Genomic DNA, 72,089 nt, shown 5'->3' on the forward strand with positions numbered 1-72,089 from the left:
AAGGCAACATAAACCACTTCCCAAAAAATAAAAAACCTATAGGAACTACTTAGTCAAAAACTGACTGAAAGTGGGGGGGGGGGACCTAATGTTACATCATAGCCTATACTTTGTTGTGGTGACAACGCAATGTGGCCACAATGTTTTGTGGGTTTTTTTTCTTGATCTTTTCTATTCTTTTGATTCTAATGGGAAAAACATTAATTTTCAATGAAAATTCAGTTCCACTAGAGGTGTCCTCAGTTATAGGATAATTCTTCAGTCTCCCAGCCAACAGAATTCAATCTCAGAATTTTATCTTACAATTTTAATCATACAAGACACTAAGCTCTATTAAATTTAACAGATACTTTTGAATATGCATACACACACACACACACACACACACACACACACACACACACACAAAACAACTATGGCAAACCCAAAAGTAAAAAATATATCCAAGAACTCTAGGTATTGATGAGTCTGTTGCTTAAAAGTTAATTAGAATCAAGGCTTTGGGATATATATTGTATTAATCCACGATCTCTTAATTCTCTCTCCCTCTCCCTCTCCCTCTCCCCCCACTCTCTCTCTCTCTCTCTCACACACACACACATAGGGAGGGGGCGCTTGTGTTTTTTAGCTAATTAGAGAGCTGTTTAGAGAAATTGTTTTAAAAGAATTACAAGGTTAAAAACACTAGCACAAGTTGCAAAACAATTTCTACAACTTCTGAAAATTTATTGGGTTTTTTTTTTTTTTTGCTCCATGATTTGGAGTTGCTGTATAAGAAATAACTAGCTAATAACTAAATAATGTGGATCTATACTTCTCCAGTGGGTGTCTAACACATCTTTTAATGTATCCTCAGTTAATCAAAGACATTTCCATCTGAAAACTAAATGATTTTGGGGGAAATCATCTGCTGTTCAGAGAAATGTAAGCGTTTCAGAACTAATTACAGGTCCTGGACAGACTTCATCCGATTTTAAGGCTGTTGATACTCCATAAAATGTAGACATTGTAACTACTATACATCCTTTTATGTAGTAAAACAACACTTGTTTTCACTAGTAACTGTTTCCTGATGTGCCAGGGCTACTTTTGCAGCTTTGTAAAACCTTATTAATGTGTTTGTTTGTTTGTTTGTTTTGCAAATACTTTGCAAATTCACAAATACTGAGGATGATTATCAATATACCCTTGCTATTTGGGGATAATTTGTTAAGTGTTTTTATATTTTTCAATATGTTGATCCAGAGGCATCCATACCTGAGCTATATATATATATATATATATATATATATATATATATATATATATATATATATATATATATATATATATATATATATATATATATATATATATATATATATATATATATATATATATATATATATTAGTTTTAATCCTAAAATTAAAGTGACTAAAGATTGTTGAGCAAGATACATCTGCTCTTATAAATATACTATTTAATAAGCTTTGAGGACTGGTCAATATTAGATTTTAAAAATCTGCTAAAGTACTTTTAAAGAAACAACTTAAACTGCAATTCATATAAATATTTATTTAGGAATAGATCCCACTGAATATAAACATATATAGGATTTCCAGCTGAAAAAATTCAGAGTGAGGACCAACTGAAATTTATTTGGAATAACAATATTACAACTATACCAAATGCATTATGAAATTAGTCACATTAATCGTAATAAGGAGTTATATTAAATGATCTGGAAGGGTCATTTTCAATCCTTTAATTCTGTAATTTCTGTAATAATCTGAAATTATACATTTTATAAGGTATAAATTAGCTTTCTGTGGTGTTCTGATACAAAGGAAAGAGAAATTGAAAATTCCAATAAGTAAATCACATAATCTTAATATGCATTTATTGTTGTATCATTGTCAGAAAACCAATACAAGATTTAGAATTGCATAAATAAATTACATTTTGTGATTTCCAATGTTACATAAATTGGACTTTAATACTGTATACAGATAGTGCTAGACTTACAACAGTTTGTTTGGTAACCATTTGAAGTTACAATGGCACTGAAAAAAGTGACATAACTCTTTTTCACACTTAAGATTGATTTGATTGATTTGATTTTATTAGGTTTGTATGCCGCCCTATTCCCGAGAGACTCAGGGTGGCTCACAACAAAAAGGGGAGGGGATACAAAAATAAAATAAAAACAGCAATTTAAAATTCAACAACAGTCGTAACCTGGAATGGGGTGGATAGTTCAACAGCCCCAGGCCTGCCGGAACAGCCAGGTCTTAGTTGCTTTGCGGAAGGCCGGAAAGGTAGTAAGGGTCCGGATCTCAATGGGGAGATCGTTCCAGAGGGCTGGAGCAGCCACAGAGAAGGCCCTCCCCCGAGGAGTCGCCAGCCGATATTGGCCGGCAGATGGAATTCGGAGGAGGCCTAGTCTGTGGGATCTAATAGGTCTTTGGGAGGTGACTGGCAGGAGGCGGTTTCTCAGATTGTTGCAGCACCCCCATGGTCACATGATCAAAATTTGGATGCTTGGCAACTGACTCATATTTATGATGGTTTCAGTGTCATGGGATAATGTAATCAGCTTTTGTGACCTTCTGACAAGCAAGTCAATGGGGAAGCCAGAATAATTTAACAATCCTGTTACTAATTTGACAATTGCAGTGATTCATTTAATAAGCATGGCCAGAAAGTTTGTAAAATGAGGCAAAACAAAAATCTCACTTAGCAACAGAAATTTTGGGCTCAATTTTGGTTGTAAGTCAAGGACTATCTGTACTGTGATTCTTACATTTGTAAATTGGTCACAGTATCCTTTATTTTGTCTCTATAAACAACTTTCATAGGAATGTTTAGCATTGCAACAGAAATTGTGATATACATACAGATGAAATTGTTCTTGCTCCACAATACTTTTCTAAACCCATCAAAATTGTTATTTTAAAAGCATTTGGTAAATTTACTTGCAGTACAATACATGTCCTTCTAGATTTTTAAACTTCTGTTTAGCATTAAGTGTTAGACCTAATATTAGCTCAATTTCCTAAAAACTGGTTGAATAGCATGCCTGCTAAGCTCATCTATAATGGTGACAGAGCTGACTTCAATTATCTTAGTTGTTTTACTGAGAACTCATGTTCTACATGTCAGACTTTTATTCAGAAGACAATGAAATTGGGACATAAGATTCCATATGCTTCTTTGAGCATGACAAGATACAAATGGGTGAAAGCTTTACAGAGGGAGATGCAAACTTGAAATAAGGAAAAATTTCCTGACTATGAAAGCTATTAAGAGGTTGGAGAGCCAACCTCCTTAAGTTGTAGGGGTTCCATAGTTGCAGATTTTCAAATAAAGCTTGGAGAGATATTTATCTGGAATGGTCAGAAGATTCCTACCTTGGGTAGAGGTTTTAGAGGTTTTATTTGCATTTGTAGGCCGCCCTTTTCCCTGAGGGGACTCAGGGCGGCTCACAGAAAACCAGGGAGGGGGGAATACAACATTGAGACAACAACATATAATAAAATAGTAAACAACATGCATACATCATTCGGGCGGGGTAGCGATCCTTATCCCCAGGCCTGACGGGCGAGCCAGTTCTTCAAGGCTGTGCGGAAGGCTTGGACGGTGGAGAGGGTACGAATCTCCACGGGGAGCTCGTTCCAAAGGGTCGGGGCTACTGCTGAGAAGGCCCTCCTCCTTGTAGTTGCCAGCCGACATTGGCTGGCCGATGGAATACGGAGGAGGCCTAGTCTATGAGATCTTATAGGTCGTAGGGAGGTAATCGGCAGAAGGCGGTCTCTCAAGTATCCAGATCCACTGCCATGTAGGGCTTTATGGGTGATTAATAGCACCTTGAAGCGCATCCGGAGATCGACAGGTAGCCAGCGCAGCTCGCGGAGGATAGGTGTTATGCGGGTGAATCGGGGTGCACCCGCAATCACTCGCGCGGCTGCGTTCTGCACTAACTGAAGTCGCCGGATGCTCCTCAAGGGCAGCCCCATGTAGAGCACATTGCAGTATTCCAGCCTAGAGGTCACAAGGGCCCGAGTGACTGTTGTGAGGGCCTCCCGATTCAGGTAGGGTCGCAACTGGCGCACCAGGCGTACCTGGGTGAATGCCCCCCTGGTCACAGCCGTTAAATGGTGGTCGAATGACAGCTGTGGATCCAGGAGGACTCCCAAGTTGCGGACCCTCTCTGAGGGGTGTAAAATTTGACCCCCCAGCCTGAGTGTTGGAATATTGGCCAAATCTTTGGGAGGAAAACACAACAGCCACTCGGTCTTTTCTGGGTTGAGCACAAGCTTGTTAATCCTCATCCAGTCCATGACGGCCTCAAGACCCCGGCCCATCACGTCAACCGCTTCATTGATTTGGCACGGGGCGGACAGATACAATTGAGTATCGTCCGCATATTGATGGTATCTAATCCCGTGCCTGCGGATGATCTCTCCCAGCGGTTTCATGTAGATGTTAAATAGTAGGGGGGATAAGACCGAACCCTGCGGCACCCCATAATTTAGGGGCCTTGGGGACGATCTCTGCCCTCCCACTAACACCGACTGCGACCTGTCCGAGAGGTAGGAGGAGAACCACCGTAACACGGTGCCTCCCACTCCCACCTCCCGCAGTCGTCGCAGAAGGATACCATGGTCGATGGTATCGAAAGCCGCTGAGAGGTCAAGGAGAACCAGGATGGAGGAGTGTCCTTCATCTCTGGCCCTCCAGAGATCATCCATCAATGCGACCAAAGCGGTTTCTGTGCTGTAACCGGGTCTGAAGCCTGACTGGAAGGGGTCTAGATAGTTTGCTTCCTCCAAGGACCGTTGGAGCTGGAAGGCCACCACCTTCTCAACAACCTTCCCCAGAAAGGGGAGGTTGGAGACCGGGCGATAGCTGTTAAGAACAGCTGGATCCAAAGATGGTTTCTTCAGGAGGGGTCTCACCACCGCCGCTTTCAGTGCGGCGGGGAAGTTCCCCTCCCAAAGGGAGGCGGTTACAACCGCCTGGATCCAGCCTCGTGTCACCTCACTGCAGTTAGCAACCAGCCATGAGGGACACGGATCCAGAACACAGGTGGAGGAACTTACAGCTCTCATGGCCTTGTCCACATCCCCGGGGGTAACGTCCTGAAACTCAACCCAGAGCTGTTCTACTTGGTCCCCCTGTGCCTCGGCTGGAACTGCAGGTGTGGAGTCCAAGTCCGACCGAAACCGAGCAATTTTGTCCGCTAAGAATTGGGCATATTCTTCAGCTCTGCCCTGGTACAAGGTTGGTTTAGAAGACTTCGAGTCTTCTTCTATAGAAGACTTATATAATTCTTACAGCACAATCTACCTCAAAGAGTGCTTGTTATGGGAAAAGAAACAGGAGATGGAAGTGCAATGTCTGGTATAATAATACACTTTTAATGTACTATAATACAGAGCTATTTTTGCTGCAAGCAATTTACTCTTCAGCGTATAGTTAGGCACTTCCATATGAAACATTTATTAAGCAATTGTGATTTACCTCTTCCCATTTAATTTTTGTTGCTTATAGAACAGTAAAGACAGAATAAGATAGAAAGAGAGAGAGAGAGATGATAGAATAATAGAATATAGAGAGGGAGGGAGAGATGATAGGTGGTGGTAAAAATGAATATGGATGCCCATCTCACAAAAAGTTACTCTGGGTAGCAAACAATTAATAGATATTCATTGGCAGCTGTGTCTGGAAGTATCTTCTCTGTTTTACTACGGTAGGTTACCTGCAGAACTCTCCCTATTTCGTTCCTAAGATCTACTTATCTAATGCCTTCGAAGGGCCATAGCAGTGAGCCCGCCTTAAATACAGTGAATTTCCAGATAGGCTTCCTGAAACTCTGCTGACAGCTTGGGTTGCGAGACTAACTTGTGCGTCCAGTCCTTTCCATGTCAGCCGTGAAGGGCAAGCCCCGGAGGCTGACCTACGGGAATCCACCATGAAGGGGAGGAGGGAAGATCCCGATCTGCCGCGCGTGCCAGATCGCAAGCGTGAGCCGGGTGACCGGTTCGCCCACACGGCCCGGAAGGAAGGAAGGAGCCGTGGAGGGGCGGAGCGGAGGAGAAGCAGAGCAGAGGAGAGGGGAGGCCTCCAGGCTCCTGTGTCGGTAGCTGTGGATGAAGGGTGCGAATCTCCGGCTCTACTCACAGGGTGAGTGGCTCTTCTCGGCTTGGCAGGAAGCGGTTGGCATCGGGCTGGGGTGGGTGAGAGGCTTCTGGATTGTCTCCCTTTCTCTTGATTCCCATGATCGCGATCCTTCTCATCTGCCTTTCTGCTCTATTATCCTTTTCCCCCACCACTCCCCAGACTCCCTTTGACTTGCACGCATTCCTCGTCTTTCAAGGCTTCCTCTTGGCCTCTGCCTTTAATTGTGTCTCTTGTTTTCTTAGATTTGGTTGCTCCCTCGGCCGTCCCCGTCCCCCCTCTCCGGCCGCGATCCTTGTATTTCAACATTAGCCAAATTTTCCCACCTTGATTCCATAACTCTCCCCACCACCATTACTTTATTTTGCGCTGTACAGTGTGTGAGGGTGCGCGTATATAAGTGGGATACCGATGTGGCCCCATTAATGTTCGCTTTGTTTATAACCTTCCCTAAGCAAATGAGCACCCTATTATAGGAAGGAAACCAGAGGTTGGGTGAGCCGCCCTGTTGTCACAGAGTGAGTCAGTACAAAAAGAGATCAGAGGTGAAACTAGGTTGGAGATTTTACCTGTGTGCTGGCACATATCCATCTCTCATTACGAGTCACTATTATAGTACAGATTATGTGCTAAATGCTTGTCAGTTTCTGCCCCTTCTAGTTCATCTAGGCAGTGATAATGACCATTTAGAGGCAAAACTTCAAAGTGATTTGCTGAAAGCTTTCATGGCACATATAGTTTGGAAGGTGGTGAAAGACAAGCTTCCCAGATTGGCAAATGTATATTCACATCCTCATTAAAAGCATAATTTAAAATGCCTGTTAGCAATTTTTTCTGGTTGATAATTATTAAGTAATAAACTTAATACTCGTGAGCTTCCACTGCTATGAAGCAAACAACAGATACCCTTGAGAGGAACGTGAGTTGTTTGAAAACTGTCATTGCTTCCTGGCTTATGGAAGGATAGTACAATGGAACTGGATTTTTCAAGCAGTTTAGGAGTACTACTTAGAAGAGCAAGTATACAATCTTTTACACTTTCTTTCCCTAGACCCTATCAGCAAATTAGATTTAATCTCTTAATTTAGGAATAATACTGCTTTTGACTAAGTAATGATTGAAACCACTTAAAACAATGAAGTTTGGTTATGATTTTTGGCTTTTTCTGTCAAAAAGGCAGACATCTGAAGTATACATTATAATTGAATTACATTTCTTAAACTGGGTACCTGGATGTAAAGCACATCAAATTACAGTTACACAAAAAAAGGAAAACTCCAAAAGTAAGACAATCTTGTACTCTCCTCAAAAAAATGGATTAGATAGAAAAAAAAGCTATAAACACACTTAAATTTATATTCACAGTCCAGTTTTCCTTGTTTGTCAACTAGGTTGCCAGTTCTCACTCAAAACAAGTATGGAAACTCCCTCATCCATCCCCCCCAAATATATGCTGAATGACACAAGTCATTCTATTTACGTTCAAACTCCTAACTACTTCTCACAACGTGAAAGAAATTGTATTGAATCCAGTTACTCCCAATTATGCATATTGGGCTGTTATGCTAGAAATGTGTCCTATGTGCTATGGATGGGGATAAGTAGAGAAGAAATCTTTGATGTATTGAATTGGTTTTTCTTCTCTTTGCAAACAACAAATTGATAGATGTCTCAGTCCTAGACTGAGAACACAACAGACATAGGCAACCTTCATGTACTAAGAATCATTGCATTTGGTGACTTTTGTTTCCAAGCAAATAAGCTTTGGACTGTTTAACCTTGTACAGTCAACAGGTTAGCCCCATCTTTGTCACATTCCTCTTCAACCATAGAGGATCCTGATTTTCCAGAGTCTTCATTTATGGGGAGAGCCTTCATGGAAAGAGGTTCTCCCTGTCAAACTTCTATTTCAAGACTAGCATATCCTGCCTCCCTTACAATTACTGTGTACTTCTAAAAGCTTTTCCTTTTACATTCTCAGGGAATGTAAGATCACAAACAATTACTTGGGAAAACTTGCATTCCTTTATATAATACTTATTTCTAATAAGCCTGTTGGCTGCTCAGTTCAAAAATATTTTATATATTTTAAAAAAAACACCTATTGAATTGTTAATACATATGACTAAAATGTTTTTGTAACACCAGCTGTTAGACTTAGCACAGACATTTCATGAAACAAGGCTTCTATTACTCATTTTGAAGTGGGTATGGATAGCCAAGATTGCCTCATACAGGTTTGTTCCTTCAGATTATGTTTCATTTCTTTGTAATCAAAATTTAGTTGACTCATCCCTTTGTAGGTATATCAGCAATGAATAAGTGTTGATATATTGGTGGATTGAGTATGAGTCTAGTAGCAATAGTAATTTCAGGAAAAAACATAGAAGAATTGTGAGCTTACATGTGCAGAATAAAAAAAAGAAAAATATGTACAGCTTTTCAGTATATGACGAAGCCAGAAGCATAATTTTAAAAACATATCTCTTAATTTAATAATATGGTATATATTATGTGTGGTGCTGAATATGTCATCTTGCAGATTTTTAGACAAGGGGACAATCATTTTTTTCATTGCTTCAGAAATAAACACCAGAAAAAGTATTGCTTTCATTCATATTTTGTATTTTGTCAAGTTCTCAAAACACTGGGTTTTATTCCTATACTGCATGTTGAATTCTTACAGCCTAAATTTGCTCTAGTGATAGTCCATTGCAACACTAAATGCTGTTTTATAATTTCTTTAATGCTGTCCATCCACCTTATCTGTTATCTTCTCCTTCCTCAACCTTGCCAGACATAGTGGTGTTTTCTAGTCTATAATCTGCTTGCATCATATATTCAAAATATATAAGTTTCTGCTTGGTGATCATCATTTTAGCAATTCATCTTTATTTGGTCTGGGATTAATTAATTGATTCTTTTTGCAGGCCACAATATTTTTTGTATCCTTCCCCAGATCCATAACTCAAGAGATACCTGCTTTTTAAATATAATTTATTGACGTTTATAAGTAGACAGATAAAAAATTAATACAAATAAGAAACATAAAAACCAAAAAGGAAAATGCAATATTATAGAAAAAAGAAAAAAGAAGATATATAAAAGGTGATTTCCTCTTTCCCTACACGTATAAACCATTTCAGTAATTAAAACCTTCTCTAATATTTCAGTTTAAAAATCTCTTCTTTTCCTATATCATTCCATATTAATAATCAAATTATACAAACGTCATCATTCAGTTCTAATTAACAAAAGTTTATTAAGAGCTACCATATATATGTGTGTGTGTGTGTGTGTGTATGTATGTGTGTATGTATGTATGTATGTGTATATATATATATATATATATATATATATATATATATATATATATATATATATATATATATATATATATATATATATATATATATATATAAAGTTTTCATAGATTTTCACGGGTGTAGGTATGCTGGTCTTGTTGTATTCGGGTCTTTTCCCGAGTAATCTTATATATATATTTAATCAAATAAATCCAATCTATAATCCAACCTACTACTTTTTTAAAGAAATAAAACAAAAAAAATCTCTCATAAATAGTTCTTTAAAACCTGCCTTATCATTCAGTCCTGGTCAACAAGAAGACCCATTAAGAGCTACCAGAAACCATAACGTGTATTTTACCCAGTTAAATTTTACTTTATAATTCTTCTGTTTACATTTTAATAACATATTTTTAATTCCACTGAATAATGTCCACGAGTTGATTTCTTATCATTTTCTTTTTGTCTGTTTTCAGGAACAGCTTCAGTAGTTTAACTTGTCTCTTTTGTAAATCCAACATAGGACAGGTTTCCAAATCATTCTTCTAATTCCAACAGCGAACCTATAGCACGCTTGCCACAGGTGACACGCGGAGCCATATCTGCTGGCATTCAAGCCGTCAGCTCCAGCATACAAGCGCGCACCAGCTAACTGATTTTGGCCTTCCTGAGGGCCAGGGGAGGCCGTTTTTGCCCTCCCCAGGTTCCAGGAAAGTCTCCATTTCCGGCTTCCAGAGAGCCTACAGGGGGCTCGGGGGAGGCCATTTTCGCCCTCCCCGGGCTCCAGGAAAGCCTCTGGAGCCCAGGGAGGGTGAAAAACAGCTCCCCAGGCTCCAGAGGCTTTCTTGGAGCCTGAGGAGGGTGAAAACGTTCTCTCCCAGCGCCACGGAGGAAATACAAAGCTCGGCTTGGAGGCGAGCAGTGTGGCACGTGTGGGGGGAGGGTTGTACGCATATGCGCATGTGGGGGCACACTATGCATTATGGGTGCAGGCATGTGCACATGCTATCGCACGTGTGCACTTGCACTTTTGGCAACAAAAAGGTTAGCCATCATTGTTCTAATTTATTATGTGTAGGTTGCATCTGTGTACGTTTTCTCTTTCTCAGTATCAAACTTTCATAACCATATGTTACTCCTGAAAGAGCATTGCTTTGGCTATTCTGATATGATAATATTTACGTGGACTCTGATATACAGAATATGGACATCTTGTACCTTTTTAAATGTATATATTCTGTTTTAGAGATTTTGTAAGTGATATAGATTAGTTTATGGAAGACACTGCTGTGTAAAACTTTTGTTAAATTAAATTGGGCATCAAGTTTCATGTAGAGCTCATAAACCTCAAGGATTTAATGAGGTATGAGTGGCAAATTGTTACCAATTGTATCTTCTGCACAAGATTTCCCCTGGGTTAAGTTCAAGTATATCAGCTCCAAACTTTTAAATTAACCTTACTTAAATAAAAATAATATTGCTATTACTGCATTAAATTATTTGTAGTGTCCTTAGTTCACTACTTCACAAAACAATTGCATCTTCTCTTCCCAGGAGGCTTCTGATATCAACACCATGAAAATGTTCAAATCGTAATTTTTCAATTGTTAACGATACAAATTGTTCTAAAGTGTAGATGCATGAAGTTGAATCAAACATACCATGCCAAAAAATTTCTGTTTTGGAAGTAGAGTAATGCAATTGAAATGAATGATTAGAAGTAGGCATATGGTTGTGTTAAAAGGTCAGGGCAAAGATGACTCTCCTAAGATGACTAACCAAGGCAATCAAGCGATTGCAATATTGCTTCCAAGGTCCTTAGCCCTCTGATTGCTCAAACTGTTAATGAATTCACGTAGGGCTTAGATTATAACATGTGCTCTAAAATTCCTGATCTGTTTCATCTAAATTGAAAGCACAGGCAGATATCCAAAATGACTGTGGAAAACAAACGGATATCACTGAATTCATTGGGATCTCACTGCCTATTATTTTGGATGGTTTAAAATGAAATGCATACTCTTTATTGGACTGTTTGAATCTTGTCTTCTGGGAGGTTTTCTATAGATACAGTCAATAACTTTGTCCTGTGCTTAAAGCAAAACAAAGTTTGTGACTTGTAAAACCTTCCGTATCCTTCTGCATATACAATTGGTGCACAATCAATGTGGTTGTTTGGCATCTCTTCAGATTGTATAGAATGTTTTTTTAGTTTGTTTAACATCTGTGTGCTGTAGTGAATGGGTGGAAGGGACTATATGTCCCATCCTTGTAGAACATTCTGCTGCCGGAATTGAGAACTGCCCCCTTCCTTTTGGTCTTCCGGAAGAATATTAAAATGTAGTTGGTTAACCTAGGGTTCTGAGTGGGATGTTTATCACTGGAGGTGGGGTAAGAAATTTCAGTCCCGTCCCATCCAACACTTAGCTCTCTTAGTTTCAGTTTCAGTACAGTTTTTAATAATATTTTAATCTGTGTAATGTTGATGTTTTGTTATTTTAATTACAGTATTTTTTACTTGTTTTATAGCTTGAAAGCCGCCCAGAGTCATATTGTGTAGGAGATTGGGCGGCAAAATATGTAGTAAATAAAATAAATATAAATCAATCAGAACTTCATATTCAGAATTTTGTAACCCTCGTCACCCTACCACCCAGAATTCTCAGAACAGATTATATATCAATCCACATGTTTTAAAATCAATACATTAATTCAAGATGAAATAGAATCAATTCACTGGATAGTTTTTCAGTGAAATTAATCAATCAAAGTAGATTGTACGTTGCTGAATTTACAGCAAGTTTCTGCAAGAAGGATATCTGCAAGATCTGAAACCTTAGCTGATAGAAATCTATGAAATGATGTTATAATAATAAGAAAGAATACTAATTTGCAAATAGTAAAAGATGAGGATACAGATATATGAGATATAAAAATGCTTCCACTGTATTTTCATTCTGAATTTAAATGGACTAAATTTGTATTCAAGTCTTGAAATTTTAAATTTGTAAATTAAACTTAAATTACCGACCTTATTAGCTCCCTATACTATTATACTATGGCATAATGCAGCATGCTGTATCTTTTCCCCTAGAATAGATCTCTAAAATATGGATCTATATTTTCTAGAATTTTTCATTATTGAAATATCTTCATGTACAATAAACATTTAATTATAAAGCCTTCAAAAAGTTTGTCTTGGAGATTCTCATACGTTTAGTTTTATTGATGCACAGAGGCATGAAATATTCAAGGAATTTTATGAATGTTTTAATTGAAATCGTATTTTAGCTGTTGCTTTTTGCTGAACTACATTTGCCCTACATTTATTTTCAAGATCTTGCTCAGTAGTTCATTTTATTTGCCTATGTTGGTTGTAAAATTTCATTCAACATGAATAGTTCTGCAGTATAGTCTTTCTTACTTTTCAATCCCAAATCTGAACCATTTATTGTATTGTTATATTTCTATACCTTCTATACTGTTATAAAAAGTATATACGGTATAGAAAACATTCTGAAAACCTTTATCAGAGCATTGATAGGATCTGGTATGATAGCAATAGCATCTTTTTTAGTATTTTGTATTATATGCTTCTGTTAAGACAGACACAAGTTTATGAAATGCAAAATGTTATATAGTGTTAGTCATAAAATTTAATTAAGAATGAACCATGGGACTGATTAATTAATTAATTTGTTTATTAAATTTCTATGCCACCCATATCCCCTTCAAGGTGATTCCAGTTCTAGCTAAGTGTGTTATATGAACCCAGCTATTGGTTTAGCTTGTTTGGTTATTTCAACAAATTAGTTTTTAAAAAATCAGAATTTAGTAAACATGTGAATAATCTATTCATATACTATATCACCCTGCTACTTGTATGTTATTTTCTTTAATTCTTTTGAATTAAACACGTGGACATTCTATTCCAACAGGAGTAGAACACATCCTACCCTGTTTCCCTAAAAATAAGATCTCCCCAGATAATAAGTCCAATTGGGTTTTTGAGCGCATATGCTAAAATAAGCCTTCCCCTGAAAATAAGCCCTCCCGGAAAATATTGCAACACAGCAGCAGCCATGAGGTGACCACGCTCACCATCTTCTGCACCTCAAAAATAATAAGACTTCCCTGAAAATAAGGCCAAGCACTTATTTCAGGGATCAAAAGAAAATAAGACCCTTCTTATTTTCAGGGAAACACGGTATATGGTAACTTGCATGCCATATTGCTGGTTGTGTTCAAGTTGCATTATATTGTAAAATCAGAGATGTAAGAATTTACAATTAAAAGAATTACTATTTGAATATTCATTTGTGAAGATGGAAATTTTTTATAACAAGTTGAAATATGTATAAGTTTTGTAGTGGTATGTTTTCTCAGGAGAAATCAGCAATCAGAATCAGATATTGTTTTGCTAACAAGATGAAGAAATCTTTTTCTGCTTTACTTGTAATAGAATTTACTGAAAAGAAAACCAATCGAAAACATGGACAATTCTTGGAAGTATTGAGATTAACCTAAGTCTAAATTGACTAAAGTCGATATGATTTTTGCAGTCACATAGTAGACTTTAAACTTTCATTTGCCAAGTTGTTTCTAGGTGATTGGTGGCCTGAAATGACAGAATTTCCAGGGTCAATGACTAAAGTGCAGTCAAGTTGTTTATTAACTTGTCTGGTAGCTTACCAAGTCACTAAGCCATAGGTTTTTTAAAAAAAAAATTGTTAAAGAAGCAGCAAGAGTTGGGAACACAGAATACACTAAATCAAAACTAACCAAACAGTGTTATCACTTAGCACAAACAGCTAATATGTCAATAAACGAAGCTATATTTTATTGAGTCTTTTTTCACTATTAAATACAGGAATGCACAGTTTGGAGTTCTCATAAAAGCATAAAAACTAGCCTAATAAAATGTAGCAAATGATAAAATAGTAAATGTTATCTATCCTTTATAATGGTATATATTAATATATCTGCACGTCAATTCCAATAATCCAAGGATGGGACAGTCTGGTGTTCACCATTCCTTTAATATATTGTATGAACTAGCCATTACATCCTGCTGCTGACAAATATCAAACTCTTTATGCCTTCTTCACTCTAGCTTTATAATGACTGAAGTACATGTGAAAAATGCAGAATGAAACCTAATTTATTGATTTTAGTTATTTGCTACGTATATATGGGAGTTCAAGTTGGCATCCAGAATAGTTTGCCAGCTTTCCCCCATCCCATCAACCACAATCCTGTGAGATAATTTAGAATAAGAGAGAGTGTGATTACCTTAAAGTAATTCAGGGAGCTTCCATGGCTGAGGGAAAATTAAGTTTGACCATGCTCCTTTGTTAACCCAGAAATGCTTGGATAATTAAAAACGTTTTTATTTTTTATTGCAGTTCATTTTTATTCACTGTTTGTTTTTTGTTTGTGGGTTTTTTCATGATTGTATTTTTTTCCCATTCCTTTTGGTTAAGCTTTATCAATCCAAGTAGGTTGTAAAGACTCCCTTCATCTTGCTTGTATATAGTTGTCCCTAATTGCAAAATGACATTTGCGTTTTAATCCAGCCTTGTAAATAAGCTTAGAAAACTAACTAGCCTGTTTTGGGTTAATGGAAAAGAGGTAGTGAGTTTTCTCTTTCCTTCAGCAGTTTTCAATGCTAAGCAAGAGGAGGGGAGCCAGAGTTCTGGAGTGACTTCAACAGGGTAGGAACTTAGTTTGGTGTTCTCTCCACAGAGTTACTTGCCTGAGTGTAGTTCTTGCTGCAGCAGCTCCCAGATGAAAGTTTAAACCTAAAGGGCCCTAAAGGGCCTTTGTATATTTACAACATTTCAAACTTCTTAATGTATATTTCTCCCATTGAACACATTTGTTCTTAGAATGGGTAAAAATTCATTTCACTTGCCTCAACAGGGACGGGCAATCTTTTGTAATTGAATGATCGTCATCAACACTACCATCCATCACTCTTCTTACGGTTTCCAGTGAAAGCCAAAATAGATGCTGTGGTGACAAATAACAACTCCAGAGCACTGGAATTGTCAACAGCCCCCCTTTCTTTCATTTGAGAATGGAATTAAATCAGATTTTATAGAGGTTGGTGGAGAGGCGGGCTATGCCTTCTTATTCCATAATACATCTATTTTATTTCATTCCCCACTGAAAATAAGTGGGCAATCTTTTTTCATTAAGTTTCTTTTCTGCTAGACTTCAAGCAGATGATTTGGGGAGAGGGACTAGAAAAGGAATCAGAAGACCCACATGGCATTTTGCCTGTCCCTGTTCTACATTATCTTTACATTAGCATGGTTTTTCCAATATAGTTTTAAAGAAAGAAGATGACTTTGGGGCTTAACCTAAAAAGTTCTCTTTAATTGAATATGACTAGGCCTTAAGAAGTTGTTTTCACTTCTGAAACCCGAGTAGTTATTTTGCTTCATGCTCTCTGCACTGATTTGTATGTTACTTGAGAAGATAGATTTCCTAAGCCGCCTGTAAGCTTTTTCTGGACGGTATTTTGTTCAAGCAATAAATAAATCAGATGACGTGTATGTACTGCTGTGTTAGCTTGTTCTTGACCTTTGATTTTCAGACGTGTAAGAGATAGCCCTTACACATGGTGTTGTGTAACCAAGAGTTCATGTGATAATTGTATTCCTTAATTTTATTCCTTCATCATATATCTTCAATAAATTTTGGTAGTTGAACTTCATATTTTATAGCATAATCCTTTGCATATTTGCATGGAAATAAGTCCTATTAAAGTCAGTGAAGAACTCCTGAGTAAATATAGGATCATGCCATAAGCTTATTGCACCCAAAGCAGACAGTACAATTTCTAATACCCATTATATATTTGCTTATTGAACTTTATATGACAGATCTCCCATTTAAAACTAGGAGACAGTTAGGTTTTCATGCACTCTTGAAGTGTTTCCTGGTTATTTTGCAGAATGAGGAATCTCAAACTTATAGTCGTTAGTCAGATCATCTGTAGTGTTTTATTCTCAGGAGACAGTCACAAAAATATCTTAAAGAAGACTCATTTTAAAGTTGTTGATGCTTCCAGATTACTAATATTTAACTGGGAGGTTAGAATGAAATATATTTGTGGTGTCTGTTTTTTTCTAATACTGACAACAAAATCTAATAATGACAGGCAATAAAGTTAAGGAGCTAAGAACACAAGTAGTGTTCTCATCAGTACTCCCAATGAAAAGTCAACACCCATTGAGGGGGAAAAAGAATGCTAGAAATAAACACTGGCTAAAGGATTGGTGTCACCAAGAGAATAAGTTGACACCCCTCTTCTTTGTGGCAGCCCCTCAAATATTAGAATACTGCTATCATGTCAGCCCTAATTTTTCTTTTCTCTAGACCAGCCAAACCCAAATCCTGCAACCATTCTTCATATGTTTTCATCTCCAAGCTTTTGATCATCTTAGTTGCTCTTCTCCGAACTTTTTCCAAAGTTTCAACATCTTTTTTGTAGTGTGGTGACCAAAATTAGTCGCAGTATTCCAGGTCTGGTCTTACTAAGGTTTTATAAAGTGGTACTAATACTTTATGTGATTTTGATTTTATGTCTCTTTTTATACATCCCAGGATTATATTAGCTTTTTTGGCTGCTGCCACACACTGCTGGCTCATATTCAAGTAAATATTCATTAGGACTCCATGATCCCTCTCATAGTTACTGTTTTTGAGCCAGGTCTCACCTAATCTGTACTTATATCTTTGGTTTTTCTCCACATTAACATTCATTTTGTTGGATAGGGCCTATTGTTCAAGATCTTTTTGGATCCTGAGCTTGTCTTCTGGGGTGTTGACTATTCCTGCCACCTTACTGTCATCTGCAAACTTGATACAGATGGCACTTCTATTCCCTCATCTATGTCATTTATAAAGATATTGAAGAGTACCGGACCTAAAATGGAATCTTGCGGTACCCAACTGCTTATTTCCCTCCATGTAGATGTAGTACTATTAAAGACTACTCATTGAATGTCTATGGAGATTCTTAGTTGTCCAGGTCATGGTTTTCCCAAAGGCACTTTTCTAAGAGGCAACTGGACTTTCTAGTAAGTCCAGTTGCCTCTTGAAAAAGCACCTTTGTGACTATTTGTTGAGTAGAGTTTGTCAGCCAGCTACAAATCCACCTAGTGGTGATATTGTCTATTTCACATTTTTCTAGCTTACCAAGAAGTATGTTGTTCTCTACTTTGTTAAATGTCATACTGAAATCTAAGTATACTATGTCCATAGCATTTTGCTGGTCTACTAATTTAGTCACTTTATCAAAGAATGAAATAAGATTGGTTTGGCATGATCTATTTTAACAAACCTGTACTAGCTACAGGTTATGTCTTTGTTCCTAGATGTTCACAGATCTGTTTTTTGATTATCTTTTCCAGAATCTTCCCAGGTATTGATGTTAGACTGATTAGTCTCTAATTTCCTGAGTCTGTCACCCCCCTTTCTTGAAGATGGGAACCATGTCAGCCCTCTTCTAATTCTCAGGAATTTCCCCAGTGCTCCAGGATTTTTGACAGATATGGTACAACGGTTCTGATATAACATCTGGCAGCTCCTTCAGAACTCTGGGGTGTAATCTGTCAAGTCCTGATGATTTATATTCATCAATACAATACAATAGCAGAGTTGGAAGGAACGTTGGATGTCTTCTAGTCCAACCCCCTGCCTAGACAGGAAACCCTATACCATTTCAGACAAATGGCTATCCAACCTCTTTTTAAAGACTTCCAGTGTTGGGGCATTCACAACTTCTGGAGGCAAGCTGTTCCACTGATTAATTGTTCTAACTGTCAGGAAATTTCTCCTCAGTTCTCAGTTGCTTCTCTCCTTGATTAGTTTCCACCCATTGCTTCTTGTTCTACCCTCAGGTGCCTTGGAAAATAGTTTGACTCCCTCTTCTTTGTGGCAACCCCTGAAGATCAGATAGGTGTTCTCTTATCATTTTATTACTTATTTTAATATTTATTTCTAGTTTGTCTTTTATTTCTTTTTACATGAAGCCTGATGCAAAGAATGAGTTAAGCAGATCTGCTTTCTCCCTACTGCCTGTTACTTCCTTGCCATCTTCTCTCATTAGTGGCCCAACTATTTCCTTGACTTTTTTCTTGTTAGTACTATGTTGAAAGAAACTTTTTAAAAATTATCTTTGACTTTTGTTGCAAGTCTTTGTTCATTCTCAGCCTTTGCTTTCCTGACTTCATCTTTGCAGATTCTGACTATCTGCTGATATTATGCCTTAGTTATATATCCCTCTTTCCATTTTTTGTCTTTCAGTTTATCAAAGAGATCTTTGTGCAATCATACTGGTTTCTTCTTGAATTTCTTGTTTTTCTTTTTCAGTGGTATTGTGTTGGACTGGGTTTTTATGAATGCATTTTTCAGAGTTTCCCACACTTCTTGAGTTATTTTCCCCTTTAGGATTTTTATCCATGGAATCTTTCCTAGGCTCTCTATGAGTTTGTTAAAATCAGTTCTTTTAAAGTTTAAGACACTGGTTAGATTATGTTCTATTGCTTGTGTTTGCATTATATTGAATTCCAGTATGCCATGGACACTTTTACCCAAGGTTCCGGCAACTTCTCTCTATTACTTCTTCTTTATTAGTAAGAATTAGATCTAGAGTAGCTTTTCTTCTAGTTCCCTCCCCTACTTTTAGATGACAAAGTTGTCGGCTAGGTTGGTTAGGAATCTGTTTGATCTCCCACTTGCTGCAGAATTTGTCTCTCAGTTGATATCAGGGTAGTTAAAGTTTCCCATTACTACTGTGGTATGCTTCCTACATACGTTTGTTAACTGATTGGCAAAAAGTTCATCTATTTCTTCTGATTGGTTGGGTGGCATGTAAGATACACCTATGGCAATATCACTCTTTTTCCATTTTATATTGACCCATATACATTCTAGGGGTTTTTATCTTTGATCGGGTACATTTTTGTAAATATCTTACATATCTTATATATAATATAACGTCACCTTCTCTTTTTGTAGATCTATTTCTTTTGAACAATTTGTATCCATCCATCAGTATATTTTAGTCATGGGTTTCCTCCCACCAGGTTTCTGTAATGGCAACTATATCATACCTACCCTCGTGTACTATTGCTTCTAGTTCATCCTGTTTGTTCCCCAAACTTTGAGTATCTGTATTTAAGACTTTTATGCCTTCCCATGGATATGTTTCCTGCATCTCCTACTTGCTTGAGTTTTTCTTTTTTCTAATCACTCCCTACCTCATTATTTTATTTGTTTTGTTGGGATTTATGATTGGTTTTGTATTCTAGAGATTCTAAAGACTGGTCACACACACACATACACACACACGCACACGCACACAGATACACATTTTAGTTTAAAGCCCTTCTGATGAGTTAGGCCAATCTTTTTCCAACTACATTTTCCCGTTTTTGTGAGATGCAGCCTGTCCCTTTGCCAAGAGTCTTTCATGTAGGTAATATAGTCCATGATCCAGGAAATCAAAGTTTTCCAAAGCACCAGAAGGCAAGATAACAAACAATGGATGGAAACTAATCAATGAGAGAAGCAACCTGGAATTAAGGAGAAGCTTCCCAACTGTGAGGACAATTAACCAGTGGAACAGCTTGCTGTCAGAAGTTGTGGGTGCTTCATCACTGGAGGTTTTTAAGAAAAGACTGAACAACCACCTACCTGAAATGTTATAGGGTCTCCTGCTTGAGCATGGGGCTGGACTAGAAGACTTCTAAGGTCCCTTCCAGCTCTATTCTGATTGATTGAGAATATTTTAATCCTAAAATAGTGCACAAGGACCATCAGTAGGAAAGCAATAGAAGTGCTTCTTACCAGTCTAAAATTCAAGTAACACATTACAATACAGTCGGCTCAGAACAGTGGCTGTAATTAATCTGTGTTTTACTTTTTTTTAATCATTTGCATATGATATGCCAGATACATTTTCCTATGACACATTTCACATTTTAGTAAACCATCTGGAGTCTCGGAAAGTGGGTAGTGTAGAAATATATGTAAATAAATAAACTTCTCATTCTGTATCATTGGATGCTTCAAGTAGGGGTGGGAAACAGTGCCTTTTGCTATAGTAAAAGTTTTGCAGTCATTGATGAGTTTAAGCGGTCTGTAAAAGATAAAGCAGAAAGTCAGAAGCAAGTCTAGCTAATGATGTAAGCTTTTAGGTTTTACAAGGTTTACTAGAAAAGATGAGGTTATGTCAGTGGTGGGTTTCAAAAATTGTTCGAACCTACTCTGTGGGTGTGGCCTCCTTTGCGGGAGTGGCTTGCCACCCATGTGACCGGATGGGAGTGGCTTGCCACCCATGTGACCAGATATGAAGATGCCGACGACACTTGTCAGAACCACCTTAAATTACCTCACACACAGCACTGGCATGCATAAGAATATGATGTAAACTTGTTTTTTAAAAGGCATCTTTGGTTTGCATTAAAACAACTTCAACACACGCAATGTTCTGATTGCACCACAAACGCAGTAGTCATTCTTACCTTTCACAGAGGCACTGAGTTTTATAAATATGAGCATGATAGTGTAGAATAATCATATCCAAGGACCAGTGGTGGGTTTCAAAAAAATTTGGAACCTCTTCTGTAGGTGTGGCCTGCTTTCCGTGTCTACTGGTGAAACCTCTTCTAACCGGTTCGGTAGATTTGACGAACCGGTTCTACTGAATAGGTGTGAATTGGTAGGAACCCATCTCTGGGTTATGTGAAGTATTCTTTGGAGTGGATTGATACCTTCAGCTTTGAAACCATAAGAAGAGCTTTGCTGGTCAAGTCCACATGCCTATCTAATCCAACATTAGGTGTTAAAAGTCAACCAGGAATATTTTAAAAATTCACAAATGTGGCCAGGGAAGCAGTAGCCCTATTAAGTCCTCCAATGTTGCTGTCTAATAGCTGGTATTTAGGTATACTATTATCAAAACCATTAGCTAGAAATTTGGCTAAAAGAAGCAGCGCCATGTTAACCATACATTATATAAAATATACTTATTTTTATCAGTCTTGAATTCTCAACATATTTAGTTTCAATACAGTAGGTGACTCTGAGTCCTCATGTTACTAGAAAAAAACTTGCTTCCATCCGTATTTTCCATACAATGCCTAATTTTATATCTTTCTGTCATGTTAACTCTTTTTGCTTCAAATGAAAAAGCCCTAGATGCTACAGGTAGTCCTCGATTTATAACACAATTGAGCCTAAGATTTCTCTTGCTACGTGAGACATCTGTTAAGTGAGTGTTGCCCCATTTTATGACCTTTTTTGCCACAATTATTAAGGAAATCACAGCAGTTGTTAAGTTAATAGCACGGCTGTTAAGTGACTCTGGCTTCCCCATTGACTTTGCTTGTCAGAAGGTTGCAAAAAAGTGATTACATGACACCAGGACACTGCAACTGTCGTAAATAAATGCCAGCTGCCAAGTGTCCAAATTTCCATCATGTGATCATGGAGATGCTGCAATGATTGAAAGTGTGAAAACTGATAAGTCACTTTTTTCATTGCTTTTGTAACTTCAAACAATCACTAAATTTTGTAAATAATACAGGACTGCCTGTATTATTTTTTGTCTCATGGAATTGTCCAGACCATTTTAAATCACTGGGATCTTTTTGACCTTCTTTAAAGTAGTTTAATCTAAAGTTGGACCGGAAACTGTTCTGCCACTGAGCAGTCTGGAAAAAAAAAACCTGATCAAGGGCCATCTAGGTTTTTGGTCAAGCAGATCGTTTTTCCTGTTGTAACCTGATTCTGAGCAGATTACAAAATATTTTATCTAGAAGGAAGCAGATTTTATCTTAACTGATGGCAGGTATAACACCATTGGATTTAACTCTGAAGAGCCTTCAGGTGCAAACCTTTGAATCACTCCCCACCCCACCCCAGAAATTTTTAGTTTATTCAAAGTAGGTTAAAATACAAAACACCCAAAATATTTTTAAAAGGACAAAAGAGTAAAAAACACAACAATAAGACATTAAAAAGTAGAAGTGTCTTTAAAAAAGAAAAAAGACTAACATATATACACATAATTTTCTTTTTTTTTAAAAGACACATTTGAATCACTTGGTATCAGCTTACACAGATACAGCAATGATGGTAATAATCCCTCCCAAGCAATTCAGTTTGATAATGACACCTTCAATTGGCAATGCTATAGTTTAGGAGTCATAACTTGTCAAGTAATCATATCTGCAGCCACTTCCTGTGCAATTGAAGAAAAATCACATTTGAACTGCAGATGCCTTTAGTCATGACCTCATAATGCTGATGTGGAAAAAACTATTCATTCTCTGTGAGTTTATAGTTACATAAACTTACAGAAAATGAATATATAGTTTATAGATGTGATGCTATTCTGTGCCTCTGAATTGGTGACATGCCCCTCCTCTTCTGCACCCAATGCCACTTATCAGAAATCTAGGCAGTGAGTCTCCCATTGGAGAATGTTGTTGGAGAAATACCAACAGGAAGACTGAGCTGCATTTTTGGGGGGGAATGTGGCATTTCTTTTAGCGTAAAAATACTTCCCTCTCGAGCACTTAAGTACTTAAGATTTTAATCAGTTCACATTTTAGTAGTTTCACAACAAAACAGTTAAAGCAGATTCGCTCCGTGTATATAAATGTAATAAATACCTTACCCTTTCTTCCTTTTCCCATGTGCTGTTTCAGTAAATTTTAAATGCCTTTCATACCTGTGATTACTATTCTTTTCTTTCAGATCCAATAAGATTTTGAAATGTCCTTTATATTTGACTGGATTTACAGTGGCTTCAGTAGTGTACTGCAATTTTTAGGTAAGGTATCCACAATTCCATGTCAATGTTCTAATTTACATTCATGGATATTTCTTTCTGTTGTTGTTTTCTTTACACAGTGCTGGTTAAGCAACTTCATTTAGGTTGATGCAGATTGACTGATATTTCTTATTTATTGATTTAGACATGCTGAAGGATACACACATAAAACACTTGTAATTCTTTTCTCTGTCTCAGCCTAAAGAACTATCTCTAGTTACAGTAAATGATATTAAAATACATCAAAAAGCAAAGCTAATAATTTGAACTATTTGACATGTTACTTTTAATCTATAGAGTATTTGGCAATTTGGCTTTTGAGTCACAAAGAACAGAATGTGACCTTCACATTAGCATAAAAATACTTCTCTCTCCACAGAAAACTCCAACCTCTTCCATTATTAATTAATCTATACCTGCCAACAGTCCATCGTGTTAGTCCCTGTTGCTGGTTCAAATTTTCTTTACATTTTGATGTGGCATGCCAGCTACTTTTTCCAAAGTACCATATTTTTTGGACTATAAGATGCACCTTTCCCTCCACTCAAAAAAGAGGGTGAAAATCTGTGTGTATCTTATACACAGAATACAACATTGTTGGCCTCCTGAAACCCTGCCCCCTTCACACAAATGGACATGCAGAGGGTTTGGGAGGCCTGCAAAGTGCTCCGGGGTCTGGGGAGGGCAAAAATGAGTGAAAAACAGGCCATTTTTTGTTCATTTTTGCCTCCCCCAGCCCCCAGGAGCACTTTGCAGGCCTCTCAAACTCTCTGCATGCCCTGTTTTTCACCAAAAAAACGAGGCGTGCAGAGGGTTTGGAGGTTTGCAGAGTGCAAAAACTTTTTCCCCTTCGGGGAAAAGGGCAGCATATAAATGTAATAAATCCACATAAATGTAATAAATCCAATTTTTAATTTACCTCTTCAAAATCTTGGTGCGTCTTAGATCCCCAAAATACGGTATCTTCTCCCTTTTACCCCTCTCCCCCATTCAGATTGTGGAATTTATTAGTACATAAGCCTGCTCCTGGCAATTGCCAAACAGTATCATGAGATATATTATTCCCTACCTTTGCTTCGTGAGTAACAAGGTGCTGGTAAATGGATTGAGGCAGGGGTTCTCAAATGGTGAGTTGTGACCCTCCAAAGGGTCATGTCCAAACTAGAGGGAGTGGGCCATTTTTTTTAAAAAAAATGTGACCAGGTTTGCAAAGGAATAGCTCTGGTCTTTGGTCCCTGCTTGCCTGGGTAAGCTTGCAAAGTTTGAGAATACACAGGTAAATAAAAGCAATATCTCAAACTTTACCCCAATGAAATAATTTTATTTATGGGGCAGAGGTGTATCAATTCATTTATCATTTTTTAGGCCTAATGCATGATTTGACTTGGTTAACAGTGGACCCTTTGGATTAAAGAGTGGGGTGGTGGAGAGAGACAAAAATATATCTGGCAGATAATGTGAGATGAAGTAGCTTGGCAGCCTATAAATCTGGCAGTGCCTTTCGGAGACTCGTGTAGTGAGGCTAACCATCGCATAAGTGGCTAGCAAGTAGTTACCTGCTTGCATGGTGGTGAAACTCACTGCATGAGTCTCTGAAAGGCACTGCCAGATAAACTGGTTTTATCTTTCAGTGTCCACATTTGAAGGTCAAAAAAAAGTTAATAGGGCAGTTGCCGCAGGGCATTCAATGTCTTACCCTTTTACTAATGTGTGGCTATTGTACACATGAACACAAGATGAAGCTTCAATCAATCACCCTGTCTTCAAAGAGACTTTCTTGACAGATCTTTCTGCCCAGAGATTGATGTTCTGTACTCCTCAAAACCCTTGAACCAGAGATTACAGTAGGGTCCTCAGAAAGCTAAAAGGTTGTTTCATTTTCGTTCTTACTTCAAGAGTCATTGAATAGTAACTGTCTACTGTTTTAATGCTTATTTTCAAGTCTCTGTATGGTTGGCTCAGGAATTCTGGGAGTTGAAGTCCACAAGTCATAAAAGGACCATAGTTTCCCTCCCCTGATTTAAATAATCAGCATGAACTAGAAGAAACATGGTTGACATTTTAGTTTTTGAAGGCGTCAGCATTCACCTGTCATATTTTAAGCAGAGTCTTCCAGAGCAGTGTCTGGATTTTAAATTCTAGGGGCACATAGTGCTATACAGAATGTCTAGGTTTCGTCAAAAGGTTTCTTATACCATTTTGGAGTGAACTGAGAAAATTAATCCCTGTTCACCAAACCGTCTCATTCTTTTTCAGGATTATACAAGAAAACAGGTAAACTAGTATTCCTCGGATTGGATAATGCTGGAAAAACTACTCTCTTACACATGCTTAAAGATGACAGACTGGGACAACATGTCCCCACATTACATCCCAGTAAGTCAATGTTTCTGTTTTAGTTTTGATGTATATTTAGTGCTGCTTCAAAGCTGATATATGCTTTATTAATTTTTAGGCCACCGAAAAGCTTATGGGTAAGGGTAGGAATTAAAATGGGTAAGGGTAGTCTTTCTTTCTTTCCTTCTTTCTTTCTCTCTCTCTCTCTTTCTCTCTCTTTTCATTGCTGATAATAAAAAATATTTTTATTTATGGCAATGTCAAATACAAATTTTAAGTGTGAAAGAAATCAAATAGCTAAAGGTTTATTAAATGTTTGCCATCATTTCTTATATAAGCACTGAAAAATATCTTACAATAGTAAAAATGAACTGTACAAATGTACAAACTGTAAATTGGATATTACAATCAAAATTAGTCAAATCTTAAAAACTTGATGAAGGAGTTGAAACAGTCATTTATTTATTTTTTCAATTTGCCCTGATTTGCCCCTGTAATGACATAGGCCATTAACCAACCCAGGACTTAGCTGCTTTCAGAAATTTAAGGGGAGGTTTTACTGAAAAACACTTCTTTTAAAAAAAATAATAATAATAATTTCATGTTTCTATAGCTTCTGAAGAGCTGACAATTGCCGGTATGACATTTACAACTTTTGATCTAGGAGGACATGCTCAAGGTAAGAGAAGCAAACAGGCAGAATCCTCACTGCAGTATCTAAATGAAGTTAGTTTAATCTTTCTTTTCCAAGGTGATCATACTACAACTTTTTTTTCCTGTTCTGAAAATCTTTTTAATATTGTATTTGATTTTAAATTTGTTGTCTAGACATCGTTCTGATGCTTTTTTCCCTCATAATAAATGCACATACGAAGGGTAATCCTTTGTATCCTTTGCATGGGTGAAGGCAACTTAAATGTTGTATCAATGCACTTCACTGTTACACTTTCCAGTCAAATTTTGGTGATTAATTTTTATTTCTAATAATAACAGAAAATATGATTAGAATTGTTTTATGATTTTAATAGGATAAAATTATGCCCTTCTTTGGTTTTTATTACATATGAAATAAGACAAATTATTAAAGGCTTTGTTCTGCTGTTCAATATTAGAGTAACTAAGTCCTCTTGTCATTCTTGCTATGTATTTATATATTTATCAGTTTCGACTTTGGCTATCCAATGGTTTCAAAATGATATTTTCTAGAGTACATGAAATGCTGCTCCTGAAAGGCTGTGCTATTTAACTTTTTAATAAGATGATTTAGTAATACAGGTAATCCTCGACTTACAACAGTTCATTTAGTGGCCATTCAAAGTTACAACAGCACTGAAAAACGTGACTTATGACCATTTTTTACAGTTATGACCTTTGCAGCATCTCCATGTGTAGGACTCAGAAATCTATCATAGCAGGTGTCCAAAATGTCTGCCTGCCTCTGCAGAGTTTATTTGGCTTTTATACAGTTTCAACAAGCAAAGCAAAAGCATAGGTAGCAACAGCCTCTTATTGGCTTATTCTCCTTGTCAATCTCTAAGACCATCCCAGCCAGGGTAGAATCTCACGTAACTCCCTAGTAGTGCCTGGTTCTACTAATTAGGTGAGCTCATAGATAGTTGAGGTAATCGGTTACTAAGGCACATGGCAGTTTGCTGCGCATGCCTGTACGTAACCTTTGTATAACCTCTACATCCATGATCATGTGATCAAAATTCAGATGCTTGCCGACTGGTTCATATTTATGACTGTTGATGTGTAACAAGGTCAAATGATTCCCTTTTGCGGCTTTCTGACAAGCAAAGTCAGTGGGGATGCCAGATTCACTTAACAACCGGGTTACTAACTTAACATTTGCAGTGATTCACTTAACAACTGTGGCAAGAAAGGTCGTAAAATGGGGCAAAGCTCACTTAACAAATGTCTCACTTAACAATAGAAATTTTGGGCTCAATTGTGGTCAGAAGTCAAGGACTACCTGTACTTATTAAACATTTTTTTAAAAATCCACTTCAACGTATAATAATTTTTTAAAAGCTCTTAATATTACATGGTAATTCAACAATAAATTCACAAGAAACTGTGTTTCTCAATATAAATGATACTGTTTTCAGCTTTAAACCCAGTGCAAAAAAAAAATCACTTTCAAAAACCTTTTCACACATAGATCCAAATGCCCTTTTAAAAAGTTTATCCAACTGAATGAAATGCTACTGTCAGTTAGCATTTGACTTACATTCATTTGTTTGGTTCAAAGTTATGACATTGAAAATGACATACAACTGATCCTCACACTTATGACCATCACCGCATCCCTATGGTGATATGATCAACATTTGATTGCTTGACAACTGGCATGTATTTACAATGGCCTCAGTCCCGGGATCATGTAATCACCAGTTGTAAATTTCCTAGCTGGCTTCCGACAAGTAAAGTCAGTGGGGGAAGTCACTCTCACTTCTCACCGCATGAATCACTTAACAAATACAGTGATTTGCTCAACAACTGTGGCAGGAAAGGTTGTAAAATCTGGCCTGACTCGTTTAACAACCAAATTGCTTAGCAATGAAAATTCTAAGTCCCTATTATGGTCATAGGTCAAAGACTACCTGTAGCATCTATGAATAGAGTAACAAGAGTCATAGGCAATTCCCCGTTGCAGTCTCTTTATAACCCTCTTTTATTAGCTCGCAGGGTTTGGAAAAACTATCTGCCTGCCATCAACGGCATTGTCTTTCTAGTGGACTGTGCGGATCATGAAAGATTGGCTGAAGCTAAGCAAGAACTTGATGTGAGTTTATATATATTTGGCACTTGCTAAAAGCCAGATGAAAAGCCCAACATTGCAATGACTGGGTGCGTGGTGGGGAAGCTTTTACGATACAACATTTACGTGGGTCTGTTGTGTCATTGTGGGAAAGACCAGTTACTATTATCCTTTACTTTTCCTTAAATCTGGGTTAGTAAAGTCAGGACTATCAAAAGTCACAATTTGCCCAATCAGAATTGTATCCTTAAGTAGGCTGCTTCTTCCTATCAAAGGATGTCTTTGGTCAACAGAAGATGTTCAAGGCCCATAATGTATATTCTACATCTATGTTCTAGTGCAGTGGCCCCCAATGTTTTGGGCACCAGGGACCTGTTCTGTGGAGATATGTTTTTCCACGGGGGCATGGTTTTGCGTGCTGCCTGCATTTCACAAATGGGGCTTTGCTTCTTTGCGTCGCCCAGTTGCTGGCATGCTGTGGACTGGTGCTGATCCATGACCAGGGGTTGAGGGACCCCTATTCAAGAGGAAGCTTCACCATGTTTCTTATATACTACCGTATTACTGGAAAGTAATATGCATTGTGAGGTCAATTTTTCATCTCTTTGCAAGCCATTGTAAGAAAATATCAAGGAGCATTATATTTTTCATAACATAAATAGACTTTAAAAGAAATTATTTTTATTCAAATGAAGAGAATATTTCTAGAAAAGGAATATTAGCAACAGTTCATCCCAATCCCCAAATCTTAATTGCGATTGCTAACTAATTACCCTATCATAATTTTAATATAGTTGCCACTTGTTATACTATACAAGTCACTATGTTATAATCTGAATGAAGTTAAAATGATATTGAAGGTCACACGACCATATCATGAGTGAGTGAACCTTCAACACCTCCAGCTTAGAAAATCTGATGTCCAATATTGTCCATCCTTTCAAATATATTTGAGGGGGCGGGGATATCTAATGTACCCTGAATACAATTTCTGATGAATCAATCTTAGTTTGGTTGATACTATTCTAACATTTTAAGATAGGAATCCATTGATGGGCCTTTATTATATATCCATATTTGATCCTTATTTAATGTTATGAAGTAGAATCACATGGAAGAAAGCCATTTTGTATACTGATATCTGACTCTTCTTTCTTATTTTAATGTTCAAGAGATCTGGCAGTCAGTTAGTATAGATACTGTCTAGAACAGCTTCAGAAGGTCTTCAGAAGTTTCTCCTTGTGTTTTATGTCCTTCTATTTTGTACTGGTTGTATGAAACCTAAAATATACATTTCTTCCTTTCTTCTTAGGCATTAATGACAGATGAAACTATTGCTAACGTGCCTATCCTAATTCTTGGCAACAAGATTGACAGACCAGAAGCCATCAGTGAAGAGAGGTTACGAGAAATGTTTGGTTTGTATGGCCAGACAACAGGAAAGGTATGTATCTTTTTCCATAACCCTAAACTCTGGGATTCAGTGTGTTAGCCATATTTTTTCCTCTCAGCTCTGCTTTACTTCTAGTTTGTCCAAAATTCTGTAGCAATTCCATATTTCTGTAGAGTTTAATAATATGTCAGGAATCCAGTTGTAACAAGTTTGTTGGATTTCCTCCCCCACTAATCCATTATCTAATTGTGTTATTTACAATAAAAGTAAATTTCTCCTCCCCCCCCTTGTAAAACTACGTATTGCTTACCCAGAAAGTTAAGCCAAACTACCTTGTTTCCCCGAAAATAAGACCTCCCCAGATAATAAGCCCAATTGGGCTTTTGAGCACATGCGCTAAATTAAGCCCTCCCCCAGAAATAAGCACTCCCCCAAAATATTGCAACACAGTGGCAGCCATGAGGTGACCATGCTCGCCGCCTCATGCACCTCAAAAATAATAAGACCTCCCAGAAAATAAGGCCAAGCACTTTTTCTTTTTGGGGGGGTCAAAAGAAAATAAGACTCTGTCTTGTTTTGTGGGAAACATTGTACTTCTGTCCAGGAATAGTTATATCTAGAATATAGAATGTTCTTAAGTGGCCAAGTGTGGTTGGACAATAGATTTAAAAAGCTACAAGAGTTAAAGGTGGTCAGCACTATCAAATATTACTGATGGGCATTGTCTTCCTGTAAAGAAATCAAAAATTCTTGACTGAATCTGCACCCTCTTTTTTTTTATTTCCAGGGGAATGTCTCAGTGAAGGAATTGAACACTCGGCCCTTAGAAGTTTTCATGTGCAGTGTGTTGAAGAGACAAGGCTATGGGGAAGGATTTCGCTGGATGGCACAATATATTGATTAATGCCAAATTCACATTACTACACACTATCCAAACCTGTTCATGTTCTGATCAATCAGTGTACATAACTTGAACTTAATAGATTTTGGTTACAAAAGCGTATTTTTTTTATTGTATCAATTGTGTTAAATTTTAAGCGTAAAGACTGAAAACAGATTTTAAGCAAGTTTGTCAATTTGGATCTTGTAACATTAGTCCCTAGGCCTATCAAGCCACCTTCTTTTTGGATTAACTTATATGTTGTCTGCAGTTCTCACCCATTTTTCTTTTTAGCTTTCCCACACAGTATGTTTTTTGAATGCACTTTTTAACAGCTCAGCCCCACAGACTTGTTGGTCCTATTTAATGCTCATCATGTTAAATTTTTAAGTCTTTTTTTCAGAACCAATTTTATAAATGTAAAGTGAATAACGACTCCTCAAAGGATAGTCATGAATAAGCTTTATGAATAATTGCATGATGCCTTACAGTTTTCAATAATATACTTTCTTATGCAACGTCATGCAATAAAACTAAATCCCATTTCGTGACATCTTTAATGGGGACATGTTTCATTTTAATGTGTCTTAACCTAGTGAATATGTTTTAAAATGTGAATCTGTGGGATAGTTTTCTAAAATGCAGTATAATTTCCATGTACTGTAGACTTTTTATATTATTTATTCGATTACCTTTACGCTGGGAATGAATCACACTAACGTTATCCATGCTTGTGGATGTAAATGTTCGGTCACTGTTTTTTACATTGTAAAGAAAGGAGCACTACTGTCTCATTGTGTAGTGCATCATGTAGTGCTAGTGGGTGCCTGAGTGCAGCTTTTTAGAAAACCATTGGGTTGGTCCTCCAAATACACATTTAGAAGCCTGGTTCCTGTGTGAATTATGTTACTGGATTGAGTACGGTGTAACTTACCCACTGCTCAGAGCATTTGTCTTTCCTGTCACAGCATTCATGCAACCTGTCAAAGGTTGCAAAAGGTGACTGATTGCCATTCAAATGATATAGAGAACAGGTCAGTACTTTGTTGCCATCCTTGGCTACAGAGATGGAATTTTATTTTTTATTTTCTCTTAACTGCATATCTGTTAATAAACTGAAAGTGGTGGTTCAGAGAAGGAGCTGTGTATCAACTTCATGGTTTTGTTTAAAATTTGGCTTTGTGGCATTGCCACAAAGTTTCATATTTTGATTTAAAATGTGGAACACCAAATATGGACTTAGGGAATGAAAAAATACCCTTAGAGAAGGAGTGTGAAACTCAAGGTGCAGGGGCTGGATCTGGTCCATGGGGTGCTTAGATCTGGCCCGCAGGGTCAGCCTGGAAACAGAGAAGCACTGGCCCATGGTGCCTCTGTCAGCTCTGGCGAGCTCTGTTTTCGGCTGCGACAGCCTCCTGCAACTCTCTGCCAGCAAAAATGCCATTTTCGCTGTCAGAGTGCTCAGGCCACTGCAGGCGCCCCTAACACGAGTGATGCCAAGCTGGCCACACCACCCTAGCCACAGCCACTCCATCCCACTGAGGTCAAACACAATCCTGATGCGGCCCTCAATAAAATTGAGTTTGACACTCCTGCTTTAGAGCAATCAATTGTTCTAAGAATCTTAGTGCCCTTGCATGTAATTTCTTTCAGTTGAGAAGCCAAGTGCTCAGATGGCACAGGGAGCCCTCTATGGACGCTATTTGAAACTGCTTTCCTTTGCTGATTAAGATTCATATGCTAGATTTAAAAGTGAAAGATGAGAAGGCCTCATGTAGATTTGAGTAACAAGAAGGCCTCATGTAGTTTTGAGTTGTTAGACTGCCTTGTGTAAAGCCCTGGATGTAGGGCTTTTGAAGAACTACAATTAGTTTTATTATATATACTTATTATCAGGAAATAAGCTTTTCACTGATGTATATACCAAGGGTGGGTTCCTACCAGTGTTGGTACCGGTTCGCAATTCACTGTAAATTGTTCTGTGCATGCGCGAAGAACTACTAAAAATGCCAGCAGTGGCAACCAGGGAACCAGTTCAGGAGCGTGCCCAGCCTGGGTCACTTCCGGTTCTGCGACCAAGGCCAAATTACCACTATCAGTTCACCCAAACCGGTGCAAATTGGTAGAAACCCACCTCTGCTATATGCATTTTCAGAAAAACTGGAAATGAGAGCGTAAAGGACAAAGTTGATATGGTCAATGGTATCTTACTGAGCTTTAGTACAATACAGGTAGTCCTCAATTTATGACCGTTCACTTAACAAACATTCAAAGGTACAATGGCACTGAAAAAAGTAACTTACAACCAGTTCTTGCACTTACAACCCTTGTAGAGTTCCCATATTCACATGATCAACATTCAGGCGTTTCTCAACCAGCATGTATTTACAATTGTTGCCCTATCCTGGAGGTCAAATAATCATTATTTAGGGAGCTTCTGATGAACAAAGTCAATGGGGGAACCCAGATTTGCTTAAAGACTATGGTGAGTCACTTAATGAACATGACAAAAAAAGACTCTAAACTCACTTAACCCCATTACTTAGCAATGTTTCTGTCCCAAATGTGATCTACCTTGCATCTAAATACAACATTTAAAATTTGTTCAAATATATAGTTAACTTTAAGAAGGCAATTATATTTTGGGAAGATACTAAACTCCCCCACACACACCAGATCTTTGGTTCTAATAAAGGACCATTAAATCAATTTGTTTATACTGCCTGTAACTCTCATCCTGCTTGCTGTTGATCTCTTCTGAAGATCAAAGTAAACATTTTACTTTTTCTCCCCTTTCATTCAAAATGCTTTTAGAACCTGAAGACATCTTTTTCAAGACATTTCATAAAAATAGAATGATTAGTATTGGCAGGAACTAGCATCTTGATTTTAGTTGTTGCAAAGGAATTAGAAAAATGGTTTGCCCCTGCTGGTATCTGGAAATGTTATCTTCCTTGAATCTTCATTTTAAATGTAACACTTTCAGATCTATAAAAGAAGGGCAGAATAGAACAGAATAGAATAGAATAGTTCTTTCAGTATTTGATCTTGTGTAGCCATCTCAATCTTTTTGTTACCCTGTTGGTGTTAATGTAGGACTTGAGTTCATACAGCTTATTTTAATGTGTCCTTATGTTCTCATGTGTTCCTGTAAGGAAGCCGCCTCCTAGAGCAAAATAATGTGTGGATCAAGTCTTTTGGATACAACATAAAATAATTTGTAGAATGATAGCCAACACTATTAACTGGATCTCTCCTCTGCCATAGTGAATCTGGCAAGTTTTCCAACTCTACATTTTTAAATTTGTCCTTCTTAGATTTAATTTTAATTTTAATATTTATAATGGGTATCTCTTAAATAAAAAAGGTGCAAAACAGTAAAAACCATGCTGGATCAGATATGACAGCAATTTGTTGTCCAAATACAAAATTGTAAATAACAACTGATTATTTCTCATCTTTTGCTCTGGAATTCAATCACAAACGTTGGAAGACTTTCAACGTTAAGTGGATCCTTGCTGTATAACATTGCAAGCAAATACAGCAACTCAAGATGCCAACCACTAACCAAACTGACATGAAATGGAAGGTTTGCTATTTTGCAGAGGTAAAAGAAATAAGAGGTAGCCTTCGACTTAACAAGCACAATTAGGAACAGAACTTCTGTTACTAAGCAAGACAGTTGTTAAGTAGGTCACACCCAATTTTGTTACCATTTTTGCCATGGCTATTAAGCAAAACACTGCAGTTATTAAGTAAATCGTGGGGTCGGTAAATAATCCAACTCCCTGACTGACTGCTTATATGACTTCTGGTCACAAATGACAAATCAATCCTAGGTTGCTGCAACTGACATAAATACAAGCTGGTTGTCAAGCACCCACATTTTGATTGTGTGACTGTGGGGATGCTGCAATGGTCATAAGTGTGAGGACTGGTTGTAATTGACATTTTTCAGTGCCGTTATAACTTTGAATGATTGTTAAATGAATGATTGTAAGTTGAGAACTACCTGTACAACACGAGACACATTACTGACATGACAGAAATGCCCTACTGGTCTTCTAACATAAAAAACGGGGGAGAGGCAATATATGTTAAGAATTCTAAATGAAAATGCTGATACTTTCAGGAAAGTAATTTAGTATGTGAAAAACATGCTTATTGTTTGTTTCTCATCCCATTATCAGAGCTGCTTAAGACAAGGGAAACTTTTTTATAGAGATTCTTCTCCTTAAAGGAAACTGCATGAATTCCACACACAGTGAAGTCATATGCAAACTGGATAGGCATCATTGTTGTGGTTTATTAAATAAACACATTCTTCATCATCGTTCATACAGTTTCTTCCATTAGGCTTTGCGTAGAAGTAATATGAGTTGCAGTTTAAAAATCTTATTATGTTTCAGGCATATGCATAATGCCAGTCTTTTTCTATTTTAATCCCCTCTGCTAGAATAGCGTACCAGTATTTACCAAAAAGGAAATAGATACAAATATACAAAATGACTTTTTCTATGACTTAAATGGGAATTGCTTCTGTGATATGAAGAAATCCTCCCCTCCCTTTCCCACTTCTTTCAACATGGAACAATTTCAGTCAATTTAAAAGTTATGTACTTAATTTCAGGAAATAGTTCCCAAAATTGTTCAGTTGTTAATTCTGTGTGTGTGCGTGTGCGCGTGCAGCAATGTTTTCCCCCACTGAGGGGGTGGCTTGTTAAATAGCTTTCATTTAAAGGACAGCAACCGTGTGCCGAAAAAATAAAATTAACTAATAAAATGCTCATATGAAATATGCCTCACTTAGTATGTATTACTAGAATTTCATCTTTCCCCTGCTTGTTTTTGAGACAAAGCAAAAAATGTGATGCAACTATTGATTTAAATTTAAATTTTTATTGCAGCAATACTGTGGTATTTAATTATGCCCTAATACCAGCTCTGGATCTAGATGTACTAGGGCAGAAAATAACTGGCTGGCAAAAGAATACACATATTTCATCATTATCTTTAAAAATCAGGCATATGTGCATTGTCACTTATTTGTGTGTCAACTCTAAATGTCCATAAGAAGTTCAAGAAAGCTGAACCCAAGTCTTTTGGCAATGTTTGGCATAGACAGAATCCCTTTGGACAAAAGGGAGGGCTTCAAGCTGCCCTGTTCAAGCCTTGTAATTTTCAAGAGCAGTAAAAACATTTGTTCAAATGCTAGGGAAGAGCTTAGCCTGTTTACCCTTTATTTTAAGACTATGAAGCTGATATCTTTCCATGTGACAGTAGCATCAGATCTATTTAGAGGATTGTAAACATGAAATCATCCACAGAGATTTATTTGATTCCTGACCTGACCTTATCCAACTGTTACACAGAGTCTTACTTCTACAAAGACATGACAAGCTATGGGTTAGCAGCATCTCAACCTCCAAGAATAAGCTGCCAACCTTCCTCTGATCTACTTCATTGTACTTTTTTACTGTTAAGACTTTTGAGATTGACAATATATGCACTTTCAATTTAAATGGACAAGAATCCAGGCTAAAGAGCAGCATTCCTAAGAAAGGACAGTTGCCTTTTCCCATAATTTTCCTTTTCTTAACTAACTTACATAGTTAGGGTATATCGATTGGTCACACAAACTCCATAATCCTTCAGCTAAGCATAACAGTAGCTTTGCAGGATCTAGCCAAAGTCTTTTTTAATTCAGTATTTTGCTTCTCATAGCAATCAACCAGATGTCCTAATGTTCTGGGTTGCTGCCAGTTCAGCCCGGTTCAGCAGAACTGGTCGTGGAATTCAGGTCTGGGTCATAGAACTGGCAGTGACCCAGGCTTGCCACGCCCCTGAACCGGTTCCCTCACTGCCGCCTGGCCGCCGCCATTTTGGATTTTAGTAACTGCGCATGCGTAGTTCACTGTAAATTGTTCTGTGCATGCACAAAGAACAATTTGCATTGAATAGTGCATGCGCACACAGCATGCGTCTGGCACAGATTGCAAACCAGCAGTAATGCCGGCAGCAACCCACCCCTACAATGCTTACAAGCATCAATTGGAACTATGCATCTCCAGCTGGATTTTTTCCTCTGCAACTGGAGTTTAGGGGTCACATAAAGTTTTCAAGGCTAATAGCCTTTGAGAAGTCATGACCATCACAAATTTATCTATCACCTTTTATAGCCACCTAAGTTGATGGCCATCACCACGTCCTGTGGTAATAAATTCTACATATTATTTCCTGTATCAAGAAGTATTTTCTGCATTGTAGATCTTCCAGTACATTTATCTAATATTCCATGGTTTGAAATTTCTGAAAGAAAGGAATGAAACTTCCAACTCACTTTGTGCAACGTAGGCATGGTTTTATATATCTTGATATTTTCATCTACTCATCTTTTATCCACGTTAAAGAATTTCAACATTTCTATCTTCTCATATTAAAGATATTTGAGCCCTCTAATCATTTTAGTTGTTCCATTATGGTTTTTCCCCAGATCTTCCTTTTTCAAAGATTTCTTTATAGATATACAAGACCAGCATACATACACCTGTGAAAATCTACAAACACACACACACACACACACACACACACTTGTTGTCGTAGATTTTCATCTGGAAACCAGCCCTAATCAACAAACGAGCCCCACCCACCACCCAGGCCGTTACAACACAAAACAACAATGGACACACAGCAAGCACCAATCAGCACCAATCTACCAATCATGATACAGCCACACATCCAATCAATCTACTTACTGAAACAACGCCAGCACTCCACACACCCCCACCAAGTTTTATAGAAAGACGGCAGCTTCAATCACACTCTAAGTCGAAAACACCAGCCTGAGGATGGCGAGTGAGACCTCACTGAAACGTTGCCAAGACAATCTCAATCTTACACGGGAAAAGACCTGAATACAACAAGACCAGCGTATGTATATGTCTATGTGTATATACACACACACACACACACACACACACACACACACACACACACACAGTATATATATTTAGTGTCACAACCCCTGGTATGCCCAAATATGGGAGGAAGCCTACTGCTTCCTTTCTCTGTCTATCGGCTCGTCACAAGAGACCATCCAGACAGAAACTCAATATTTTTACTGTTGCCTTTGTTACATTTGTGTTGCATTTGTGCTGATAAATAAATAAAGGGAGACTAGTATAGATCTATTTAAAGCTATTTAGCTCTCATCAGCTAGCCGTACCCTTACTGGTATACATACATACCCTAGCCCAGATTCGAATCCCAGTATATATATATAGCATATATATATATATGATTTTTTTTTACAACCCGCGGTATGCCCAAATATGGGAGGAAGATCACTACTTCCATTCTCTGTCCTTCGGCTCGTCACAAGAGACCATCCAGGCAGAAACCCAATATTTTTACTGTTGCCTTTTTTTGTTACATTTTGTTGTATTTGTGCTGATAAATGAATAAAGGGAGACTAGTATAGATCTATTTCAAGCTATTTAGCTCTCATCAGCTAGCCATACCCTGGCATCCCAGTAAGGGTATGGCTAGCTGATGAGAGCTAAATAGCTTGAAATAGATCTATACTAGTCTCCCTTTATTTATTTATCAGCACAAATACAAATATATATTGTATTTGTATTTGTGCTGATAAATAAATAAAGGGAGACTAGTATATATATATGAAACAAAAAAGAGAAAAAATTAAAGTGAAGAAATACATGTCTTCCAACCTTTCCAACATAATTACAAACTTATTGTTCCTCCTTCTTAGATATAGCATGTCCCTTTAGTGCTTTATTTAATCCATTTCTTAATCTTCAAATATATAAATCATATTTTTTTCTTTCAGCAAAAGTCCCTATAAGCTTTCCAGTCTTTCAGAAAAGTTTGGTTGTTTTTTCCTCTGACCAAATATCAATTCTGATATTTTTACAATCATTTCACTGTGGAGATTTCATTATTCTTCCATAGTTGTACATTTTAGTATATAATTTGTTTGACTTACAGCTTTTGTATACTGTCAACATCTTCACTGAGGTATCCCCTATGACACTTAAGCTATTTTTTCTGATTAATTATAGACAGCAACCCCCCATCAGCTTTGTTTAGCTCATTATGCATCACTTTAGACTTTCTTAAACAACCTCATCTGCATTTTTTTTAAATACCCAGTTTACAGAGATCTTTTTGGAGCCCCTTGACTTTTGGTTTTTGAAAAGCAAACAGTTGTATGCAATCTGCAACCATGGCCACCTGCTAACCTTTTGGTTAGGATCATTTATATGTGTTAAAAAGCATTTTGCCTAACACAAATGACAGAATCTGCTTCCTTCCTCTTTCTACTGAAAAAGAAGTCTTTTATTCCTGCTGCCTGTCAACAAATTATCAATCCATTGGAGAAAGGGTCTGAAGATGACAAATATAATAGACCAATTTATCTAGACACTAAAAAAATATATCAATTCTAGACAGGCCTTGATTTCAGTGCCATGACTCTCCAAGGAGACCATTCTGGGGTGAAGAGGCCAAGATTTTGAAAGTGGCATTTCGCAAATGGTATTCTCAAGCCATTTAAAAGGGAACCTTAGTACTATGTTGTACTGAATTCAGTCTGAACGTAACGGTGGAAAATACCCTTTTAGTGATATGATTTTCATTATAAAGTGTCAAGTTCTAAGTGACAAGTCTCTTAGTCTGAGCAATGACAAGGAATAACCTAAGATCAAAAGAAGACAAATTGAAGCCAGTAGTGGATATCTACCTTAAGCAGCACCTTTTTATGTCTGTTTCCCTCCAGAAATCTTAACCCATCATCTCATAATTTCTTATACGTTTCTCTACTGGCCTACAATATTAAAAAAAATATCTGGGCAGAACCTATATTGGAAAAGGTTGACCCAAACAAAGGATAATGAAATCTGTCCTAATAGAATGGCCAAGATGACAAAGTTACAGAACCACACTGTTGACAGATGCAGGAAGACAATGGGGTAGCGTTTGGGTTATGAGAACTGAGTTACTGTACTTTACAAACCATAATTTATGGTTTAGTGCAGTAGGTGAACACAGCCAATTTGGGTTTATTTATTAGACCTTGACTAAGCAAACCTTGAGTTTGTGTGATGTATGAATCAAGTGGTATCTAAGGTAGCAATGAATCAGGTAAGGGTCAGCAGAAGCCAACTGCCCACCTTGCAGCTGACTCCTATTAATGCTTCCCCCTCCTTTATTTATACATGAATGCTATTAATTTCCACGCTAGAAACTCTAGGTTGCACAGATTAGAACATATCCCATGTCAAAATGTATTCAAACAAATTAAAATGCCAGGCATCTGGATCAGATGTCTTCAAGCTAATGGCATCCTAAGCCATAAAGCTTTCCATGGCTTTCTAGTAACATAAGCTATTCTTGTCATGAAACCTTGTCTTGAAATTGGAGATCAACAGAGAGAAATTAATCTCTGAATAAGTTGTCCCTTCAGAATAATAACGTAGTTCATTAACATATGTACTGTACACACCCAATAAAATATGCTAGTGTATAGACTAGTTTTTAAAAAGTGCTTTGGTATTTTGATCTTCTGAAATTCTAGTTGGCAGAATATAGAAAAGTTCAGATGTAAGGAACCTCTGTACAAACATCTCCCCCTTTTTAACTACCCTGCAATCCAGAGGTGGGTTGCTGCTGGCGTTACTGATGGTTCGCAACCCACGTGCAATGAGCACATGCGCGCAGTTTGATGTAAAATGTTTTGCATGCATGCAAGAACAATTTACAGTGAACTGTGCATGTGCAGTCACTAAAATCCAAAATGGTGGCTCCCAAGTGGCAGTGAGAGAAATGGTTCGGGGGTTTGACAGGCCTGGGTCACTGCCAGTTCTGCGACCCAGGTCTGAATTCCACTACTGGTTTGGTCGAACTGGGCTGAACCAGTAGCAACCCACCACTGTTAAAATCCCTTAATTTGGGGTAGAATTGGTGTGACTGGATGGAGCTGAGCATTTACTGGATGGATGCCCTTCCTGACGCCAACATGGAGTTTGCAGCAAATATTTTTTTTGTTTTCAACCCAGGAGAGAAACACCTGCCACTATCTAGAATTGAAGTCTCAACCTCCTGAGTGGGAAGCGAGTGTTACCATCACATCACTCAAAATCTCCGTAGAAACATCAAAAGGCAGGAAACAGAAACAGGAAGGATGAGAACAGTAATTGCTGATATCAAAGCAATGTTGTTTTATGAAAAGAATCAATATAAAAATGATAAATATAAATATAAAAATTCTAGCAGGTGACTTGCTTCTAAAAAAGCAATCTAGCTCTTGCAAGCAGCTACTTGTGCAATAAGTAGTTCTTATTGATTTAGCAAAGCATTTTTAAAAGGCAGGCCACTTAATTAACATAACCCCAATGATGGGATTCAGCCTGTTCAGTCTGGTTCGGGTGAACCAGTTGTTAAATTGCTGGCTGGCCCCACCCTTCCTGCCCCACCTCTTTCTGGAGTACCCACACGGCCCATTTTGACCCCCAGGTAAATGCAGGGAAGCCTACTAGGCCCAAAGTGGGGCATGGGGGGGGGTACGGCACAGGCCCCTCTGCATCCCATTTTTGCTCCCAGGAGGCTGCAGGGAGGCCTACTAGACCCAAAATGGGGCACAGTGAGTGCAAGGCAACCTCCCCCCCAGCCCATTTTGGCTCCCAGGAGGCTGCTGGGGGCCTACTAGACCTAAAATGGGGTCCAAGGGGTGCAGCACGTGCCCCCCAGCCCATTTCTGCTTCAGGGTGGTGGTGCAAGAGGCCGAATGCTACATGTCACACCTGCCCAGCCAGTCATTAGGGCAGAGAACCGGTTGTTAAATTATTTGAATCCCACCACTGCATAACCCTGACCATGGATATGCATACACATATTGTATGTGTGTGTGCACATTCCAACCCACACACAGGAGTTTAATTACTAAGAAGCTATCATGCATTGGAAATGTGTGCTTCTGGGTCTAGCCTCCAAAAATAGACAAATGGACAAAGGGGGATGAAAAATAAAAGGATAATTTAAGGATGATAACATTCAGGTAGATGTTCTACTACATACATTGCATATCAGACTTCCATCTGGAAGAATCTATAGCTAAATGCAGGTGTCACAGTTTCAACATTCACAAATATTTTTTCCACTTCTTTTGTTCTTTCTTAAACTATTTTTTCTGACTAAACATTTTGTTTTTACTATTTGATTTGAACTTGGACTCAGCATCTCTTTTGTGATCTTAAGATGTGGCATTACTATAACAAAGTTTTGGAACCAACAAAAACAATCTTCATCATCCATCTGCAGTTAGGGAAAGATATAGAGAGAATAAGATAATGGGAGTTTTCTGAATCTTTCAGAAATTAAATAATCTTGATGTCATGACATAACAGGGACCTCTGAAAAAGACCATAAATTATGGAGGGGGAGGATTAGATTAGAAGACCTCCAAAGTCCCTTCCAACTGTTGTTAAAATTGTTCTCACACCTCTGCTCTTGTACTTGGGATGGGATTTTGACTACTGACATTGCCCCAACTCTGGGGGAAAACAATGAGGTCAAAAACAAGTTCCAAGTATTAATGTATGAATTCAAGAAAGTTTAAAGACTACTCCTTGTCATGTTTTCATAAATAAAATTTGTAAATGACACCATCACCTAACTGGATGCACCTTGATGCTGCTATATTGGCGGGGGGAGGGGATGGGGGGGATGGATGGACAGGGGACACCAGTCTGTTTATATTCAGATTCCTCTGGAAAGAGGCAGATTTTTACACAGTCACACCTCAAGTTAGTTAGGGGTGTGTAAATAAAGAGTACCTGGATTAAACCCAGAAATGTTTCCTCAGAGAAAGGGCAATCCTTTTCATTAGACTACAAATTAACTGATTAACAAGGATACTGCCTTGATAGGGCTGAACTCAATTCTCAGTTGGCATCGAAGTCTTTAGTATAGCCAAGTAATATTCCAAGCTACCAACTATATTGTGACAGATTTGTCTATGGGGATTCTCGATCATCTGGGCCATGGTTGTCCCAAAGGTACTTTTTCAAGAGGCAACTGGACTTTCTGGTGTTTCTTTGAAAGCATTTCACTTCTCATCCAAGAAGCTTCTTCAGCTCTGACTGGATGATGGGGAGTGGAAGGGCTGATACTCTTTGTAGACAGCTGATCATTTGCATTCTTTTATAGAGTCATTGAGGCCATCTGGAGGTTTATCTGTGTCATCAGGGTCACCTGAGTGGTGCAAATGAGTGTGGAGCCTTCTTGGAACTGTTGAAAGGACTGTATTGTAGACTGAGGATAGGTGATATCATATCCCTCCCCCTCTGTTGAGAGAGGGTTGTTCAATTATGACAGATTCCTAGGTATATTGGCTCCAAACTGTGCAATATAGGTAGGTATGTGATTTCCATACCAAACCTAGCTTTAATCCTTTGGAAGTAAGTGTTATATTCTATTTCTTGATATTCTGTTTTATGTATCTGTTGAAATTCAAGAATATTTCAGGTATATGTGAAGTGAAATGAATCCCAATATTGACAACCCACAGCCTTTCCCTCTCATTTCTCTTTAACTTTAGTGCTTCTGGGCCTTTATAACTGTTCTTCCAATATTTATTAACCTAAGCCTTTACATTCCACAGAATATATCTGAACAGTTTATTCACACATACAAAGTGGCTCATCTGAGCTATATATTTATTGATCAAGGACAGCCCCATCCATTTTTAGAGCTTAAGAATTATATTGATTTTTAAAACTCTCATTGACTATGTTTTTTTCCAAATATTAAAACCCAATTTTATGATACAATTCTGAACTCAGTGAGCATATTTTTATGGCTCACTCAAGCAGGAAATCAGAATCTTCAACTTCCATGTTAAGTTGCAGTATGCTTGAACTATAAGCGGTGATGACTCTTTATAACCCTAATTAAAATTAATTTGAGTTTGTTTGGAAAGGTAATACAGCAAACATGCTGAAATGCCAAAAGAGAAAGGTACGGAATCATGCAAATCAGTTATTCCCAGGTTTTAGGAAACGTAGAACATAGAAAAAAAATCACTTTGGATGACCTTGAACCAGTCATTCTATCTTAATCCTAGGGAAGCAGGTAATAGCAAACCCCGTCTGCAATCTAGTCAAGAAAGTTGCAGGGACTTCTCCAAGTAGTTGCCAGAAATCAACACTGATCTGAGATATAGAACATAGAGCATTACAATCGCTCCATCACCAGCCTTCATTCAGTCAGATAGTTCCTCTTGAACCTCTTTTAGGCCTAAAACAAATAACAGCTATTCAGCCAGACTCATAAAATCAATTTCCTGTCCCCAGGTACTATTTCCCATCAGATAACTCTAGGCAGGATAGCCCCCCCAACCTATTTAAAGTGAATTTCACCTTCCACAATGGTATTGGATCTGTTTATGTGATTCTGCCAATAGCTGCAGTCAAACAGTAAAGAATAGAGAATCTGTGTGCAAAATCTCCGAATATTCCTCACCATCAGTTATGCTGGCTGTGATTTCTGGGAGTTATAGTTCAGCATGAAGGGTTAAGAGTTCCTTAGCTCTGTTCCATGTTTTTAAAAAACAAAACCTTCTTATAAGCTCTTTAATTTAGGAGCCATTCTAGTGCAATGTGATGACAGCTGCAGTAGCAAGCAACTCAGCAGACAAGTGTTTATCTATCCTTTTTGGAACTGTCAATAATCCATTAGGATTTGCAGGTAGAATTAAAAGAGGGAAGGATTGGATAAGCATTGCAATATTAATATGACAGGGCCTCCATTTCCACTTCAGTCATATACACATAAGTCAATATCCATATCTTCTGCATATCCCTCTCTTCCCCTAGCCAATTGCACAAGAGATATGGATATGCATTTGTATGAATTGCACACATTTCTCTGTTGGAGATCTTCTTTATTGGACTGGGAGATGGAGGATTTTCAGCACATATCTATTCCCATTGACACCTATTTACTTGCTCCATTCATTTTATACATTTACTTCTGGGGAGCTATAGAAATGGCATCTGCAGTATGTCTCTGGCCAATGGATCAGATTTAGTAATTTGTTTCATCCGCTGGGGGACTCTTAGGAGCAGAACTGTGATAAGAACCATTTTTTCCAGAGCAAGTTAATTTAATTCTTCTTAAGATGTATCTAATTACACACACACTCATGTACAGATGGGAAGAAAGCCCTTCAGTGTTTCTGAAAACCAGTTTCTTCTTTAAATAGAAGTAGAGGAGGAAAATAAATATATGTTTTGCTGAATAACAATACACATTAATAACTTTTAAAAGTAGATAGATTGCCAGAAGGGCGAGGAAAAAAATAAGAAATACTAAGGGACCTGACATCTGATGATAATCATTATTGTCAGACAGACTGTGATTGCAGACTGGAATGATGGAAACAATATCTAAAATGCTTAATATTGATACTAATTTATCATATGCAAGCTGAAGGGTTTGAAAATGAAGCCTCATCATCAGCTCCCGGGGACAATCTTTTACTATTTGCTAACAGCGAGACAGTGCCTGGACTATCTCTTGTCAAAATACATTCACGTACAACTGCCAGCTTCCAGAAGATGGCATCTTAGCGCACAACTTGCGTGCCACAGAACCTGCAGGCTGAAATACTTCCTGCTCAAAAAAGAAAAGGCTCTGCCTTCTTAAACTCAACTCTCCTCTTAACAGAGGGGGCGGCAAAGGCCGATGAGATGCAGAGGAAAGGAAGAAGAGGACTTGACAGCATTCTTGCTCCTGCCTTTTATCTTTCTACTGCACAATGCGTGTAGAGCACAAATTGACTGTGATATTTTAGCACTTCACGGAAGATCTATATTTAAAAATCCTGTCTCAAGGCCAGCCCAAATGACTGTGCTGCCTGAGGCAAAGAAACAAGATGGCTTCCCCGCCTGGTCTTTCTGTACACAAAAGCCAAAGGGTTTGGCAATGTCATACTTCTTCAGCACTGACAGAGAGCTCTCCTCCAGACTCATTTAGAGAGTCCAGAGGCCAGGTGACGCACAACTGTCTTCACTGCTCAGTATTTGTCACCTGAGGCAACCGCCTCATTCTTAGCAGCACTCTTCCATTTCCACAAAGACATTTCTAATAAGCTGGGCTCTAACTTACAAAATCTATTAGAATACAAGTTCAAACCTTTTTTATATAGCTAGTTCTTAATCTTTGATAACAATCCTTTGCTGTTTAAATTTATTTCATGCTTCTCTCCTCTATTGGTTGAGTGACATCAGGAACAGAGTACCACAGTGATGTCATTCTATCTGTATTATTCTGTCTTCTGACATCACTTTGAAGTCCTAAACATGTCAGGTCGGGAGGCAATGTTACCAATCTTATCCTACATAGTTGGCTTTTCCCTTTTCAGAACAGAATTGACTCCAACTGAAGTGCCACAGGATGCTCTCTTTCCCACATATTTTTTTTCTAATTAAATTATGAGAATTTTTTACCTAATTGCTTTGTACATTTCCCAGGAATAAAGCGCACATTAAGATTTAATAAGACTCTGCTCCACTCACCACAGAGCAGCTATCCAAGATGATTGCCTCTCTTAATGTTCTTGCCTGTTTCCTCAAGAGCCAACCAAAATGATCATTAAGAAATAAAGGCCCTTCCACGGGTATTAAATATACCTTTGTGCACCTGGTTCCTTGCAAATGATCTACAACTGTGCTACACCCAAGGAATAATAATAACAAGGATTGCTAATTACCCTGTGGCTGGTCCTGCATCCAGACAAATTGTGCCATCATTTCTTGTGGGAGGAAGATCCAACTGTGTCCTCTGAAAGAAAGGAGCCACTATCAAATGTTGGTGCTGGTGTCAGCAGCTTCCCAATTAACTCAAATGCTTATATTGTCTAGTTCTATTTGAACTGGTTCCCTGTGGCCTCCATTCCTGCTCTGCATCATATGTACATGTTGCAGTCTGATTCTTCCTGTCCTTGCCTGAGCTAAACATGACACATAACTTATAGGGACCTTGGCAGGAACACTTGGGCTTTTAAAGGAGATCTTAGACAAATGTGTTTTGCGCATAAAGAGACATATTGGATCAGGAATCCTGGAGACTAATGTTCCTGGAAAAATCAAGGGATTTGGGAAGTTCTATAAATCCTGGGCACCTAATAATGTAATTGCTGCCCTATTAGCAACCTGTCAGATACACTATAAAAGGAGGCACCTTCTTATAGGCTGCACATTTGTTAGGGATCCAACATGGAAAGCTTTGAGACAAGTCACAAGGGTCCCAGGGGTAGCATTCCTTCCTGTTTAGTAACAGCTGAATCCAAGCTTGACATGATCTCCCAGCACTTAGTTAAAATCTGAGGTGGTATTCAGCAGGTTCTGACCAGTTCTGAAGAACTGGTAGTGCAAATTTTGAGTAGTTTGGAGAAAAGGTAAATACCACCTTTGACTGACGCCACCCCATCGATTCTCTGCCTCCTAAGTCCCAGCTGATCGGGAGGGAATGGGGATTTTGCAGTAACCTTCCCTTGGAGTGGGGAGATAGTGGAGTATCCTTTCCCTGCCATGCCCACCAAGCCACGCCCATTGAACTGGTAGTAAAAATGTTTTGAATCCCACCACTGGAAATGGATAAAAGGGAATTTAGCTAACTGCAACTAGGGATGTTATCTGCCTGAATCACACAATAATACTGGTAAAGCAAAATATTAAAACCTAAGAGTAATCATAATTTCTGAACGGCAGATTCTTTCACTACAGGAATTAGCAACATAGTCATCCCTTGGAAAGTTATTCCAGTCAAAGGTTTAGTTGACCATTTTTCTATCCATTTGCTTATGTTTCTTTGTGCTCCAAATTCAGAACACTTCTCAACGTGTCCCTTGCTGATTTCAGCATTTTTAAATGGGACAAATGCCATATTATGAAAGCTGATCCACAATGCTAGACTTGGTAGACCCCAAGCTAAAAAAAAAAAAAGAAAGCAACTCTTGCCTCAGGTTCTGCAGACCTTTTCAGCAGCCTGAGGAAAAGTGCAGATGGCACAGTTTCATTTCCTTCCATCCAGCTGATTCATCCTTTGCCATTGAACTCTGCTGAACTGTGTGTAGGTGGGGAAGGCAAGTGAGAAACACATGATTGGGTGAGGTGGAACACTGCAAATATTCAGGTTCATCAAGACCGTGATGTGGTTTTCACCTTTTCCCGTTTCCAGACAAGCATGATTGTAGGTGTGGTAATAATTGTTGTTGTTGTTACTGTTGCTTGTTTGTGTATCAGCTGCACCAATCACAACAACCTTAAAGATGAGACTTGAGTCTAAAAAAAAAATTGTTTATTTTATTTATTTATGTTTCACCCTTTGGAGAGGGAAACTTGAAAGCTAAGAGCACGATGGAGATGAAATAAACGCATTAGTGGAGGTTGGGCTTTGGGCTGCATGGCTGATGGGCCAGGAACAAGGAGAGACCTTGGGATCTCAAAGGCAAACCTGTATCACCCAGACCGCAAAAATACGAATGGCCACTTGATGGCAACAAGGACTTGACTTGTCGCTTCCCACAGGAAGGAGAAAAGTGGGGGGGGGGGGGGCAGCCTACCGGACAGGAGAGACTGCCAGGGATGTCCACTTCCAGCCCACGTTGCTGAGGCGAAGCGTCCCGGGCAGCACACCGGTTCTCTTGCCTCGCTCACTCTGTCGCTCCTCATGTCTACTGTCTTGGGGCTGCAAAAAATCTCAGTGATCGCTGGAGCGGGTAGCAACGAGACACAGAAAACCTCGTCTCTCTGCTGACCTTGAACGGCTCTCCAAATGTTTGCAGCGGGGAACGGTAGCTTCGCAGCCCCGCGCGACCCGTTGTTTTGAAGCCTTTAGGGCAAAGGGAATGGGCGCTATGAAGATCCCCCGGCGGCCTCCTTCGCTCTATCAATGCCCCTGCAGCGGGCTCTTTTCGCAGGCAGTGCTTGGGATGTGTGTGTGTGTGTGTGTTTCGGGGAGGGGGGGAGGGCAGGGAGTGTGTCGGAGCCCGGTCGGGAGAAGCGTTGCAGCGATGATTCACGCGCTTCCCTGGGAAGGGGACGCGCGAGCTTCTGCGGCGAGAAATCGGCTCTCCCGCTCCGCTTCCGCTATTCCCATTCTCCCATTCTCTCTCCGCCTCCCCCGTAATGAACTTACTCCGCCGTTTGCCTTCTGCAGGCAGATAACGGGGGCGGGGACGCTCGGGGAGGCTCGGAAATGGAAGATCGGAGCAAGCATTGATCAGCAGGAAAAGGGATTTGTCTCTTTCTCGCGTTTCCCTCAGCCACCGTGATTTAGTTGCTGGGTATAATGGCCTTTCGCCCTCCTCCGCCCCTCCCCGTTGGTCAGCTGTATTTATTTATTAGTTCAGTCCTGAAGCAATATTACCACCGGCTCCAACCCCTTGGTGCCTATTTCGTTGCTAAGTCTACGGTATGTCGGAGCTTGCCTCCCCTACCTGCGAAAATCTGTGCTGTGCACAGCCAGCAGATTGGAAGAATCCCCAAGTGGCAACAGCCTATCAAAGCAAAAGGATAAGTGAGTTGGTTAAATCTAAGAAGGCATCCTGCTTATTATGGAATTGCACTAATAATAACCCTTGCCTGAAGTCTGTGTGCATTCTTGAAGATACTCCTAGTGAAGGGGAGAACCATGCCCAGGAGGCTGATTAACAAAATGGAATAAGAAGTTGCCTTATTCCGTTTTACAATTGCACGCTGAGGGCTATTGCTCATAGCCAGGCTGAAGTTCTGTCTACCAATCCTTTTTTGTTTCCCGGGTCTTCAGGTCAGTCATGTCTAATTCTCTGAGACTACCTGGACAAAAGTCCCCACTGTTTGCCATTGCTTCATTCCCAGGGCCATGAGAAAGTGCCTGGCCCAAGGTCACCCACCTGGCTTTGTGCTTTAGGTGGGACTAGAAATCATGGTTTCCTGGTTTCTAACCTGATGCCTTATCCACCACAGCAGACTGGGTCTCACCAATCTTTTAGCTGGCAAAAAAAAACCCAAAACTACACCAATGTTTCTACTCCTATCTTGCTACAGGCTTATGCTGGCTTGTATACTTTATCCCTGCTAGTGCTGGTCAGCTACTGTTCAGGACATCAGTCTGTCTTTCAGAACACATGATTCTGGACTTCAGAAATCCAGATGACTATTAGAAGTTAGCAAAGTGTACTGGATCTCTCTGGTGCCATCCAACCCAAATCTGGAGCTAAATTTCATGTTTTGGAGGGTCCCCCCCCCAATTTTTTTCTTTATAGAAGATCAAGCAACGGTAAAATAAATTGTCTCTTCCCTGAAGTGGTCTCCACTGGGTGTGGTAAAAAAAAATGTCAAGAGGTGGCACAATAATGCGATCAAAACTCCACCTGTTTTTAATTGCACCTGTAACACAAATAAAAACCCAACACAGCTTCTGTTTACGACATCATAGCACCCATCTTGACTTTTCTGTCCATATCCTGTTTTCTGGTTGACTGTCACTCAGAAAAGAAGAGAGGTGTACTGCTGCCCACTTCTGATTCAAGCCCCACCACTGTTACTTCTGCCTCACAGTTATGCCTAAGGAAAAACAGCTTCTTGCAGGAAAGAAAAAAAAAAATCCCTGCCCACTTTTATGGAACCATAATGCTGCAATTGCAACTGAGAATGCTGTACAAGGTTTAGAGAGAATGAGCCTGCTGAGAAGGGTTAACAGGAATTTCATAGTAGGGTTCAAGGAGGAAGAGATAAGAGAGAAACTAACAGAGAAGTGGTTTGTTTTGAGAGCTGTATGCTCAGCTGGTAGAACTATCACTTGAATAACTTCTGATTGCAAAGGATATGCCCAGAAAGTTTGCTGATTGCTTTTGAAGGGTTAGCACCTCCTACTACAAAAGCTGTGAAGGAATACAACGCAGACAGTTTCCAGGCAGCAAGTTCACTGAGCAAGTGAATAGGGGGGAAAAGGCAGGAGTTTGAAAGGAAAATTCAAGGTGTGTATGCGTGTGTCCGTAACAAATGTTCTTTCCATGGATGCTATGCATTTAGCTAACCCAAATGTCTAAAGGGGAACAGAAAGAAATCAAAGCTTTTTTTTCTTGATAGGGTCCTACATATTAAAAGTGAAGACAAATGATACAACTCTCAGATCATGACTTTCAGTGCTTGTGGCATGTTTGTGTTCCTCTTGAAAACATCCTGGCAAAGTAAAAACAATATTACAATAATAGACTGGGCTCAGTAAAATAAATTACTGAGGCAAGCATGGTGTCTTCTTATATACCCAGTAGCTATCAGTATAGCCACATTGGTCACCCTGTCCCATAATTATATTCTGATATATCATTGTAACTGGTGGAAAAATCTGACAACTAAGATAATATTGGAATCTGTGTCAGCTTATAAAGTTACTTATATAAACCTGCTATGTTTGACCAGGCAGTTTTTAAAAAAGCAGCTGCAATAGCCTTTGTGTCAGGTCAGGATAAAATATATAGCATTAACACACACACACACACACACACACACACACACACACACACACACACACATTCAATAGATTCATTTCACCTGAACTGCATGGGTAAAACCCCTGTCATAATGGAGTTTTGCTTAATTTGCAATCCAAAATAGCTGAGGGAGAAATTAAAATGAGCTCTAGAGAAAGCCCATTGTTAATTACAAGAGGTAAGAAGAGAGATATTGTCTGCTCATCTGCAGGGATGAGTCTTTGAGTTTCTCTCAGTGGTCAGTTGATTTTTAAAGTTTGGCTCAGCTTATTTTAAAGATCAGTACTGCTGATGCAGTGTCTAATTATAATTGGCCTTATCCATCCTGCTCTTAGCAAATACTCAAATGCAAAGCCACAAGTACACAGCTTGTCCACCATTATGATCTGCAATTGTCCTGTGTGATAAATGAAAGCAGTCTCATAAGAGCTTGACCGAGCTTTTGCTAAGTGAATAGAATAGATTGCCAAACACGTAACTCCTGTATACCAGTTATAAGTTTTGGTACTACAGGAATTTACGATGAACTTCCCTGGGGGAGTACTTGAGACCGGTTCTGAAGCTGGACCCCCTTGCATATCAGATACTCGACAGCTGGCATGCATGTACGATTATTTGCAGCATCTGATGGTCATATGACTGTGTTTTATGATAGTTTTGCTGAAAACGTGCCTTTACTTTTGGTTCTCGGAAAAACTGACTCATAGAGGTTCACTTAATGATCTCGGCGGTCAATTAATGACCATGCAAAAAAGTCATAAAATTGAATCATTACCCATGGGTAACCTGATTTACAATTGTCACAACTTATGGACCGTGATGGGCAGGCTCCATTACAGTTGTAAGTTGAAGATTACCTGAATTATAAAATATCCCTACAATGTTTACTTTTTTGTGGATTATTCCTCTTTAGAATATTAAAGCAACACTCCTCAGACTGATTTGTTCAATAGGAGGATCATGTCACTTACATAAAGTAGAATCCATAGACATCCAGCCACAATGTTTTCCTCATTTCTTTTTTCTAAAATGATGCTAGAATAACTTTCAGGAAAAGACTGCTTCTGATAAGTCTACTTGTTTATTTGGAAAGTAGCATTTGTATTTGTGCCTCCAATGATGTTCCAGCTGATGAGTAAAATTACCTTCTAACAGCAAAACATCCTCTGGATTTTTAACCAAGTATTTCATTTTAACCACTCAGACTGTACTAGCCGTGTTTGATAAGTCAACAATTATTTCTATACAAACTGACAATCTGAAGACATTTGACACCCATATAAGATCCTGCCTAGAGATGCAGAAAGCATAACACCCTCAGAAAGCTCCTTATTACTAACTAATAAGCAACTTGAGATGTGGGGGAAGTTGCAAATAACTATGCTTGAAGAAGAAGAAAAGCGGTGGCTGTCATACTTCAGTTCATCACAGAAGACAGAGATTGATTAGACCAAACAAAAGAAATGCTACCCCAGAAGATGACAGAGGAAGTAATTCTCCAAGAAAGACAATCAGCAAAAAAACCCAAGTTCAGTGGATGAGAAAGAACAACAGAAACAAGAACTAGTGCTGGAATTCGGTAGTAGCTTTCAGGTCTTTGCAGAAGACAATGATCTTCAAAGCAGAAATAACAAAAGTTTACATTACCCAGAAGATAAGAGGCTAGAGTCTTGAAAAGCAGAGGCCATTGGATTGCACCTACAAGACAATAATTGTAATAGAGCCCTGGTGGCACAGAGGTTAGGCTGCAGTACTGCAGGCTACATCTGTTGATTGCCGGCTGCCAGCAATCCAGCAGTTCGATTCTTACCAGCTTTAAGGTTGACTCAGCCTTCCATCCTTCCAAGGTCGGTAAAATGAGAACCCAGATTGTTGGGTGCAATATGCTGACATTGTAAACTGCTTAGAGAGGGCTGTAAAGCACTGTAAAGTGGTATATAAGTCTAAGTGCTATTGCTATTGTTCTGTATTAATTATAATATGCCTGCTGGGCTTAGAACATGTGGAGTATACTGACTGACAATAGCATGGTCAGGAATATACCAAAGCAGCTATAGAAACCCATAACATTTATTCCCATCACATCTTCATGGAGACAGATGTACCAACAAAAGCAGCTATAACCACTATGCCTGGGACTTCAAAACCTAGAAAGAAAACTGAAGCATCTGAGGGTTAAGGAGAGACAACTGGAGGAAGAAAGAAAGATACTTGAAGTGAATGACGGGCTTCAGTTTTCTTTCTAGGTTTTGAAAACGAATAATGTGAAGTACTCTCTCCAGATCCAAGTCCAGGATCTCAAATTTTATATTAAAGAAGAACGTTGTTTGATGGAGTAGCTCCCTTAACAGATTATGAGAATGTTATGGGCATAATATATCTTGTTTTTATCAAAGCATTTGACAAAGTATCTCATATCATTCTAATTAACTGGTCAGGTAAACGTGACCCAGGTAGGTTAGAGAAATGGTGGCAGGGTAGAAAAATGGCCTGAAATTAATGGAATACAATTTAAAACTTGTCATTTAGGGGAAAAAGAGTTAAATAAAGAGATTGGCGAAGTTGTGAGTTGTCTCATCTATCTTTGCTGCCTTCCCTCCAAAGGTGGTGAGGAAAATATCCCCTAATCAGAGCTCTGCAACAGGAATGGCACAGATTTGCCTGGATTTTTTTCTGCCCTTTCTTTCAATGGGCAACGATTGCTGACTTGCAGATTCCTTCATGCTCTATTCAGGAGGCAGAGTGAGAGTGGGAAATGTTACTCCCCTGATTCCTACTGTTTGGCTCTTTCAGTGTTGTATTAAATCTATAAAGATCATCAAGTTAAACATCTTACAGTCTGGCCAGTGTTATTCCCCAAGTCTGAGTTCCATTGGCAGAGCATTGCTCCAGCTAAGTCTTTAGCAGCCTTTATTTATTTGTTAATTGCATTGATATCCCATCGCAATCATAAATAAACTCTTGGCAGCTCACAAAATGAAACAATGAATGCATAGTAATTGAAACAACAAAAACATACAACCCAAAACAATATCTGGTGTTGATTTCCAAATGCCCTCCAGAAAAGCTCTGCTTTCAAGGTATCTAATACTGGAGTGTTTGAACTTGAAATACACATGAAGCATATGGTTTTGTAATTGTATATTGAAAATAAAAGGAAGATAAATGGGGAGAATAAAGTCTGCCTTTAAATCCTTGTGCTTTGTCCATGAAAATAATAGTATGTCTCTTTCAAATGAATGGCCTGAGAAGACCTGAATAGGATTGAATTTGATGGATGGCGTGGGGCATAAAAATAGACATTTTAACTGTTCTTGACTGCTGAAATATCCACTCCATTGCTCTCAAAATATGTCAACAACCATTAGAGAATAATGAGAGGAAGAAATAACTAGAAGCTATTTAGAAATTGTGAGGAACTATGGGAGAGGCACAAATGGCATAACAGGCAGAAATGGACAATAAACATAACTGTGATTACATGCCGTGTTGGTCAATTTGGCATCCCATGTTGTAGAATGTAGATGATGACAAACCTTAAGTTGGGTGGTTTTGGCTTAGGACATTAGCACATTACTTTAATTGTGGTACAGAAAGGTGTGACTTAAACCTGTCACTTGAGGTAGAGATAAGTTAAAAAGGATTGTCACAGGGGCACCATAGAAAGAAAAAGGTTTGCATTTTGGTGAGGTCTTGTGGTTAGGCACAAGTGAGGAAAGGAAGTTGGGAATAGCAAGTGTTGAAGAATACAGTAGTTGAAATTGTACTTGATCAGAACTGAATATCAGTCAGCAGTGTAAGATAGCTGATAAAAAGACAAATGCAATTTTTGACTGCACTAATAGAATAAGGTGACCAAATTTTAACATTGGTAAAGAGGGACAACATTGACCGGGGTGGGGGGTGGGGGGTGATTAAAAATGTTTTTAAAAATTGGGACTTTTTAAAAATGCTGCGGGACACGGGACAAAATCGGGACTGTCCCACCAAAAGCGGGATGTCCGGTCACCTTACTTATATTGCTTAATTAATATTAATTTGGTATGTGTTAAACAATAACTCGACATAGTGAACTAAAACTATCTTTCAGTACATAGGAATAGTTTCCAAATGTACATATTCACCACCTGATAATTGCCTCTATCCAGGAATCATAATTCCAATAAATAGAAAAGTTTTATTTTGTTTTTATTTTCAATGTGATTATGGCTAGAATATTTGATATTTGAATTAACACTGATGAGAGATTCTTTACAGGTAGCCCTCAGTTAACGCTGGCACTTGGGACTGGCATTTCCGTTACTAAGCAATGCAATCATAAAGCATGACTTCATATAGCAACAGCAGTCCTGGTTGCTGTCATTAACTGAATCCCACCCAGTTGTTTGATGATGACATACTCCAATCCAAGTCATTTGCAGCTTGCTCTGTCCAAGTTCTAAGTGTGAGTAAGGGATAAGGACTGTCCTCTCTTCATCCACCTGCCTTCCTTTCCATCTCTCTTTTGGCCACCCTGCAACTCTCAATTATCTCCACTGTCTTCTTCCTGTAATGCTTCTTCCCACCTTGTCTAAATTGTGAGTGGACTTCCTGACACTTTGAAGTTTTGCAAGAAAGGCTAGGTAAGTGCCTGAATTTTTAATGCATGATCATGAGGGCACTGCAATGGTCATAACTTCCACAACTGGGCCTAACTACCATTCATTCAGTGCCACCATAACTTCTAATGCTCACTGAACATAGTTAACTGAGGACTAGTTATATGATGAACTCATCGTAGCTATGACAAGCTAAATACATTTTCTTAAATCAGGATTCACACAACACACTAACTTAAAATTAAACCATGGTTTAATACAGTATATGAAATTATTATGTTTGCTACAAAAAGTAATGGAAGAAAACATTAGCTGAATGAAAATGTCCCTGCTATACCGGATGTATAAGCTTCCTTGTCTATGTCTGGGAGATAATTACTCGTGATTTACATCAATATTTTAGTTACACCTTTGTGACTCTGTGCATAAATCCCCATGATCGAAGTATATAGATAGGAAACTCTTGGCATAAGGTTCTCCCCCCAAAAAAGTAAAAACACCTATTCCAGGGAGTTGGTGCTTGCAAAAATCCTTCTGCATCCTGCCATAGGCCACTTCCCAGATTTAAAGTTAGTAGAAACTCAACCAATGAGGTTTTCTCTCCCCCTCAACAACAACAAAAAAACCAATGTAGAATTATCCTGTTCCTGTCTAAGGTTACTCACTCACAGAACTATATATGGCGACTCAAATAGCTTTACTTCTGCAAGGGATGAGAACCCAGCCAGGTTTTTTTCGCTGCCGGCAAGGAAAAACGGAAGGAGAAAGTGGTGCGTTACAGTACCAGGAAAGAGGCTCAGCCAATACCTGCTTTTGTTACATTCCCCGGTGTAGCCTTTCCTCACCCCGTTATTAAAAACGCAAAAAATAGTATTTAAATAGTTGTATATGGAGTGTACAGGATTGCGGATATCAAACTGTTAAGGATGACAGATTTATGTATTAAGTGTTCTATGTCATGCATTCTTTCCAAAAATCGGGACTTTTTTAAAATGCCACAGGACGCGGAACAAATTGGCAAAAATCGGGACTGTCCTGCCAAAAGTGGGACATCTGGTCACCTTATAATAGAAGTACAATTTACCAAACACAAAAAAGGATAGCTCTGTTGTATTCTACATCTATATGTAGATGTAGTACTATACTATATAAGTAGTATATTCAGTGTTGGCATACCCCATTTAAGAAAGATCCAAAGAAACTGAAGAAGTTGTAAAGAACGTATTGGGCTGCAAATGAAAGCATTGTGCATACCTTTGATAAATAACATAAAGGTACTAGTTAATAGTACCTTTGTACTTCAGAAAAGAATACATCTTTTCAGGTTAACCGTGCTCAACTCCTGGCAAAGGCAAAAAAACCCATCATAATACGTCGCAGTACATCACATGATGCGATCAAGTTTGACACCCATGGCTAAAATGGGTCCCAAAATGTATTCTCTGTACTTGCTGAGATCATGTGTTACATCCAGAAAAGCTCCAAGGAATACATCATAATTCCATAATTCATATTTTATTCTTGTTGACATCTGATCTGACATGTTGTGGCTTTCTCCAACATTGCACAGGGACCATTTGAGTGAATCAATAGGCAGGCTACTGATAATCATATATTGCTGTGCAGGGTCAATTTTGGGGAAGAGAATTCTTAGGGCTACAGTTTAACACTTCAGTACATTCCTAACCATATAGTGCAATAAAATAATAATTTTAAGGTGAATATCAGCAAATGTCATATATAAAACGTAACATCAATTCCTGACTCCAGTAATTCCAAAACGGAGACTGTGGGTTTGTGATGTCATGAGATAAACTTCACCCTTTCACACTTGCTGTGCATTGTTGTATGCAAGGAGGGGGGTTTGTGTTGAAATTGTGCATGCTCTTTTGCTACTTGCTCTTCCAGTGGATGCCGATTGTTTAAAATAAAAGTCTCCCTGGTATTGAGATTAATCCAGTACAGTTATGTTTCAGTTGTTTACTTCTTTTTCTTTTCACAAGTTAATTGTCACTTAAGAAAAGGATTTAGTTTCATCTTTTGCAATGTTTGTTCCCATCTCTGAGCACAGGGAATTCTTTTGTGTTTGTGTCCTTGGAAACATTTTTTTTTCCATTGAAGTGCAGCAATACCTGAGCTCAACCTCCTGTATCTAAGCTCAAGTGCTAAACATGATACAATCAAGAAGCCCAAAATGAACCCAGCATTGTTTGGCAGGGAAGGAAAAATTGGAAATGCTAGAAAGAGCACTGCAGTCAGTATACTTATTAATCCTAAGAGAGAGAGAGAGAGACAGAGACAGAGACAGAGAGGGAGGGAGGGGGAAGGGGAGGGGTATGCAAAGGAAAATATTACATTTTCTTCAAAGTTATTTTTACTGATCCCTAAGTTCTAAGTTTATCCATCCAAATCTAAAACTAGATTTTTTGGAGCAGGTGATACAGGTAGTCCTCGACCTATGATCACAACCGAGTCCAAAATTTCTGTTGCTAAGTGAGACATTTGTTAAGTGAATTTTGCCCCATTTTACAACCTTTCTTGCCACAGTTATTAAGTGAAGCACCGCAGTTCTTAAGGTAGAAACATGGTTGCTGTGAATCTGGCTTCCCCATTGACTTTGGTTGTCACAAAAGGTGTCCACATCATTGCAGAATATTGCAACCGTCATAAATATGAGTCAGTTGCCAAGCATCTGAATTTTGATTACATGACAATGGAGATACCACAATGGTCATAAGTGTCAAATACAGTTGGTTGTAAATCGAGGACTACCTGTACTTGGTCAGAGTCATAATACTATCAGAATGGTGCGGGCAGAAACAAGAAACATTTAGCTCATTAAAATATTTGTCCACCTATTTCATTATATTTTATAATGGATAGATAAATTAGTCTTTGGAGAAACTTTGAAGCAATTCTAGAGAGATCTCTTTCACATCTCTCTAAACCAGGGAGGACCAATCTTGCTAACTTTGAGACTTGAGGACTTCTTCAACTCCCCAAATCCCTCAGCCAGCCAACTATATTGCCTTCATACCCAGCCTGCAGCCAAAAAAAAAGTGGCTTAAAGTCATCTTTAATTGTTCCAGCTTTAAAGTTTTCCCTCTTCTCCTGGCCCCACCATCACTATGGACATGATGTAACAATTCTTATTGCCTTTCTGTTTGCTTGGTGGAATTAGCCATTTTAGTCTGTTGCAAACATACCCTTCCCTTTAGCTGCTGGGATCTGCCCTCTGTTGTCTTTTTAGCTTAGGACACAGAGGAGACCAGATTTCTGGCTTTTGGTTTCAGCACAATTCCAAGGTAATGGAAAGAGTGCATAGAAGAGCAACAAAGATGATTAGAAACTGGAGGATAAAACATAATGAACAGTTGCAGAAACTGGGTATGTCTAGTCTAATGAAGAGATGGATGAGGGGTGACATGATAGCAGTCTTCCAATATTTGTTGGGCTGGTGTCTCTCTCTCTCTCTGTGTGTATACTTAGTCTCCAAAGCACCTCAGAGCAAAAGAAGAAGTAACAGATGGAAGCTTAACAAAGAGATCCAGCAAAGAATTAAGCAGAGACTTCTGATCAGTCAGAACAGCTAAATATTGGAACCGCTTGCCTCCAGAGGTTTTGGAAGCTCCATCATTGGGATTTTTAAAAAAGAGACCAGACAGCGATTTGTCCAGAATGGTAGGATCTCCTGCTTGAGCTGGCAGTTGGACTGGAAGATATCCAAAGTCCCTTCTAACTCTGTTATTCTGTAACATCTATAAACAATCAACTACTTATACAATGCAAACTAACCTTTATTATGACTGCTGACCAGAGGTTGTGGGAACAAAAGTCCTACTGCCATAAAGTCTTTTCCCACTGTCTGTCAGGGCAAAAGGTTAAACATTACAATCAGGAACTGGAACCAAAAATGAGAAAGTACAAGTAGAAAGGGCAAAGATTAAAATGCAGAAGGAGGTCCCGGTCTATCTGGGTCTAAGCTGAGTTTACCTGGATACCTTAAATAAGGAAAGATCCTTCCCTAGAAAGAAAATGACCCTTCCATCCTTAATGCTAAATAAATGGAAACCACAATTCAGCAGAGTGCCTGGCTACAAAGTTCTCCTTGGATAGGCCAGCTAAATACACTTTTTTTAAAAAAAAAATCCCAGAGTGCACACACTTTTGTACAATTTTGAGGAACAAAAGCTAAAGCACTTTCAAGGAGGACTCGGCACAGCAGGGTCTAATAGCTGATTCTATACAATGTGCTTTCAGGAAATAAATCTTTGGTCCAACCAGTTGCTGTTGTTGTTTTTTTATTATTCCTGGCTCAGAAACAACCCTGGAGAGATTTCTCTCTAAAAAGTATATCCACTTCTATAATTTACAGAGCTTGGGTGGTGATGATGTTATCCATTCAACCGTGCTCAGTTCCTGGCAATTCTATGGATCAGGTCTCTCCACAGTTTTGGTGAAGAAACATAAATTTTAAATAAATTGGGATAAATAATCTGAAGCAAGCTCAAGTATCTTATATGTACCAGAAGTAGAATTTAACATATTTTAATATCCTAAAGCTGAAACACTTAATAACTTGATAAACAAAATGCTGAATACTGAGTTGCAAAGCTACTAAGTGAATGGGATATACTGTATTAGTGCACTGCTTGACAGTAAAATATTGGTTTAATCTACTAAAATATTAAAAGACTTTAGTTATGGCTCCATTAGTCTATTAACCAATCAGTTCATTACACATCGATTACAGGATTTAAATTCCATATAATTAACATAATATACTAAATCCATTCACCCTTATCTCGCTAAATGTTAGCTCCTCCACAGAATAGTAAGATATTCTGCATGCTGTTCGACACAGGCTATGCAAATATAAGCTTTTTATTTGCAAGTAAGTATTTTACATAGGTTGTCTCTGGAGCTTTCAAACATTTTTTCCTGGAGGTTCTGGGAATATTTCTATCCAGGCAACAACAACAACAACAACAACAACAACAACAACAACAACAACAACAACGGACATAGCCCAGTGCTTCTTATTCACCCTTCCCACAAAGGCAGTCTTTTACTGTCTAAAGCATTTTATATTTATCTTCAGAGATTGCTGAATTGAAAGTTGCAGGCACGAGTCCAGGCTGAAAAGGAGAGTTCCTGTCCATTTCACCCTGTGCCTTTTTTCTCATGCTTGGAACCCTACAGCCAAGTTATTTTCAGACTTAGATTTAGTGCTCTTTCAAAAGAGTACTAGGCTTGTATTTTGAGATAATCTGACAAGACAGGCTTGTGCCTTGTCACTCAATCAACTTTAAAAGATCTAAACCAACTTTGACCCACTACATGCCAATAAGAACCGTTGGTAGTAATTTCTCTATCAACAAGTGAAGAAGTGCAGTAGAAGAAGAAACAGGGAATCCACCATTCTCTTTCTTTCCAATTGGTATTGGAGGCTGAATCTCTCTCTCTCTCTCTCTCTCTCTCTCTCTCTCTCTCTCTCTCTCTCTCTCTCTCTCTCTCTCTCTCTCTCTCTCTCTCTCTCTCTCTCTCTCTCTCTCTCCCTCCCTCCTACCCTCCCACCCTCCCTCCCTCCCTCCCTCTCCCTCTCTCTCCCCTCTGTGTGGGTGTGGTTGTATGAAAATGAAGGAAACCTTTCTTGATATAGGAAGAAATATCCATCTGGTTCAGTTCCAAGCCAGGAGAAAGGCACTAGAGACAAAATGGAGCCTGGAGGCTGATTGGAAAGAGGGTCTGTTTATTAATGAACAGGACCACATGGGTTGTGGTTCTGGTGCAGCTGACCACATGGAGTTGAGAGTGGGGGCTATTGATGCCTTGTCTTGGCCTTTGTACTTGAACTTCATATTCCTGTTCAAGCACATGTATTCTATTGGCTGTTGTCAGGCTCCCAGGGGCCCATTTGCAAATCCCAGGAGTTTGTCTGACTATGTTTGGTTGAAATTTGAACTGCTGATGCAATAAGGGGGTGTTGGGCAATTCCTATTGTGGCAGAGGGGTAATCCTACCTTTGTTGGATCTTGGTTGAGCGTATTTGCTTATGAATAGAACTATCTATCTCTTTATCTCTTAAGTGCTGATATCTGCTGTGGGCCATTAAAGAAGGTGTGGGCTGCTTTCTCCTTCCAGGGAAATATAATATTTGCTTTTTAAATATTTCCTAAATTTTTCATTCTTCTAGGAGAGGGGTGGGTGTTAACTTTCTACAGTGACATTGAATCTAATTCGAGGGACAATTAGTGAAGCAAATTTTATAACTAACAGAATAGAGATTCATTTACAGGAAATGCATTATAATGATCCACCACTAGCTATTTGCATATTACCAGGAAGATGTGCTCTGGACATATGTACCTAAGAAAAAAAGGCAAAACCCAAACCTTTACCCTAATTTGTGATCAGCAATCTTGTAGCCAAAGAACAGACAGGTCCATAGCCAATTTTTAACTTTTTGTTTTTACTCCACTTTCCCCCCATAATCAGTTGTGCTAAAGGATAAATACCAATGGATCCTCATCTTCAGCCCATTTTTCTTGAATTCAGAAGAAAAGGATCACATAGTAATCGGGTCTCAAGGCAGAGTCCTATCTTTTCCTGGTTGAGGACAACCAGACTTGGCAGGCAAACATTGGATAGGCATTAGGAAAAGGTAAAGGTTCCCCCGCACATGTGTGCTAGTCGTTTTCGGCTCTAGGGTTGGTGCTCATCTGTTTCTAAACCAAAGAGTCAATGCTGCCTGAAGACATCTCCATGGTCACGTGGCTGTCATGACTAAATGCTGAAGGTGCACGGAGCGCTGTTACCTTCCCACCAAAGGTGGTCCCTATTTTTCCACTTGCATTTTTAACATGCTTTTGGACTGCTAGGTTGGCAGAAGCTGGGACAAGGAACGGGAGCTCACCCCCTTATGCAGCGCTAGGGATTCGAACCACTGAACTGCCGACCTTCTGATCGACAAGCTCAGCGTCTTAGCCACTGAGCCACCACTTCCCTGGATAGCCACTAGATGGCAGCAAAAAGATATGGAAAACTCTTAACTCTTTACTGCCCCCTAGGTAATGGTCGTGATTTCTGCAGCCAAGATTTGGGATCCGTGCAGCAGGAAAATTACCTCAAATCTTTAAAAGGCAGAGGCCTTTGTTGCTAAAGAGATAAAGACAAACTGGTCTTTTATGAAGGTAAATTGTCATGTGGTGACTTGTGGTGAGGAAAGGTGGTACCGAGTTCTTTGGATTTAAAAATGAGCACGCATACCTCCCATTGGCTATGCCGTGGAAGGCTTTGCAGGGCAAGGTGATCATCGCCTAGGGTGGTCAAATGTCAATGCTGACTTTACTGCGGTGGCCTTGATGGCGGGTTCTCTTTGGCAGTGGGAAGCCCCTTGGCACTGCCAGGCTCTGATGAGTCTTCAAGGAGCTGGCATGTTTGCAGAGCTATTTGCTGCTGACTCATGTGCAGAAATGGACTGTCAGCAGCTGCCAGAAAATTGTTTTCCAGACCAATTTTCTCTCTGCATGTTGCTTATAAAACTTTACCTTTTAAGGATGAGAAAGAAAGCCCCCCCACCTTCTCGCTCTGTTTAAAAGCCTGACAAGCAGGAAAGGACAAGCAAGAAGGAAAGAGTTTTCAAAAACACAATCCACAGCAGCCTAATTGCATTTCCAGCATGAGAACTATAAATATCCAGACTTCAGAGGCAAGCTTCTTTCTATGCAGCCTCCTGACACATGTTGCATGCTTGCATCGATGAACTTTTGCCCGTTGAACCAGTACCTTATTAGGTGGTGGTATCTGGGGTGTGTGAATATAAATGATTATATGGCGATTTCTGTGTAAATTGCAATCACTGTTGCTCATTCAGATCAAAGCTAATATGGACCTATTATCTGGGACTTCAAAATTATGATTATTATTTGCTACATTAATACTGAATACATAACATAGCAGAGCTTGGTATATGTATGTATCCCTATACTCCTTGCTCTGGAGTATACATCATTTTCTTTTATTATTTTGATGGCTTGCTTTGGTTTGCTTAACATTTCTAACCTGACTTTGTCATGCTGACTTCCAGGATGATAAAGTAACAATCCACTTTGGTGCCCAACAAGGTCATTTAAGCCCCTAAGCCAATGTTTTGATCCAAAATATGCTAAGGCTAAAACCTGGATCATTTATGTGAGAAAGAAACGGAGCTAGACAATGTTGGGTTCCAACCAGATCTTTTGAACTTATATCTTCCATCAGGCTACAACAGATCGATAAATATAAGAAAGGGGTGAAATCCAGCAGGTTCTGACAGGTTCTGGAGAACCGGTAGTGGAAATTCTGAGTAGTTCAGAGAACTGGCAAATGCCACCTCTGGCTGGTCCCAGAGTAGGGTGGGAATGGCGATTTTGCAGTATCCTTCCCCTGCCACGCCCACCAAGCCACACCATGGCCACCAAGTATGCCTACAGAACGGTAGTAAAAGAAAAAAATTGAATTTCACCACTGCTATAATAGTTCTATAGACCTAAATATCTGGACAGGAGCAAATTGCCCATCACGAATATATTGGTTCATCTAGATTATCCAGACAAGAAACATCACTTCTTTTTTGTTCTTCTGCCTTGTCTGGATTGAACTCAGACTTTGTAGCTAAGTCCCAAGTCCTTTGCCTTTCCTCTGACACATGAAAGAGAAATAGAAGTAACACACCCAAAGTCTATAATTGTAAACTATATTTTACTCAGTTCATTCAAATGTAGATATAGAACACAGAGTTCGATTTGCTCTGCCTGAAGACTATACTTTTAAAAAAAAGAAGAAAAAAAATGAAAGCTCATCCAAGGACACAGGGAGTGTGGCCAAGATGTTCAGTCCACTTTAAGAGATTAAGAAACAAAATGGGTGCCGTAACACTTGCAGAGGTTTAAGATAGCAATTTCATCCCTTAGCCTCCTTCTAACATAAAAGGTAGTGAGGAGATTATAGTGAAATTATCTATTTTACTTTAATATCATTCTTACTCTGAAAGGAAATAAAACTTTCAACAGGGCTATCAAATTTGGGCTGTAAAACACTGACTAAACATTGGGTGGCAGCAAAGGATTAGCATTTTCTACATCCTTGCTGCCACCTAATGATTATCTGGATATCTACTGTACAGTTCAGATGTGGTAATATTAATAAGACCACTTCTCTTTTCCAAATAGGCAAACAAACAAACCCAATTCTTGCTTACTTCAGAGGTGCTATAAAAAAAAGATATCAGGCATAGAAGAATGTAGGAGTTAAGATACAATCTTTTGGAAACAAGGAGTCAGAATCGAGGTTAAAAAAAATAAAGCAAATAGAGGTTTCTACCACATTTAAGTTTATACATTCCTGTGGAACTACAAATAAATAGACAAAATTTCAAATTACATTGCCAATATCAAAATGTGTTATATGACTTTCTGTAACACGGTGGTTATTCAGAAAAAAAATCTGAGTGAAACTAAATAACCTTTATGGAAGACTTATTTGTCTTTGTGGTGGTGATGGAAACAAAGGAAAATATTGTAGCTTTCTTAGAACTGTTTAGAATTGTGGTGTGGTTCTGTCATATTGAATAGTGTGAGAAGGGACGCCCCCCCCCAAAGAATGAAATATTTTGGGGAATATTAAAAGAGGGGGAATATTATATTTTCCCAAAGGAGAAATGGAGAAAAATCTTAACCAAGGCAGAAAGCAGCCACAGTCTTCGTGCGATAGGAAAACGGTTTCAAACTAAGAAACTTGATGCGGCTGTCCTTTAGGAATGCACATTTTGTATCTATTCAGAAGGACCGGACCAATTTACTCATAAACAAAACATCTTCAGCCACAGTCCCAGCTGACGGGATTAAGAATTTACATTCCCCCTCCCAAATTCTAAGATCTTTAGGACATAATAGGATTTACCCACCACAATTAGAATAGCACAGTGGTGGATTTCAAATTTTTTTAGAACCTCTTCTGTAGATGCAGGGGTGGGTTTCAGGCGGTTCGCGGCGGTCCCCGCGAACCGGTTGGTCGGCGAACCCGGAAGTAAGTAACTTCCGGGAACGCCTAAGGATCCACCCGTCCACCCGCGTTTCTTACCTGGTTTTGACAAGTTCTGCATTTCCACGCATGCGCAGAACGCATACAGCGCCTGTGCGATCCTCCAGGAGCAGCTGGAGCATCGCACAGGCGCTAGTACGCATGGGTGCACTGCGCGCGTGCACGAGGATGCCGCCGGCCCCGTTCCAACCGAACCGGTTGGAACGGGGCGAGAAACCCACCCCTGTGTAGATGTGTCCTGCTTTGAGGGAGTGCGTGGCCGGCCATGTGACTGGGTGGGAGTGGCTTGCCGGCCATGTGACTGGGTGGGTGTGGCTTGCCAGCCATGTGACCGAGTGGGAGCGGCTTGGCAGTCATGTGACTGAGTGGGCCAACTTGTAAAATGTAGTGAAATTCACTTAACAGCGCTCTTGCTTAGCAACCAAAATGTTGGCTCAGAAACTCTGGCATTTGAATCACGCAAGTCTTAAAGCTGTCAAGTTACAAGACCCTTGCACCCCTAACCCTTTAGAAAAAAAACCCAAGGGTGTACAAACTTGGCAGCTTTAAGACTTGGACTTCAACTCCCAGAATTCCTCCTCCAGTCATGTTGGCTCAGGAACTCTGGCATTGGAGCATGCAAGTCTTAAAGTTGTCAAGTTACGAGACCCTTGCACCCCTAACCCTTTAGAAAAAAACCCCTATTGACTTGACACTTTAAGACTTGTGGACTTCAACTCCCAGAATCCCTCCTCTCACTCTTCATCTTGATGATGTGTGGATGGATGGGGGGAGGGAGCTGGAACCAGTTCTAAATGGCACTGTAGATTTGTGGAACCTCTTCTATAGAAGAGGTTAGAACTGGCAGGAACCCATCCCTGGAATAGCAAGACACAAGGCTCACTCCATTGCACAAACCCCTGGAGCATCTCAATCACTAAATCCCAGAACCCTATAAAAATCATCCACTCACTCATCTATTTTTTGTCAGCCACCCCAGAAACATTCTGCTGTCACTTAAGTTTCTGGAAACCAAATAAAAAGAGGCCTTCTTTCCTTGTAGCCAGCCTCCATTTTATTTTCAGCATTTTTCTCCCGGCTTAGAACCGGATTGGATTTTTCTTCCAACAGTAGAAATCCAAGAAATGAGGGCTGGATAAATAATTTAGATCTATATTTTCTTCTTTAGGAAGTGTAGGGTCTGCTCCTCTATATATAATGTTCATCACATAAACTAATGTGGTTTGAAGAAAATACCATATTTTTCGGAGTATGAGATGCACCGGAGTATAAGATGCACCAGAGTATAAGACACACCGGAGTATAAGACGCACCAAGATTTTGAAGAGGCAAATTAAAAAAAAATGTTTTTGCACTCTGCAGACCTCCCAAAAATGGCCCGTTTTTTGTTAAAAAGAGGGCATGCATAGTCTTTAGGAGGCTTGTAGAGTGCTTCTGGGGGGGGGGCAAAATTGAGCAAAAAAAGGTCCGTTTCTCGCTCATTTCTGCCCTCCCCAGCCCCCAGGAGCACTCTGGAAGCCTCCTAAAGACTATGCACAGCCATTTTGGTGAAGGGGCAGTGTTTTGGGAGGCCAAAAATGCTATATTCAGTGTATAAGATGCACCCAGATTTTCACCTATTTTTTTTAAAAAAGGTGCGCCTTATACTCCGAAAAATACAGTAATTTATTTTTCTTTAGGGAAGCCAGTTTACTGAGCAATCTCTTTGAATGTCATTAATTTAAGTCTACTGTAAACCACATGTGAAAGAGTGCACACTTACCATTATTTTATAGTAGACATATCTAACAGAAGTTGCTAGGAAGCTTAAGAATTGACATTCTTCTCAATTTTTCATTATAAACTATGAAATGAAATTTTTAAATGTCAAATCCATTTTTCTTTCCCTGAGCTACTCACTATTTTATTGTTTTTAAATGTAGCAGTTTTTAAGTGTAGCAGTGAATTTCTTCAGTCCTTTTAGGCATTTTGATTACCTACATACTTTTGGCACACCATTAAGCTCAAGCTCTTTTTACTGCAAATGTGTGAAGTTTCCTATTCTAAAAGCTAACATTTCTTTCTGGAAGAGTGAAGCAAAATTGCACCTTCAGTTTGAATTCAGAAAAATATTTGTCTCGACTATCAAAAGTATTGCAGAAATTCCCTGTCTGTCACTTAACTTTTTGGGATTTTAACTGACAAGCTAAACTAAAGTCTACTAAACTAGAATTTGTTCTCCTCACTTGCCTATCTTTTTTTTTGAGGAGGGGGAGGAATTCGTATTGACTCTTGACAACTGACTGGACTAGTTTCTGAAGTTTTCTTACTTTCTTGTCTGCTTCCTAGAGCTGAAAGAGAGTGATTGGCCCAAAGTGGCTTAGGGTCTACAGCAGGGTTAGAATTCCAAACCTCTGAGTCTCTAGCCTGGATTGGCTGTTTCACCTATCATAGTTTCACCTATCATAATTCTCCAATACAGGTATTGCCAAATCTGGAGTTTAAGCAGTGACGTGCGGTAAGGTTTATGGCTGGTGAGGCAAGCGGGCAAAAGCCGCCCTATGTTGGACACAGTGATGGGGTGTCCGAAAGCCCCGCCACTGTGTCCAACATAGAGGCGTCCCGCTATGTCCAAAAGCCCGGCCGCTATGTCCAAAGGCCCTGCCGCTATGTCCAAAGGCCCTGCCGCTATGTCTGACATAAAAAAAGTGCCAGCCCACATGCCAGCAGAGGCGGGTAAAACACACACACACACACACACACACACACACTTACAATAATACAATTACTTACAAATTACATTAATTTTGAATTCCTCCCCCTCCCTCCAACCCACATACCTTTTCCAGCTGTTTCACAGAGGATTTCAACTCTGCTCTTTCCTGCCATCATGAAAATGTAAAAATATAAAAGGAAAAAGGCAAGAGCTGCTGAAGTCAGGCTCAGCTAGCTGCTGCCAGAGTCCCCAATGGATGACTCTGCTTAACTGTTTAAAAAAGCCTCTAAAAAAATGCCCTCTACAGGAGGAGGCGAGAGAACCAAGTGCCTCATCTACATAAGGAATTTTTTGGCTTTTAACCCTTGCTTAACTGTGCTCGAGTGATCATAAAGATAGACTAAATGAGGCACATGGTTCTCCCGCTTCCTCCGGTAGAGGGCACCTTTTTAGAGGCTTTTTTAAACAGTTAAGCACTAAGCAGAGTCATCCACTGTGACTCTGGCAGCAACTACCTCAGCCTTTTTTCCTTTTCCTTTTTTTTTCTTTTCATGATGACAGTGGTGAGGCCCTGCCTCCCCTGACTCCCCTGACTGCACGTCACTGAGTTTAAGACAGCATTTCTGAGCCAGAAGCATTACATACATGTTTAGAAACAATTCTCGAGGGTCTTCTATTTTTTAAAAAAAATATTTTTATTGACGAATTGTTTACAGAATAAAAGCAGTATAATTTTAAAGAAAAAGGAAAGTGAAAGTAGAGATGTAAGACAAAAATGACAAGGAAATTAAAAAGAAAAAAGAAAACAGAAAGGAATGTCTGTGGAGATTCAGTTAATCAAAGTCATGTTTGTTCCAAAGATGTTCAAAAGGCAAATGGACTTTCTTGGTTTTTTTCCCCTTGAAAACATTTCCCTCGTGGATACTTTGGAGTTTGCTGATGCATGGAGATATAAAAACGATTATTTATGTTTCTAAAAACCATAGAAGTTTTTCAAGAATAGATAGATCGATAGTATTTCCAAGACTTTGGCTATTAATGTAGAGTAAAGTAGAGGCATTGTCAAAGGTTTTCAGGTCACAGTCCAATGACTTTAACTTTAAAGGGATGTGATCCATTTAAATGGATGAGATGTCCCAAAAACCTTTTTGGATGAGAAGTGAAATGTTTTCAAGGGAAAAAAAACCCTGAAGAAATCCAGCTGCCTTTTGAACAACACCTTTGGGACAGACAGAAAAAAAGAGAGGAAAGAAAAGCTATAAAGAAGTGGCTTCCATTCTTTTTGCAACAGTTATAAATGCATTTCCTCCCAAGGATAGTCTGGATTTTCCATCTATTAGCCTGGGGGGTGAAAGCTTACACCCCTCAGAGAGGGCCCACAACTTGGGTGTCCTCCTGGATCCGCAGCTGACTTTAGAACATCATTTGTCGGCTGTGACCAGGGGGGCTTTTGCCCAGGTTCGCCTGGTGCACCAGTTGCGACCCTATCTGGACCAGGAGGCACTTTAAATGGTCACTCATGCCCTCGTCACCTCAAGGCTCGATTACTGCAATGCACTCTACATGGGGCTGCCTTTGAAGAGTGTTCGGAGACTGCAGTTGGTCCAGAATGCAGCTGCGTGAGCGATATCAGGTGTACCTCGGTACACCCATGTTACATCTATCCTCCGCGAGCTGCACTGGCTCCCCATTAGTTTCCAGACGCGCTACAAAGTGCTGGTGATTACCTTTAAAGCCCTACATGGCATTGGACCTGGATATCTGAGAGACTGTCTCCTGCTACACACCTCCCAACGTCCGATAAGAACCCACAGGCTAGGCTCCTCTGGGTGCCGTCGACCGGACAATGCCGACTGGCGACCACTCGGGGGAGAGCCTTTTCTGTAGCTGCTCCGGCTCTGTGGAACGAGCTACCAGCAGAGATCCGGACCCTTCCCACCCTCGTGGCCTTCCAAAAAGCCACCAAAACCTGGCTGTTCCGACAGGCCTGGGGTTGCTGATTTTCAAATCAGGTTCAACCCCCAGTTAAACCGAATGTATGTTGTGTTTTTTAAATTGTTTGTATTGTTTGTATTCTCCCCCTGTGTGTTATTTTATTTCATTTCGTATTTGTAAGCCGCCCGGAGTCCCCCAGGATTGGGCGGCATATAAACTCATTAAATTGCGAAAATTGCGAATTTCATTTTATCTTCTTTCTCTAAGGTTACATGGTGGCTGGCTTCTTTCCATATTCTACAGTTTCTAGTCATCAAACTCACAGATGAATCACAGGTTCATTTGTTTCAGAGGTGGGTTTCAAATCCCGGAGCTACCGGTTTGCTTGTGTCCAGGCGGATGGGTGTAGCCTCCTGCCACCACCATTAATGGTTCGGCTGATGCGGGCCGAACCAGGAGCAACCCACCTCTGATTTGTTTCCATTTTAAAGCAAAAAGTCCATAAAGGGCTACCGATCACTAGCAGATATAGCTATTGTCTTTTTCCTAATCAAACAAGTCAATTTTGCCATCTCTGCAATTTCTGTCATTCCTCCATTGTGGATATTTCAGAGTCTCACCTAGATATTTTTATTCTCACTGAATTTTGTGGTATTAATACAAAGATCATTGCTTCAGAATTGGTATGAGACAGCCTAATTATGAATTTTAAATGTTTAATATGGAATATAGGCCTCCTCAGAGTTCCATCTGCCAGTCAGTGTCGACTGGCAACTACGCGGAGGAGAGCCTTTTCAGTAGTAGCTCCGACCCTTTGGAACGATCTCCCCGTGGAGATTCGCACCCTCACCACCGTCCAGACCTTCCGCACAGCCCTCAAGGCCTGGCTATCCCGTCAGGCCTGGGGATAAAGATTCTAATCCGTCCCCACCCGAATGATGAATGAATGTTGTGTTCTATTTTTACTTATGTATTGTCTTATGTCTTGTCTTGTATTCCCCTCCCCACAAATTGTAAGCCGCCCTGAGTCCCCTCAGGGAAAAGGGCGGCCTATAAATAATAAACAAATCTAAAATCTAAATCTAAAAAATATAAATGGAGAAAAAATAATAATGAGAAAATGTTAAAATACGATGTGATTTGCTTACAATGAACACATATTAGAAAAGATATAACATATTTGTGACATAAATATCTGGGTAAAGAATTTTTTTCAGGAGCAACGGAAAAAAAAGAGCTATCTTTATGAATCCTCAACTATATACAAATCTGACATTGTTTGATGATTGTGGCAGATATGTTGATGTGGAGGTTAATCTGTAGTGGGCTAAAACTTTGATGTTGGGAATTTATGCCACAGATGAATATAAAATAGCATTTTATGTAGGACCTATGGACAAATTATTGGATTTTTAAATATGAAAATTGGTGTCTTCTGGGAAATTGGATAGAAATGGTATTCCCATAAAAAGTCAGAGCTTCTGAAAAAAGTTTTAAATTTACAAGGTAAACTACCAAAGATTTTTT

At 39.0% G+C, this 72,089-nt stretch overlaps 1 protein-coding gene across 2 annotated transcripts; it reads left to right on the forward strand.

Annotated features, from left to right (window-relative positions):
- Positions 1 to 6,005: 6,005 nt before the first annotated feature.
- Positions 6,006 to 31,247, forward strand: SAR1B (secretion associated Ras related GTPase 1B). Of its 2 annotated transcripts, none has more exons than XM_087709528.1 (7): positions 6,006 to 6,166; positions 23,245 to 23,320; positions 25,577 to 25,696; positions 26,271 to 26,336; positions 28,342 to 28,445; positions 29,734 to 29,865; positions 30,602 to 31,247. In XM_087709528.1, exons 2-7 carry the CDS (start codon positions 23,263 to 23,265, stop codon positions 30,716 to 30,718), a joined length of 597 nt encoding a protein of 198 aa, XP_087565654.1. In that variant the 5' UTR covers positions 6,006 to 6,166; positions 23,245 to 23,262; the 3' UTR covers positions 30,719 to 31,247. The 2 variants fall into 2 exon arrangements, with proteins under 2 accessions (XP_087565654.1, XP_087565655.1); XM_087709529.1 differs by lacking the exon at positions 6,006 to 6,166 and adding an exon at positions 6,196 to 6,215.
- The last annotated feature ends 40,842 nt before the right edge of the window (positions 31,248 to 72,089 follow it).

The sequence above is a fragment of the Thamnophis sirtalis genome, unplaced genomic scaffold (assembly GCF_051295495.1).
Source record: "Thamnophis sirtalis isolate CommonGarterSnake01/CBP01778 unplaced genomic scaffold, rThaSir2_p1.2 scaffold_3, whole genome shotgun sequence".
NCBI classification, from domain to species: domain Eukaryota; kingdom Metazoa; phylum Chordata; class Lepidosauria; order Squamata; family Natricidae; genus Thamnophis; species Thamnophis sirtalis.

Excerpts from the sequence above, each read along its gene's own strand:
- SAR1B (XM_087709528.1), top strand. The coding sequence starts at position 23,263 with ATGTCCTTTATATTTGACTGGATTTACAGTGGCTTCAGTAGTGTACTG. Across the intron at positions 25,697-26,270 it reads TGTCCCCACATTACATCCCA|CTTCTGAAGAGCTGACAATT; the intron begins GTAAGTCAATGT and ends ATGTTTCTATAG. Across the intron at positions 29,866-30,601 it reads ATGGCCAGACAACAGGAAAG|GGGAATGTCTCAGTGAAGGA; the intron begins GTATGTATCTTT and ends TTTTATTTCCAG.